The sequence below is a fragment of the Haemaphysalis longicornis genome, unplaced genomic scaffold, assembly GCF_048455015.1.
Source record: "Haemaphysalis longicornis isolate Haplotype H1 unplaced genomic scaffold, Haemaphysalis longicornis Haplotype H1 scaffold_10, whole genome shotgun sequence".
Classification (NCBI taxonomy): domain Eukaryota; kingdom Metazoa; phylum Arthropoda; class Arachnida; order Ixodida; family Ixodidae; genus Haemaphysalis; species Haemaphysalis longicornis.
In genome coordinates, this window is record NW_027526204.1 from 33,340,583 (window position 1) to 33,406,491 (window position 65,909).

The following is a 65,909-nucleotide window of genomic DNA, read 5'->3' on the forward strand; positions in this document are numbered from 1 at the left end:
AATGCGTCGCATAGGGGTGATTGCATTGCGCGAACGTTGCGTAATTGGGTAGCTTGTGGTTAGCGTTTGGATGTGGTGAGGGTTTACTGCTTGTTGGTGGTACTGCTGCTTCAATCGCTTCTACTTCGCCGACCTCCATGGTGGGGCACGAGTAACGGGGGAGCGAGCGTCGACCAAGGAGCGCAGGTGACTGAATTCCGAGCGGCCGCTCCGCCGCTTATTTGGCCCCGAGGACATACCGTGGCGCCACCTACGAATGACGTCACTTGTTGGACGCCGGGTCGGGTGGTCGTCTGCTACAACCCATTTCCTGTGCGTATGCGGCCGCGTGTGTGTGTGTGTGTCTGTGTCCTCCGCCCCCCCTCCCGCGCTTTTTGTGGATTTGATGCAAACTACCCAAAAAAGTTGTCTGCAACCCGAATAATCCAGGCGAGCAATCAGCGCCTCGCTTTTTCCCGGCGACACCGCCGCGCCCAACAGCTCGTACGCAGCCAGCTAACACCAAGGACGATACAACTGATGCCGAGAAAAGTAGACTGTAAATTCATTGTGAAATACTTGCGACGTGACATGTACGAGGCTGTGTGTGCAAGGAAACACCTTGTAAAAGCGACGGAAGCGCGTCGCTCACTTGTGATCTCACCGCGCCTACGTAGGCGCGCTGAGATCACAAGCACACTGCTCGCCTTGCCTGGTAAATGAATGACTACGTGAGAACGGTGATCGGATTGCTTCGCCGCGCATATGCGCAGTTTGGCTTAAGCAGTGCCTATTACCCCTACAATGTTTTTCAGTCATTCCCGGATTTGATTAACGATCACTGCCGTAGCCTGTACGCTGCACGGCTGATATGTTTACTTTTCGCGACAACTTGTCCGCAATAAATGGTATACGAACGCGAGTTTTCAACGCCTGCGAGCGGGTTTGGCCATGGCTATATTTAGTTTTCATTAGGACTTCGGCTTGGGAATGTATAATTGTAACGTGGGTTCTTTTATGTTTACAGTGAGCTTGCCTTCCTCAGCATCAATGAAACAAACGATTGCTCACAGAAGGCGAGGCTGTGTACGAAGCGAAACACGTCGTTAATGAATTGGGGTAATTGGGAGTTTTAAAATAGGAGAACCGAGCGTTGCCCCCCCCCCCCCCCCAAAGTACGAGTACGAGTTGCCGAACTGGTTTGAGATATTGTCTCGCAAGTTTATTTAGTAAACAAATGCACTGCAACAAATGCAACGTTTTTCCATGAAAACAAACTTTTTTTAAAGAGTTGGTGCAGCTTGCACGAGTGGAGAAAAGGCTGGAAAACGAGCAGAGCTGGGGGTCGCCCTAGCTTCTCCCCGCACTGACAGCAGATCCAAGGAGAGAGGGAGCCGAAAGAGCAAGTCTATGCACGCTGATGATTTGATTTTCATTTTTGTAGGGTTTAACGCGCCGACGCAACGCAGGCGACGAAACGCGCCATAGTGGAGGGCTCCGGATTAAATTTTACCACCTTGGGATCTTTAACGTGCGCCGACATCTCGTACACAGGGGTGTTTTTGCTTTTCGCCTCCATCAGAAAAGCGGCCGCCGCGGCCGGGAATTGAACCCGCGTTCTCGGGCTCAGCAGCGCAAACGTGCCGCGTACGGCGAGCGGTAACCTAAGACTGTCTGTTACCCTCGACATATATTAACCGCCGCCCAGACGCCATCGCCCTCCACCGAGTCAGGCCCGCTCACGTCGCCTCCCTTCGACCCACACGGGGCTTTCCCGCCTCAACAACATTGCCCCGTGATTCCCAAACTCAGCCGACCAAAAACGTCACGTGGTCAACACAACGGCATCCGGCTCTAGGGAGGAGGGGGCATCCCTGCAGTGACCGGTGCGCCACGGGTCCGCCGCTCCTCAGACAACGACGATGAAGGCGGGAGCTCCTCACCTGGCGTGCAAGCCTGCATGACACCGGACGCTCCTCACGAAGCATCTGCTCACGCGAATTTTTTGTCGCTGAAGCCACTGCTTGAAGGTCATGCCCGGCGCCTTACGCCGGGGTAGTTCTTTCCTGGATTTTTTTTCTTTTTGCTAACGCCAACGAAAAAAAAAATCAAGCCTAAACAGGTCTGTGGTCAAAATAGTGGCGATTTGATGCCCCGATGCTACACCTCTGCTCCGAGGCGCAGCTTATTTTGCAGGCGGCAGAGTAATTTTGACACTTGCGGATATACCACAGGCGTCTAAATCTCGACACATGGACACTTTCGTTTACCGCCTACATAAGAAAAAATAGCAGTGGATTAGCCCGGCTGTGCCGGGATATACGTAGCGTGAGCTAAGGTTCAGCAATCCAATCCAATCCAATCCAATCCAGTCCAGTTCAGTCCAGTCCAGTCTAATATAATCCAATCCGGTCGAGTCCGGTGCAGTCACTGCTCCTCGCGCATGCGCATCACGGCTCTCCAGGAGCCACACGAAACGGCTATCAAGGGGCTCCGGCGCAGCGTCAGACTTAGACTACAGCGCAAGGAGGCGCACAGCTGGGCACGCGCCGGCGCCAGTGCGTCTGCGGCGGATATGACGTCACTCCTCTGGAATGTGCAGACCGGCGAATGTGCGGAGCCAATTCTCTACACACCAGTACTCCAATTGGTTTGGATTTCAATCCAATACAATGCAGTTTAATCCAATCCAAATCCAAATCCAATGAAATCCAATCCAATTCAATACTTCACGTGCTTGCGCAGCACGGCCCTTCAAGATCCACGGGAAACTGCTCAACCTCGGCCAGTGTAGCTTACGCTACAAAACGATAGCCGGGAGAACCCGTACACTTCTAGTCCGTAGCAAACACCTTAACCACTGAGCAACTCCTGCGGGTCACACTTGTCACATAAGTAATCCCTAGTTATAACGAAGTCAGCGAGGCAGCGAGAAATTTTGTTATAAGCGGTATTTCGATATAAGCGACCACAAGAAAAAAGTTAAAGCATGTGAGCTTTAAGTGCGCCACAGCTGCGAGGAATCAAAACACAATGTATTCAGTGAAGCAAAACTTAATTAAGGGGCAAAAAAGGCAGTGAGCTTTGGCTGTTTCAAGTTCTTCCCGAGCGTCAGCAACCCCGCTACAATTTGGCCAAGCATTGCATGATGCTGTGGTCGCGGCACATAAACGTGGAAGCGGCAGTGGCCGCTTTTATAGGGGGGCATGCGGGCGTCATGGAATGCTACGATATTTTCGCGATGGAAATCTCCGCAAACGCCGTGGCTCGAGTCCAAAGTTGTGTTTGTTGAGTTCAAAAAAAAAACGATTAACCGCTTATTGTGGGTACACAGCGCAATAATTAAAACTGACCGGCTTTGCACTAGGCGCTTTGCATGATCAGTGGACAATTTTTTTCCGAGCTGTGTAGCCGTGAAGTTTGCAACAAGAGTGTTGTGGCGCCCCGTTGTCGACGGCACTGCTAATTTAACATTGAACATTGAAATTAACATAGACTCCCCTGTTGACAGATCTCAACAAGACGTGCGCTGTTTTAATAACTTTTCCCGCTCTAATTACGCCTCTGTGATTGAACATTTGGAAACATGCGTTTTGAGCTTCGATAACCCGGACGCATGCGTACTCTGGGAGCAGTTCAAGTCCATTTGCCACTTTTGTATAGATAAATTTGTACCCACAAAACCAAAAAAAGTACACAAGCACACGCCTTGGATGACGCGAGAGACCATTCAAATGAAGCGTAAGATCAAGTGATTAAAGAAAGCGCGTGCTGCACCTGAAGTTATCAGGAAATTGAAAAACGATCTTGCAAGCGCAGTGAAGCGGTTTAAAGATTACTACTTCAACGTATCGCTGCCAAACTTTATCAGAAGCGACCCTACAAAATTTTGGAACTACATAAGTGAAAAGAAATAGCTCATCTCCGAAATAAAAATTCGTGAGGAAATAGTTACTGATCAGAGGGCCATCGTTTCAATGACTACTTTCACAGTGCATACTCTTGTTCCCAACCCTGTACCCCAACAGCTGCAACTACTCATTCATCAGATGCCGACTTTATTTCTTACCGCGGTATTGTTTCTATGTTACTGAACTTGAAGGCTAATACATCCTCAGGTTCTGATGATATTCCAAATGTATTCCTCCGCAGATATGCCGAGTCTTTGGCTAAATTTTTTGTTAATATATTCTGTGTCTCGTTCTTAACTGGGAAAGTCCCAAGCGACTGGAAGATAGCCCGAGTCGTGTCCATTTATAAAAAAAGGCTGCCGGTTTTCAATAGATAACTAACGACCCATATCTTTATTATCTACATGTTCGAAAATAATAGAGCACATCACTGCCAACCACATAAACGATTTTCTCCAACGTAACTCCGTACTAACCGGGCATCAGCACGGATTTAGGAAAGGTTGTTTCACATCCACACAAGTGGTCTCTGTTATACACTCCTTCGCTTCGGTGCTAGATTGCAATGGCCAAATTGACGCAATATTTTTGGATTTTAGTAAAGCCTTCGACAAGGTTCCCCATCACAGTTTCATCATAAAATTAAGGAATATTGGACTTTCTAATGCTATTGCCTCTTGGATAGGGGGCTACCTATCTAATCGTAAGCAATTTGTCTCGCTCGGCGATGAAAAATCTCACTTTCTTCGAGTTCGCTCTGGCGTTCCCAAGGGAAGCGTCTTGGGTCCATTGCTTTTCTTACTCTCTGTCAATGATATCGTATATAAAGCTTGCCCTGGTGTGGAAATGCGGTTATTTGCGGACGACTGTGTCCTCTTTTGTAAATCAGCTCTCCAAGTGACCAAGAAAACCTGTCTAAAAGTCTCGGTAGAATAGGTCATTGGTGTTCCCGTTGGGGAATGGTTTTAAACACAGATAAAAGTGTCATAATGCGTATTACACCCAAGAAAGCGCCTTTAAGCTTCAATACATGTTGGGATCATCACTACTAAAAGAGGTCACTTCTGTAAAATATTTGGGTTTGACGTTAACGAATATTTAATCATGAAACGAGCACATTGACAATGTATGTTCATCTGCGTTTTGTAAGCTGTGTTTTTTAAAGGGGCACTGACACAAAATTTTGAAGGCGAGATAACTTCGGAGATAGATTGGTGGGAACACATATACATCATCTGCAAAATATCAGCGGCGAATACAGCCTAGAACATATTTAAAATCAATTTTGAAGTGTGCGAAACGCAACCGAGCAGCCAGCAGGGGACCACGCGCAATTGTAAATAAACAACATCCAAACACGTCACTAGTTTGTGTTTGCCGCTTCCGCACTACCGGCGTTTTTAGCCGGCTCGCCCGGCTCGCCGCTCCAATCGGAGGGCCGGAGGGCGGAGCTTCTGCTCTCGAGAACGAACGACCCGATCGTTGGCGGCGGAGGCGCCGTGATTACGTCAGCAATCGGGCAGCTGGCCGCGACCAAAGTTCTACAGCGATTCCAGGCCCTCTGTTTCTATTACTGTTTATTACCATTGGATGCGAAAACGCGCCGGAGGCACGAAAAGCTCACTGAGCTAGCCGCACGGTCGCTGTGCAGGCGGCGGCCACGGCCGCGAAGTGGCCCAGGCCGGCGCAAGTAGCTCGAGTGATAGCTTGTTACCGCTGCACGAAATTGTCCCCAAGTCCCGACCATGGTGGCTTACATGAGAAAGGAGTTAATTATGCGATGGCGGGTTGCATTAAATATTGTGATCTGCGCCGCTTACGAGAGCGGCTCTCGAATATCCGCCGCAGTGCTGAGCCGAACCCATCTGTAGGCGGACCTGTAGGCAGACCGGCCGGCCGGTTGGCTGCTCCAAGCGCGCGTCTTGCCACCCACCGTCTCGAGCGTCGCGCGTCGTTCTTTAGCCGCGGTAGCATTTGCACTCGCAGCGCCTGCGTCACATCCACAGTCGCTTTTTAATTAAGCGCCTCACGAGATCAGTACGTGGGGGCATTCGCAGAAACTGCCGTCGATGCGGATTCGACAGTGCTACGGCGGCTCTGCTCTGTGATATCCCTCCGACGGTCACGTGGTCAGCTTTGTTCACACAAAATCCACAAAATCCATCGTTTCGCGGCACTCGCTGAAAACGAAACTGCGACTGGCCGCATTGAAAATGCCTCTAATTAAACAACCGTCGCACGCTGAAGCAAATGAGGTTTCTACAGGTTATAAGTAGGTCACTAGCTACTTATCGCAACAAAAAAAACAAGATGCAAAATTTTTGTGTCAGTGCCCCTTTAAGACATAAACTTACAGCCGCACCCTCTAATGTTAAGCTGTTGAGTTATTATTCTTTGATTAGACCAAAACTCAAGTACGCATGTATAATTTGGGGCCCGTGCACATCTTCAAACATCAGTAAGTTGGAAAAAATCCAAAAGAAGGCCGCCAGATTCATAGATTCTAAATTTTCTCCTTACTATTCCCCCTCAGATTTACTGCGTGATAATAAAATTCCATTACTTCAGAAACGTCGGACGAAACTTCATTTATATTTCCTTTCTCTTGTCGTCAACAGAAAGCTTGGGCTAGACCCCAGTAACTATTTAATTCCCTTGTCAAGAAGGTCTACACGCCACAATCACCCGGAAACGTTTACGCCAAATTTCGCTCGCACAGACCCGTTCAAGTTCTCTTTTTTCCCCAAACGATAAATGATTGGAACGCTCATATTCAATCGCGTTGTATTAAATCCCTTTATTGATGTTCTCATGTTTATTGTGCATTGTTGTTTATGTTCCTCTTCATTTTTGCGTCTTGTAAAGCGCCTGTCCTGCTTGGACCTATGAAAGGTCTGCAGTATGTACATAAATAATAAATACATAAATAAATAAAACGCAATTCGCAACGAAGTGAGCAGATCCACGGCCAATTTTTCTGAACTATGATATCCTCTACTCTAGTTTGCTCTCTGATCCAGTTAGCTCGTTTCCTGTCCCTGAGGTTTACTCCTAACATTATTCGTTCCAAGGCCCGTTGAGCCGGCCTAAGTTTGCATTCTAGTTTAGTGAGGCCCCAAAGATACAGCGCCATATTTTATAACACGCATTATGCGCTGGTGGTAGATTCTCTTTTTAAGTGACAGAGGTAGCTTACTTTTTATTATATGGGAGTGTTTGCCGAGTTCTCCCCAGCCCATGCCTATTCAGCACCGGATTTCTCTCTCGTGGTTGAGTTCAGCACTAACGATTTCTTCGAGGTAGATATGGTCTTTTACTGCCTGTAGCGTTTCGTTTCCTAAGCTGAAGAGGACGTTTTTGGCATGCTTATTCTTTATTACTGTAGATTTATTTATATTTATTTTTAGCCACACGTCCGTGCTTACTGATTGCAGTTCTTCAAGCATTGTTTGCAGGTGTTTTTGCAGTCTCACTCAGCAATACTATGTCATCCGCACACCTCAAATAGCTCAAGTATTCCCCACTTATCCTTAATACTACGTTTTCCCAGAAAAGCTTTCTAAACACCCCCTCCAGGAAGGCTGTGAATAGTTCTGGCGAGATGGTATCTCTCTGTGTTACTCCCTTTCAGATCGGTTATTTATCCATTTTCTTGTGGAGAGTTACCCTGCCCGTGCATTCCTTATATATGTCTCCTAGAAGTCTTCTGTAAGTCCCCACTATCGCATGATCTTTTAGTGCTCCTAGCGCGGCTGCGGTGGGTATGACATCAGACGCTTTCTCATAGCCTATGAATGCTACATGTGAAATGGTCTAGTGCATTCTGCGAATTTTTGTATCCTTTGATTGACGACATGGATGCGATCCGTGGTTGAGTACCCTTTCGCAAACTCTGGCAGCTCTCTGCGTTGTTGGAATTCCAGGATGTCACCTATGCGTTTATATATAATTTTGATAAACCGCTTGTACACAACCAAGAGCCTGCTGATGGGTCTGGAATTGTTGAGGTCCTCAGTGTGTCCTTTCTTATGAATCAGAATAATGTGGCATTTTTCAAGGTTATGGGCAGTTTTTGAGTCTTCAAGCGTTCGGAAAATAGTACAGCAAGCTTTTCCAGTACAATATCTCCTCCTTCCTTCAAATAATCCACGGTTAGGCCATCGTCACCTGCAGCTCTTCCTCTTTTCAAGCCTTTAAGAGTGTTCTCTACTTGCGCTTTATTTACTAGAAGGATATAGCAAGTTTAGCTTGTACTCTCAGTAGTTTTCTCTTACCTAACGTCACTGGCATACAGCTTCGTGTATAATCGTTCCGCTACCTTTACTGTCTCGTCCAAGTTGTGTGTTACGTCACCCTGCTCGTCTCTGAGTGCGTACATCCTGTCATTTCGTATGGCTAGCTTTCTCTTAGTTGCTCTGAAGCAGCATTTCGTCGATCACAGTCTTGCTACATGCAAAAATCTGGATAAATTTAATTTTGTTAATCAGTTTCGACAGCTGGGCTAAATAAATCTATTCTGTTGTGCTTGATACTTCCATGTTATTACGCGTGTCAAGTAATTCCTTCGTTTTGTTAGTTTTCAGTTTGTTCCCTACATGTTGCTTCTCCCACAGCTACTGATGATTCACACTTTGCCCATGTTAGGTTGTCATTAGCCTGTCTACACTTACCTCGTTCTGCTCGTTAAGAAGCGCAAATTTGCTTTGAAGAGAAATTTTACACTCCTCCGACCTGGCTCTGACTGATTTCATGGGGCGTTTCTTAGTTTTCCCGAGTTTCCTTCTAGGTCTTCTCAAATTCAGCCTTTGCTTACATCTAACAATCCTATGACCGATGCTCCGAATGTTTAGTTAGCACCTCTACGTCTTGCACAATACTTGGGTTGTCTCTTAAAACGAGGTCAATTTCTTTTTTGTTGTACTTTCAAGACTTTTCCATCTCAATTCCCTGATGTTTCTTTTGTAAAAGAATGTGTTCACAGATGTCAGGTTATTTTTTTTTGCACATACCACCAGTGCACCTTCTTGACGGTTGCGATTGTCTATTTCGAAATTCCCCACTGTCTTTCCTCCCATTTGCTACTTACCGATTTTTGCATTAAGGTCTCCCATCAGAATCGTGAACTGTATTGTTGCCTTCATTGCCAATTCGGCATTCTCGTAGAAACTGTCTACGGCGTTATCATCAAATCTGGTTGTTGGCGGATAGGCCCGTGCTATCTTTAACCTGTATTGCTTCTTTAGCTTGGTAACAACAGCCACGACTCTCTCGCAAATTCTGAAAAGCTCCTGCACGATTCCTGCTATCTCTTCTTGTGTTAAAAATCACATATCATGTTCTTTCTTCTCTAACACTCCACTGCAGCGCAGAGTATGCCAGCTAGTGAGCTACATTAAACTAATGAAGTGCATAAAGCTTTCTCCTCTCCTTCTAACTTCGCTTAACTCTCTTCTCTTCCACTTAATGTCAGCGAGCTTCTATAGCAGTACACCTAAGTTTCCCTTGGTAGGCAGGGTGCGTGCGTTGAACGTTGCCAGGGTCAAGTTTCAATGGAGCGTTGGACGTTGCCACGCTCAAGTTTCAATGGCGGCCTGTCCGGACATTTTAAAATTTTGACGATGAAATTTTAAAATTTCATCGTTGAGTAACCGCCTTTTAAAACCTGTCTTTATTTTTTTAAGGGCGAGAGTTTGCCGTACAGCATAAAAGGAAGTTTAAAGGTGGCCCTCAAAATCCAAGAAGAGACCGGTACTAGGGTGCCCATATCCAACGCTTAAAATCTGACGGTCTCCCAGGCCCTGTGCCCTGTGCCTTGAAGGCGTTTGGCTTCAGGCCTTTCTGAAACCTGAGCAAGTCGACAGCAGGTGTTTAACGTCAGCTCCCGGCGCAGGAGTCACACAGAAGTGGCCGGTGTCCGCAAAACGGGGCGTGATATCGGCAGGTCAAGCATGAGTAACTGCTAAGGATTACGCCACCCCAACTCGAAGCCTCAGTAGCAAGATCTCCTCCCAGCGAGCGAGCCGACTGGGGAGGTCAGTCCTATGCGATGGAAGTAAAGCACGCGTTGCGTGGCGGAGGTTCCTTTTACACCAGCAGTTCTTCTGCGGTAGCTACTCTTCGGTGGCAGGTGCAATCTTCCGCAGTATGGGCAGAAAGCATGTCCCGGCAAATCCAAAACACACGGACAGGGCATGGGCCTTCAGAGCCTTCAGAGAACCTATTTAAGTACTGCATGCTTCCGGGAAGTAAGCGAATGCTGTAGTGCAAAACACCAATATTTCTCTCCCACTCAACCTCCCATCCCCTCATGCGGCGCAGTTAAGCGGACATTCACCGGATGATTCGTGTTTCCGATTGTTCGATTTCCTGTGTTTACCGAAGCGCGATCTTTGCGCACATAAAGCACGCGCATCAACCGCACGGGCGACTGCAGCTTGACGTTCTCTTTTGGGGACCGAAGGGGGCACTTGAAGTGTGAGTACACCTCATTGGGCCACACAAGTACTTTGTAAGTTCGGCGTTCCCTGGCTGACTTCACATTTGTTAGCAAGGCCAGGTACGCGATATGAGCGTTCTTACGATAGCTGAGGCTGTCTTTTGGCTGTAATGAACTGAACTGTATGAGCGATATTTCCGGCCGAAGCAAACTGGAAAACGGGTATAAAAGAACACAAAGTGCTGTAAAATGAACGTTTTTTTTTCACTTATACGCACAATATTAGAAATGTACCCTCTAGAACCATTTGAAACTTCAAGCCTTAATGAATTGCTAACTGGAATGGCAGTCTAATCATTCAGAAACCAATCCGCTAATAATTTCAAAACATATGCGCTAAAATAGTCTAATTCATTTGGTAAAGTAGCGATTACAACAGCAAGTTTACATTAAACTGAATCTAGCCCGTCACCCGCCGCGGTGGCTTAGTGGGTAAGGCGTTGCGCTGCTGGGCACGAGGACACGGGTTCGATTCCCGGCCGCGGCGGCCGCTTTTCTGATGCAGGCGAAAAGCAAAAACGCCCGTGTGTACGAGATTTCGGTGCATGCTAATGATACCCAGGTGGTCAAAATTAATCCCGAGCCCTCCACTACGGCTCGCCTTATCAGCTGCGTTGCGTCGGCGCGTTAAACCCTACAATCAAACAATCAATCTTGCCCGTTGATTATTCGGTAGAAACTCCGGCGCTCAAGCGGCATTTGGCTTCAAACCATATTGCTTATATATAGTTGATGCGTGCTTTTACCTTGATTTTCGCTTGCTGGTATTTTTATGTGACAGCTGCAGAATTAAAACGTAAAGTTTTCGCAGCATAAATTTTTTAACGCGCCAGGCTAGTTGGGCTTTTTTGTTGCTGTTGTTCATGCAGACTGCGTGGTCGCATATTGTATTTTACTGCGAAGCAAGCGATTCCAGCATCCGCTCTTTTAGCCGTGAAGTTCGCGACCTGAAGTTCATCGGCTTCCCGCGTGTCTCCCTCCCCGTACTCGCTTTCTTTGGGAGAGACGCTGATATGAAAAATGGAGTCATGCGGCTTTGTCGTTCAGCACATTGTGCAAAGAGCTCTTTATGTCTGTGCCGAAAAACTGCATAGTATTGAATGGCATCATAATCGTTGAATAGACTGCAATAATCGGAACAAGGAGTGTAATTCATGGGTATCAGTGGACATTCTGAACACGTGGAATGAATGCGCGTGCGGGTTGCGGAAGTTTTCGCCATGAACTTTCGCTGCTTACGTTACCGCTGATTCCGCTCATTTCGATCCACAGAATAGGAGTGCCGGAAAAAAATAAGAGCTAAGGAGTAAAATGTAGGCTCTAGGGTCGGTTTCGAACTCAACATTCACTCCGATGATCGCTACCTCCGATGAGAGCTTTCTGACGAAGTTGCCATCCCACCGCTGGCAACCAGTTGTTGCATTCGGGAAGGCGTCCCCGAACCGTTCTCAGTCGCCTCCGTCATGCGAGGTAGCGTGGCGGTCGAGCGGACAGCAAAAGTTGCTGCCTTGGAGATTACGACAAGAAGCCGAAAGCAAATTGAACGGGTTTACTGCATGGCGAGAGATGAGTCGAAGAAATACAGGAGCAATGCCCTTCCGGGCGAGGATTCCAGCGGAGTGACAGCATTGATTACCTGCTCCAACAGAACTGCACCTCTATTCTTGGGGCCCCGTATTTATGCCCAAAGCGATAATGGTCAAAATAGTCTCCTCCTGCATTTGCACACGGCGCAAACATAGTAGACACACACAACACCCTTTCCAGGGTTCGTGAGCGGTCAATAGTAGCGGCGCACGCTGAGTCAGAGAGGGGAGAGAGGAGATCTCCGATGCGGCGTCCGCCAGCTGGGTCGTGTCTCAACTTGCAGATCCGTTGGCAGTCGCTGAAAGCTCGAGTCACCGGCAGAGAAGCGCCTACGCGGAAGGCGCACGTAGTGGTAGGATCTGCCACAAAGCTCAAAAGCACTGCACGAAGCACGCAGCACAGCGGCGCGCTGAATCGGAACAGGGTTCTCCGATTAGTCCGATCAACAGCGAGTCCGATCGATCAGGGAGAAATCAAGACTCGAAACTTTAGTTGTTTAGTAAGGGTGCCAAATTTGACCTTGCCGTGAAATAAATGCTGCGAAGCTGGAATTGTCAGTCCTAGAGTTGAAGAATGGGCAGCGACTGCAGATTTGTAATAAACATTGGAATGATAAGGAATGCGGCGTAGAAGGCACTCGAAATGAGGTGCGTCCAAGATCTGGAGACGACGAAAGTCTTCATTGCGATTTTAGTAAAAAGTATGGCTTCCAGCACTTGAAGCACTGAAAAAAAAACAGAAATAGATCCCCACAGAACTAACGCTACCATGACAAACCTTTCGGGGAATCCCAACACCCAAGATACATTTAAACCTTACAACACAATGTAGAGGACAAAACCGAGCATACGCGTTATCGAGGAACGCAGGTGTTCCATCGATGTATACTCGGACATATTTGGCCTGCTCCTACCCGTAAAATTTGAGTGGATGGCGGCGCGCCTTCGATATACATGCCGAAAAGAGGAAAGTGAGCGGAATGGCGACTTTATTAGGGAGACTCCGAAGAGCCTCGCCAGGAAATAAAATGTGCATGCATCAAAGACAGTTGATCTTGGTTGGAGTGGAAAGCGCTTAATCTTGGAACGAAGCTTATCGCTCACAAGGCTTACGGATCAATTGTAAAGAGGGCGTGAGGGCCCCTACTGATGCCCTGCTAACAGTTGGTCCTGACACAATCTAAAAACTGACTCCAACCGTGACAGTTTGTAAAAACAGAGGCAGTGTTTAGTGACTGTCATGTGTTTTCTCAACCAGAAGGGATTCCGTCATACTCAGGATTTCATCCACAATTCAACTTGTTTCAAAGCGCTGCAATCCGATCCCAGTAACAAAGCGACGCCGACGTTGCCGAGCTGCCGCGCTGATATACAATGGGGTAACATATAAACTAGCCATCGGAAATGAACCTTCGCAGGATAAGCCAGTTACATCAGGTATTTCCCGAGGAAGCCCTTTATACGATAGCTTTATACGATACAATGTTTAGAGTTGCTGTTGCTAATTTTATTTGTATGTAGCCTTTATTTCAACCCTGTATCAAGCGACGTTACTTGATTGCAATTTTTTCTGTTGTTGTATTTTGATTTGTATGCAGTACGTGTATGTACCCCCTCTCATCTATAATGCCCTCGGAACGTGAGACTAATTGAATAAATAAATTGCATTACAGGCCTCCTGCGCTGCCCAGGGGGCGCTGCGCAAGCGGCCTCCGGGAGTACTTTCGGGTAGTACAAAGCTGCGCGGGTCCCACAGGATCACGTGTTGACAGAAGCAAAATAAGCTCGATGTTCGCATTTGTTTTGCGACATGGTTTTCACCCCATCCCCGACGAGTCCGTTCTTTTCCTGCGATCAACTTGGCATTGGGGGAAAAGCTTTGCAGCGCTAAATACGTTTAAAGCGCCGACGAAAGTGCCGGAACGGGGACGGCGCTCTCCCACTCGCAGGTTCACTGACCATTTGAAGTGAAGCTTATAGTTTATACTAATACACTAGGTGAGTGACAAGGACTTTTCAACAACAGCCGATCAAGAAATAAGAGGGACGCAATCGGCGATGATCGCGCTTGAAGAAGCCAGCGAGTCCGGCGGACCGCTGGCTCGCCTGCTGCGGTGCGCCGCTCTTTTGTGCACCTGCGCACTATGCGTGCACTTTCATTAAACATTGCTCGTTTGCGTCGCCGTTATGAATACATGGTGCAGCGTTAGCTTGTCGTTTTGTTGCGTGTCTCAGTGACAAAATGCAGTGAGCGTCAGAAGCGTGAAATCGGTTTTTACGATTCCGAAATTAGTGGCGGTAAAACAAGGTGGTCGAGCGAACTGAGAGGCCGCTCGCTTTCCTTCTTTGCTCTCACTTTACTTAATTACGCTCTTGCATTATATATTCCCAGTTCGCACTTAATAGGCTAGAATGAGTGTCAGCAACGTTTTGATTTGTAGGGCCGAGTTGCATGCAGCCGACACGGCGGAGGGCTGGACGGCAAAACGGGTGGGAGGAGGAGGGGAGCTTTGAACGCAAAAAAATAGCGAATTGCCAATAATATTTGACAATAATCTGGCGCGAAATGTGAAGATGGGGGACAATTCAACTGGAAGCGACCAATTGTCTGTTCTTGTCTCGCTGCCTAACTCCTTATGAGGACAAACCTGGCGTGTCGGCGTTCAGATTGTTAGCGACGACCGCTGCACTAGAAGATAACCAACAGAGTAAGTGCTGATCGTATTTAAATATTCGGGGCCGCGCGCCGTGTATGCGGCTGTTATGTTATGCAAATATAGAAGTACACATCTTTGCAGGCAGCGGGCGTGCGATTTGGTGCTTGTTTTGCGTCCTTTAATAGCGCTTAATTTGTTTATTTGACGCAACTGCCTCACGTACTCGCTAGTATACATGTACCCTGCCGTTCGTAAATCGTGCGGCGTATAACGTTACGCAAAAATCATTTAGTTTGCGAAAATCCAAAACAAAATTTCCACTCGTTTTCAAGAAGGTGCCAGGCCAGCAGTGTCAGCTGAGTCGGCTGCGCAATTCTTGCGTTCGCTTGCATGCTCCCGCTGAAGCAACGTTTTGCAGTTACCAGCAGCGTTCCCTGTTTATGCTACTCGTGAACTTTCCTTTGTCGACCGCACGCAATGGTCGTCAGAAAGTTAGGCCACCCGACCTGGCGATACTGTCCCACGCCGCGACGACCGCGACAGCTCGCTCAAAAGAAAGGCGATACATCGGCTTGTTTTATCGGATATTGTTTTGTTTAGTCTCTGCAACTACTTTAAGGGCTATTTCATACAGTATGCAGTCATTTAAACGCGCCACAAAGCGATTAAACTAAGTACAACCAACTTTCACTCTGGGTTTAAATTGAAAATACATACAGGGCGGCGAGGGTCGTGTGCTTTTGTACTACCCAGAGGCGTCGGCCACTACGGGCGCTGCATGTCGCCAAAACTCCAGCGCAGGAGGCCTATTAAGATTGCAACATTGACAAAGCTGCGAAATATATTACATATATCATTCCGTATGTTTTTTGCAGGCAGCTTTGTTGTTGATCTCGTAACTAGAGCAAATGAAACGCTAACAAGAATTAATAATTGGGCCGTTGATAATTGCCTAAGAATAAATGTCAGTAAAACTAGGGCCATTATTTCTCTTTGACCCCCGCAAAAAAAAAAAAGAATTGAGCTAATTCCTACGAAGTTAAACAACAGAGAAATCGAAGTATAAAATCTTTTAAAACAGTTGGGGTGTAATTTAAATAAGATATGATATGAGATAACCATGTTACTTATATTGCCAGCAAATTGTCTACAACAATCTGCATTACAGGCGGCCAATTTGTTTATCTTCCTATATCAATCAACATTCTTCGGTACAACTCATTATTTGTGTCGTTCATTAACTATAGAATTCTTGTTTGAAGTTACTGCCACGAATGAAAACTTGCACAACCTCACAGCTGTGGAAAACTCCGGACCAAACATATACCAGCCGGACACACCATCGACTGATGGAGGTACCATCCGAAGATGCCTGTGGGATCAAACAGCTGGTGGGCATTAGGGCTATAGTCTGGAGGTCTCGAAAAACCATAAATATACGTTATACCACGTCCCAGATTTTGTATCCCGCTGCATTCACTCACAGAAGGAGGGCTCGTTCGGAAGAATGATAACTTTAACACGAGGCCGACTGTTTCCAAGCTTCAGTCGGTCGGAGCACACTGGGTTCGGGGAACCAAGACACTGCGGTGACGGGGAGGTGATCTTCAGGAGCCACGTTTTTTTAGCTACCACAAGGCACTCCTGTTTACCATATCTCCAAGGGCAGACTCAACGGAAACTTTATTGAAACATGTAAAAAAATCTACTGATATTTTCGACGTAAAGTGAAGCCTTACGTCGATGCGCTGTGTACACCTTTTTTTTCAGTCAGAATCGACTATAGGTATAAGTGGGCGAATGCCTCGTCAACTGGCTTTATTTGGAAGAAACTATTTTCTCTGCTTCCGTTTGGAGGGGTGTTTTTGGGTGCGTGTACGCAAACGACTGAGAGTAAATATTCTATCTGTGACACCAGTACAAAATTTGCAGCAACAATGACTGAACTCTGTTAGTTCAGCTAGCAAGCAACGTCGGTGAGGATGGCATTCGTTTGACCTGGATGAACGGAACGAAAGGGTGCTGTCTTTTCCCTCTTGTTGAGCACTCAGGCCAACGTTGTCGCTGTATATATATGTATTTTGGGGTGTGTTATGGCCACTGAAAAGTACGTCGACTCGACCCTTTCTCGTCGAGTCCATGTATCCGGGGCTACGGGCGTTTTTGCTTTTCGACTCCATCAGAAAAGCGGCAGCCGCGGCCGGGAATCGAATCCGCGTCCTCGTGCTCAGCAGCGCAACGCTTAAGCCACTGAGCCACCGCGGCGGGTTCGAATTTTCTTATTGACCGCTAGTCCTGTCGCGAAGTGAGGCTGGCGAAAGCGATTAAAAACACAACGAGAGAATTATCTTTAGATTATTCTCTCAAGTTTGTTGATATCTTTTTAGTGTGTTGATGCCAAACCTCTGAAGCATATTCCAAACAAGACCTAACTATTGTGTTGAATGCGAGGAGAATGTTTTAATGCGAGGAGCTTTTGAGCCTTATTGAGCAGAATTTTCTACCGACTGATTAGAAAATCTTTTCGATCAATGTGAGACGACCTAAATAAATTTCTGGTGATATTGATGCCAAGAAATTTATAACTCTCTGCAAAAAAAGGAAGTTCTTTGGATACTGTAAAAAAGTGGTTGTTTCTTGTTAGTAACGCGCATAAATACATTTTTATCCTGGATGTGAGCGCATGTCCCAACACTCACACCAGGTATTATGAATTGCATCAATGGTTTTTCCAGTATCATCCGGCCGTTTGCGGAAGTAATTGAACGAAATATAAGGCAATCATAGGCAATCATTTCAGCACCATGTTTAGCGCAGGTAGTAATACTATTGATGCAACTATAAAAAGCAGCTGTCCAGAGATGTTTCCCTGTGGCACCCGGGAGTTGATTGGAAGAGGATTGGAGTAAGTACCGCTTACTTAAACAAACTGTGTAAGAGAAGTTAGGTAAGATGTTACTTATTAGTCAGTGGTCGAGGGAAAGCCAGTCATGTCGAGTGTGTAAATAATTTAGAGGGGGGTATTTTATTAAACTCTGCTGAAGTCAAGGAAGACAACATGGGTTGGTCGGAATTATCTGGAAGCGAGAAGAAAGAATGGATTCGAGAAACAAACTGTGTAGTAGTGGATAGATGTTTACTAAAACCATGTTGGAAGACTTAGGTACGTCGTGCTCGTCTAAAAAATGAATCATGTATTTTGACTTTATGTGCTCCAGCAGTTTACAACTTGTGCTCGTTAGCGATATTGGTCTGTAGTTGGTTAAGTTGTTTCCCTTTTTCTGCATTGTAATTACTCGAGCGATGCGCCAGACTGTTGGAACAAGGTCTTGGGACACCGATAAGCGAAAGATTAGGACAAAGAAGCGAGAAAGCGATTCAGCATAACCACCTACAAATGCATTGTTTATGTTGTCAAGACTGCAAGAAGATTTTGTTTTTATGTCCAGATGCATGGAAAAGACCCCTTCCAGTGTTAGAAATTCAGGAGCAAATTGCACACAATTACCACTGGCATTAAAAACGTGCATGAATTTGAAAAAACATAGTGACCGCAATTCTTAAAAATATTGTGGCGTTACGAAGATGTAAAGAGGAGGACAAGAGAGCATTGCCAAGCTAAATGATCGCATCGAACGGTTCTTTTTACGTTCGTAATCCTCGAAAAACGCAGAACAGCGTACAACGCAGTAGAAACATTTTTTTCAAATGCGCCTAATTCTGAAATCTGCGAATCAATACTTAATAATGCACTGGCCTCATATTGTAAAATTAAATTTCCTTTAATGGTTTACGGTCCGATGTACTGGTCATATGTTATATTTTGCTTCTCCTTCGTTTTGTTGTTTTTTGTTAAAATACTCATTTCTAGAAATGAACACCATCCTACAATATTTGCCGATTTTTTTTTTCACAGTTGCTTCGGAGTCCGTAACTAAGAAGTGAAACCTACCTGCAGTAAGAACGTCAACAGTTGCAGGTGCAGCTTACACGTCCGAAAATAGTGCAGATGTGTTTCAAATAAATAGGTGACTGATAACAGTTATCGCTGCGGCAAGCAAACAGAAGGATCCCTCCGCACAAAGAAGCGACACTCGTTTCTGCTGGCCTCTCAAGGGAATGGTGACCTTGATGGTGACCTTGAATGGTGACCTTGAGATATGAGCGTGCTAACAAACGCTTCTTTCCTTTCTATTTTTTCTTCCCTCCTTGGGAGTTTCTTTCATAGATTAGCGGAATTGTGAGATCGCTGACCCCTTTGAATAAAGTTATGCAGCTCGTCATCTGTGCTTGCAACAATGATGAAGGAAAATGCAATTACATTCACCACCTGCGAGACTAAACTGAACCGGATTGGTTTTATGAACTGGATTGGAAACGGTATTGGATGCTTGTGGCTTGCGGGAACACGGCGGTGGATATTTCAGCATAAATTTTAGGAAGTTTTCAGGGAATAAAAGAAAAAAAAAACATGGTAATGGTTGCGAGGTAAGGTTTGCGAACATACTTTTTGCTACTCCACGATTCCTAAAATTATCTTCATCTATTACAAAATCCCCTTTTCCCTTTTGGCGAAAGTTACAGCTGTAAATTCCCCGAGGAAGGCAAAATTCTCCGCACAAAACATTGCTGCCTTCAAGGGCGTTTGCAACCTAGCTCTAAGAGTTGGTTGCTAAGAATCTTGCGTGCTGTCTGACGCTGTTAAGCGGTATATAGTGCAGGGTTACTGAATTGTGTGAGAAATGGCTTAGCAGCTTCTCTGGTGATCCAGTTCTGCAGCACAGGATGACTCAGTTTTTTTATCCCAAATTCTCGCACTTTCCTGTACTATCCATTGAATTAATCAGTATTGTGAACAGGTGTGGAAGTGGTTCTGTTCTATCAACTAACAGATCGCTGCAGGCAAGGAAGTGCTCTTCTTCCCAAGCTGTCAAGAGCCTGCAGGAGCAGGCTCTTGACAGCAGGCTCCTGAGCATTTGCACTGGATGTTCCTGCCGATACCAGTCACGACTACTGTTCCAGGCATCACGAGGAAGGAGCATGTTCCGGCGGCCGCACTAAAGTTCTTCGCCCTGGACTACATTTCGCGGATACACAACGACCACACTCATGTGTACACTGATGGGTCGGTGTCACCAACATCATCCACTATCAGGGTGTGGATACCGTCATCACGCACCACCATCAGTGTCATGCTCAGTAACAAAACGTCAACTACGGCTACTGAACTTGCAGCTCTGAGGGTGGCTTTCGCTCATATAGTCAAGCAACCCGCACGAGAGCTTGCTATCTCCACAGACTCAAGGGCTGCCCTTCAATGTCTAGCGTCTTTTCCAAGAGACCACCTTGTTTCTGAGACACTCTCTAAATCTCCAAACTCCACAAGCGCACCGCCAGATAGCAGTTCAGTGGATTCCATCCCATTGTGAGACAACTGTCAATGGGAAGGCGGACATTGCTGCATCCGTTGCGCATAACCATCGTGCATCGGCAATATCCATGCCATTCTCCAGGAAAGATGCATCTGTCCTTTCATCAAGCGTGGCATGAAACATGAAGCGTGCAACCTGGCATGACGTATTGCGTCATTACGCAACGCTATCTTCCAATGATCCAAACTGCAAATTTACAATGCTACCGGGAATAAATCAAGCGGGTAGAAGCAATTCTACATCGCCTGCGGGTGAATGTCGCCCACATGCGCAACTTCCCCTTTAAGATGAAACTTGCTACGTCGCCATCGCACTGGGGCCACACTGTGATGTGCGATAAAATAAACCATCCAGCACCTTCTCTGTGAACGTGCTCGATTTAGTGCGCCAAGAGTGTCCCTCGCGGTGCCTTTGGTGCTGCCGCTTTCCGTCGACATTCAGTTAAAGGACCGTTTAGGACCGTGGGAATGTCGAAACATACTTTACGGGCTACAAAAGCTCTGACATAGTACGTGGAACACACAGGTCTAGACCAGTCTCTGTAAATAACTCAAAAAATAACTGTAAAACTCAAGGTCTTGAGCATCATCGCCATCATCTTCATCACTTCATCAACTGGCGTAGCAAGTCAGGCATTTTAGCCCGGCTAACATCGCCAGACTTCCTAAAGGTCGTTCTCTCTCTCTCTCTCTCTCTCTCTCTGCGAGGCGCGTTGGTGTATTTGAGGATCAGTTACCGATTGTGCCTCTTTCACCAGGGTGCATTGTACGCCGGGTGGATCTCTGCTAAAAGCGAAAAACTACTACAACAAACAAATCAGTTGTATTATCAGCTTTGCAGCCGAAAAGAAACATCGCAGCCCAAACTACTGTATACCACGATATCTCTATACGTGACTTGGCACACCGTCCGCTTATATCTCATATTCATAGAAAAAAGTATTCAGCCGCTGAGTGCTTGGGCGCCACAATGGCTCAGCGCCCAAAATAGTGGTAGCTCACCGAACGAGCAGAGTTGGTTTTCAGCTCCATACCCGAAGCCATGTACAAGAGGCCTTTTCTGTTAACAAAGTTACTTTTCTCTATTTGACTCAGAGCGCTGAGCTCGTTTCCGACTTCCGGGACAGGAACGCTGGCATACCGGAAGTAGAGGTTGCTGACAGAGCCATTACGAAGTTTTATTGCGCCTCGGGCTTAAAATTCTGGGATTCCCTGCGCCCACAGATCTGCCAAACGTTCTGAGCGGCAAACATCCTGCCATTCCGGATGATTTTAGAGCACTGTGCATGCCAACTGCGGTGGACGTTGAGAGTTCGTTTTGCGCACACGAATATCCACTAAACACAGGTGCAACTTCATGCCGTAAACCATTGAAATGGCGCTGGTTTGCACAACTTTTAAGGGTTTTTTCAGTGTCACCTCGCCCTTGACTTCGTGTAAATTTGTCGAGTGGCGACATTTGTGGGGCTTATTTTCCCGACTTGTAAGCGTCCTTATCGGTGTGGGAGGCCAAAGCCCAGTTTGGGGAATCGAAGTACGAGAAGGAAAGCCGGCGTTTTCTAATGGCACGTGGCAGATCTGCAGCGACCACAGTCGACCTCAGCTGCACTGCCCGCACTAGACCACATTTAATAGAAAATAGACCTACTGTGTGCAGTAGAGATTTCTCCGCCGAATGAAAGTCTACGGGAGTAGTTGTGGGATCTCGGAAAGGTGTAGATATGTCTGAGCGATGTTGTGAGATAAAGGAGCAATCCCGAAGGAGATGCTTGAGGTTGGCATATGTGAGTGCATTTCAGAACGTCCATTTATTATGGAGGTTTGGTGACAGCTATTTTCAGATAATGTGTGGTATGCTGGCGGCATTGGCAAGGAGCTTGTTGAGAAATACTTTGCCAGCTCGTGGCAAGAGACAGATGCCGGCTAAGTATCCATAATGGTTGGCATCCATAATGCCGTACCTCCTGTCGCGCTTATGTCAAAATAACTACAGAAAAAGAAGTAACGGTGACGGAGACGGCGTGGTGTGAGCCAGCGGAGGTGGAATGAAACTCCTGGACGGCAGAATGGGCCGCCTCGTTACCGGGTCCGTGCTGGAGCACTCCGGAATATTTTCCAACACTTGGGGATCTTTAACATGCGCCGCAATCTTGACACACGGGAATTTTTGTTTTTCGCTTCCAGCAAAAAAAAATGGCCGCCGCGTAAAATATTGTACCCGCGTCCTTGCGGTTACCAGCACAATGTTGTAGTCCGCGAATTACAGCGGCATGTCGTTAAAATCATTCCGAGTGGCCTCCACGACACCGCTGGCTGTTAGCACAGTAATTTTATGCAGGTCGTTTAAATACAGCATACTGGCACTGAGAGCACATGGTATGCAGCCTGTTGAGCCAAGGCGTGGCGGGAGTCGAAAAATGAAGCTCTCCAAGCAGAAGCAGAGGGTTTATTTTCGTGGCACCCAGTCGTGTCTTCGTCGTTCGATTCCTCGAGGAGCCAGCCTCGAGCCCCGAGAGCGAGCTCTGAGAGCGAGCTATCCCTCACCATCTCCGTCGCATCTAGGTTTATTCTTCGTCCTCTTCATGCATCGGAGAAGCGTGGCGATGATAATTTTCAACACACTCCGGGCCGCGAGAAAATGGCTAGGCACGAATTTCAAGAGGGTAAAGTCTTTGCATGGGTCTGGTTGTCACAAGCCCATCTTGCAGCTTGATCTTGCAAGAACGGATGGTACCATCGGTGCTTTTGTAGACCTCCTGAACTATGGCCAGTTTCCACATTTGGCGCGGTGTTTTTTCTAGGTACACTAACACCACGTCTCCTACTTTGACTTCAGTGGCCGCTTTCTTCGTTGTGAAGTGTGCAGACCGAAGCTGCAACAGGTATTCTTTCATCCACCTAGCCCAGAAGCTTTCGGTCAAACGTTCTCGATACCGATACTGCCGCACGGCATCAGTGCGCGAACAGGTGGTTGTATCGTTTCCCGAGTCACTCTTGGTAGGCACATGCGTAAGTCTGCGACCAATGAGGAAATCGGCAGGAGTGAGAGCACACGGCTCCCCTATGTCCAACTCCACGAAAGTAAGAGGCCTGGAGTTCACAACGGCTTCTACTTCGGTGAGGACGGTAGCCAGTTCTTCAAACCCAAGCTTCGCTCTCCCCAGTACCTTTCTGAGTGCTTGCTTAAACGTCCTAACCAGCCGCTCCCACCAACCACCCCACCACGGGGCATTAGGTACAATGAACTTCCACCCGATCCCAGCATTGCTTAAATGCTCAGCGACTTCTTGATCGGAGAGGAGTCGGCAGACTCGTTTTACGTCCACCGAGGCTTTCTTGAAAGTTCGGGCGTTGTCTGAATACACGACCCTGGGTAAACCCCTGCGGGCAAAGAATCTCCGAAAGCCGAGCAAGAAGTCATCTGCTGTGATCGAAGAGACTAACTCCAAGTGGAGCGCTCTTGATGCGGTGCACGTGAAGAGAGCGATGTAGCACTTGGAATCGCCGCTTGGTGATCGTACGTGGAGAGGCCAGGCGAAGTCCACTCCTACAACCTCAAACGCGTTTGTAGACGATAGGCGGTCATTCGAAAGGGGGGCAGTCGGAGCATCTCCGGGCCTGACTCGGAACCGCTTGCACAGATGGCAGCCGTTGACCACTAGCTTCACCAAGGATCTTGCTCGGTAAATCCAGTATTTCTCTCGTAGTTGTGTCATCGTGTCTCTCACGCCGCCGTGCAGAACTTCAGAACTTGAGTGTGGGCTCTAGCTGCCAGCAGAGACGAAAATGGGTGATTTGCAGGCAATATGATTGGGTTCTGGATTTTCACAGCTTTTAAATGGGCTGAGCGTCCCCCGATCCGAAGGATACCGCCCGCATCTAAGGAAGGGTTCAGCTCGCCTATGCTTGAAGCACCGGTAGCCCCTGCCCCCGAGACATAGTTGATTTCTGTCACGAAATTTCCGGATTGCATGTCCTTGTTCGAAACCTTGACGGTAGATTTCCATGGTAGCTCCACTTGGTATCGTCCATTTCGGACGGAGCCGTTGTTCTCGAAGTGGTCTAACGCTGAGCTCTTTGAGGTACCACTGCTCGTCGGATCCAAGATCCCATTGCTTTCGGCTTCCCAAAACGATCGAAGGATATCGTCGCATTGGGTTACGTCGGCCTTCAGAACGCAAACCATCGTGCACGAAGTAGTTGCTGTCGCTGTCAACTTGGTGCTGCTGCCTTGAAACGTCCATCCAAGTTTAGTGTTTATAGCAATCATAGCCTGGTTTTCTTGGGACCTCACGAATTCGTCAGACATTATATTCCACATCTGGTCCGATCCAATGAGGATGCTTATGCCACCGCGAGTGATGACGTCAGGGTGAAGCAGCTCATCAGCAATGTCCTTTCCCGATGTTTTGCAAGCCCGAACGAAGGATGAATCCATCGTCGAGCCTTCGATGTCCTGGCAAATGTGGGGTATTTCTATGGCGCTGAGGACAACTTCGGTGTCGGAAAATTGGCTTTTCAGTCGAAGCTCGACGATACGACGCCTCGCGGCCGGTTGACTTTTGGCGTTGGCGAACGTGTTCAGAGCAATATTGATGACTCCAACGCATTTCAGCTTGAGGTGTTTGCAAAGTTCTTCGGTCACGAATGTCCGCTGGCTGCCACCGTCGAATATGCCTCGGACGTAGCGGCAGGCGTTGTCACTCACTGCCCAGGCTCGAAAAGTTTGGAGGAGAACGCATCCACTTGTGTCAACTCCTGACTTCTTTCCGACTGATGCGCAGACCGTCGTGCGTGGGTTCGGACTTCCTTCAGAACGAGAATCCTATGCGTTGTTCTTTCTCGGGCTACAGACGCTTGATGCATGTCTACCGGCGCACGCATTGCAGGTAATCTTGCGGCGACAGTCACGTGCTCGGTGTCCTTTCAGCGTGCAGCGAAAGCATCGCATCTCCTTCGACAAAATTTGCTGCTTCTTTTCCGAAGGTATGTCCGCAGGACAAGACTCCGTGATGTGAACTTCTGACTTGCAGAATGCACACCCCTCACCGGACGTCGCTGAAGTGCTGGAGAGAACACACGACGTGGGCTTAGAGTCTCTAGGGCGGATGCTTTTCTCTGCCTCATATTCAAGCCTGGTGTCTCGCCCTCTCTGACCCCTGAAATCACTCTTTTCAAGGTTCTCCAGCTCGGTGCTGAGGAACTTCAGAAGACGGTCTAGGTCTGTCGGCAAATCCTCAGGTGCATCCGCTTGTGGTGTAGGTGTTTCAGCAGTGCGCGTGCGGTGGTACTGGAGCACGATGTCGTGCGGAAGGGCTCGCAACAGGATGTCTGAGAGCATCGACGAAAAGGAGGACCGTTTCACGCCGAGGGTTTCGAGGCCACGGATGTTGACCAAAACCTGGTCGTTGAGCTTGCGAAGGCCACTTGTGTCACTTGAGGACCTGATCGGGTTGATCATTCGGAGCCTGGCGAAATATTCTTGCTCGAGTCGCGTGCGATCGCCGAAACGCTTCTTCAGCATTGCAAGAGCATCCTGATAGCAAGCCTCCGTCGTAGGTAGCCCTCCGATTGCCGAAGCAGCATCTCCTTTCAGAAAGAGTCGCAGGTAGTGGAATTTCTCGCAAACTGAAAGGCCGCTATTCTTGTTTATCATTTGGTCGAATTGCTCCCAAAATTCATTCCATCGGTAGAGGTCCCCATAGAAAGGAGTGATGGTGAGTTTCGGTAAGCTTGGCTTGGTTCTCTCCGAAGTCGTAGCAGCGATTGGGGGCGTGACGTTCGCTACGGGTCCTGTCATAGGTGCAGCTGCCTGGGAAAGGCGGTTGCTCTTGCTTTTTAGCTCAGCGAGGACGCGTGTCGCGTTATCTTGATACTCGATCACGCTCGCATATTCGGCCTCAAATGCCCCCTGATCCTGAATATGAGCTTCGAGCTCTTCGTTGATCTTATTTAGCTCGTCGTTATTAGCCTTGAGTCTCTCGTAAAGCGACGCTAGTTGGTCGGCCGTAGCGCAAGGATCGGCCATGGCGGCACTTGCCTCGTTGATGATCCTTGTGTTCTGCGCCCGCCTCGATGTCCTCTTGCATTTGAGCTTCTCCATGGTGGCTCCGCTGCCTCGATGCTCTCGGCAGGTCCCGCTGTGGGTCCCGGGTCGTCGGCACCAAACATGTTGAGCCAAGGCGTGGCGGGAGTCGAAAAATGAAGCTCTCCAAGCAGAAGCAGAGGGTTTATTTTCGTGGCACCCAGTCATGTCTTCGTCGTTAGATTCCTCGAGGAGCCAGCCTCGAGCCCCGAGAGCGAGCTCTGAGCGCGAGCTATCCCTCACCATCTCCGTCGCATCTAGGTTTATTCTTCGTCCTCTTCATGCATCGGAGAAGCGTGGCGATGATAATTTTCAACACAGCCTTCAAAAACGCCGCCTTATACCCCTCCCGAGCCCCTCGTGTTCATCTAAAAAAGCCACTGCGGGCCTAACAGACTGGAAGCTTCTTGTTGTTTAGTCCAAGGGTGAACGTACTCCCATAATGTTCAAAGCAAGCATGCACACCATGCTCCACCTCTATCACTCGAGTTTTAAGCTTTCTACGATGCCACTGCATTTCGCTCGTTGCAGCCAACTTTGTCTCCCAGGCGTGCCCACGATACCTAGTGCTCTTCGTCCTTCGCACTTCGTACGCCCTCAATCTGCAAAGTTGAGAGCTTAACCCCAGTTAATTTTTCCGTTCGCTATTTCCTGCTCAAGCTCTCCCCCTATCCCTTGGAGGCGTCGTTATATTTCTGCAAGATCACCACAGCGTCTCAATACCCGACCTAAATTTCTTGGCCCTTTTATAAAATAAGAAACAACAGAGAGTCAGACGCGACAGAGGAAACGCTTCTGCCGAGTAGCAACTGAATGATTTTATTGGTTTGGGGCGCCGGCTTTGTAAAAGCGGTTAGGACCCAACACAATGAAAAAAGTAGAGAAAAGAAGGCGAAAAAAGGACAACGCAATATTTCATTTCTAACAAAAAATCTGAAAGATATACAGTCTCTTTTCATGACGAGGGATACTACGATGAATAACACAGTCAGCGCTACACTGCGGAATGCAGAAAGCCTCGTGGTTCTCGCGTTCCACATCCACATCTAAGCCACATCTATTCCAGCGTGTAGCGAGCTGTCCGTGAACCTTTTGAGCTCATTGTCATTCGTGCGCAGGCGGTCGTTCCTGCCATGCCCTGTGCGGCCAATGAGGTACTCGTGGCAAGCCATCGGGGTTTGGTTCACACTTCGGGACGTGCAGCACAGAAACTGCCGCGTTTATCCACCCCTAGGTGTGACAAATTACACCTGCTGGTGGTCTTTCCTCTCCTTTTCCTTGACAATAAATTCATTCATTCTTTCTTTTTCCGCAGTGCTGTTTTGTGCTTTCGCCTGTGAAGTTTTGAGCCGTAGCGCCCAATCCTTCGTCCCTCTCTCTCTTTATCTACGCGCTGTCGTTTTCAACCCACGTTTTAACTCCTCTGGCTATCGTTACTCTCACATTCTCCGCCACTCTATGTCGTCTGTCATTGGGAAACATTGAACCTTTCCACTTTCACCAATCCCATTTTCTCTTTCACTTCACTTTACTTACGTGTTTCAACAATGAGAAGTACGAGGAAAATCGTTTTATCACACTGCCTGCTCCACAGTGTGGTAGGCTTTCATTATCACGCTTTGCTGGCGTTCACGATCAGACTTCCAAACTGTTTCCGGAATCCTAAACGTTTTAGAATTCCCTTGGGCTGTCAATGCGTGGTCTTGTTTGCGAGGAATACGGTAACAAAAAACGGCTAGAAGTCACGTATTATCGCAACGATCACGAAACAAATCATGTGACGTTGGGCTGCTGCAATGACTACACAGCTGAGAGCTGTTTTTTATAGCAGCATGTTATAAGAATACCTATCGCCCGCAGTTATAATGCAAGCAACACGGAGCTGCCGCTGAAACAGCCCCACCACCAGCACCACAAAGCCACAGAGAACTGGACAGCCCAATGTTCGTCGGCTAGGCTGAGACTGTAGTACACGTTTTATTAATCTAACCAAATCATAAAATATGCAAAACCACAAATCAGAAATGACCAGGCTGTGTTTCTCGCACTCAGTTGAACTACATCACTCGTAAATAAGGGTTGCCACATTCCCATTCAAAGTGGGTTTGTCATTCATTTTGCAATAAACCGTATTAGTTGTTTTCTGAACACTGTGGCTATCCAATAAGTTCAGCGGAATGAGTTTCATCATTTTTTTTATTTTTCTCTGTTTCTTGTTGCAGTAGCCAGTACCTGCAGCTCATAACCCAAGCCCCAACGTCTTTCATCGCCCGTTTGACGAAGAGCAGCACGCAGGATGAAGGCGACTATCGAGGACGGGGTGCTCTACTCGCCGTACCCGAAGGTGGACATCCCGTCGTGCTCCATCTACGCAGCAATGAGCAAGTTCCTGACCAAGCAGCCTGACCAGCTGGCAGTGGTGAGAGAGGCAGACACTAAGACCCGAAGCTGTAAGATTTTGGCACGTCATCAATCTGGCAGCGTCAAGCACGGAGTTGACGAATGTGTTTGCATCCGTTACTATACGCGCCAAGAACGAGTGGTAAAATATTGCGTACCATGTCGGTCGGGAGCATCAAGTTAAACGAAGAAACGCTACCTTGTGATTATCGTTTTTAAGAGAACCGGGAATAATCGCCCTGTATAAAGTCACAGGGAGAAATTGTCTCAGCAGGGGATGCCTTTAGCCTCCGTCAGTGTGCGCGGATAGCCCTTGAAAGAAGCACCGCGACGAACACGCTTTCACAATCAAAGGGGCCTGAACATTGCACGCTCCCTTAATAATCGGTTCCCAACGATAAAAAGCCCGTTCGTCAGGGGACAAAACGGGTGTGAGACGTGTTCGCGAGACGTGCTCGCAAGATGCAAGACATGTTCGCAAAAATCCAATTTTGTAGCGGCTTGTAAATTTCATCACCATTAAAAAAACACTTTTACCTGGACAATATTAGAACCTTAGCCAAGACACTGCTGCAGATGGTGTACGAAAAGACACTAAAGCCGGTGATTTCATAGTCTCCTCACAATGTCCAACTCAAAACGCTAAAATGCAGGTTCCGAACAATTAACAACAGCTGCGTTCTTCTCGCTACTGTTTCTTTTTTTTTTGCCGCAGGTGGACCAGACAACTCAGCTCACCAGAGGCGAGTTCTTGTCCCGCATGAAGCGTTTTGCCGCGGGCTTCCAGGCTCATGGCGTGGGGCTTGGAGACTGCGTCTGCGTTCACGTCGAGAACAGCGTGGAAAACTTGGTGGCTCTGTTCAGTCTGACCTTCACGGGCGCCTCCGTGCTACTCTCCAACCCGGTGCTCAATGAACGTGAGAGATGAGCCCCTTACTTCCCCGAACCGTTTATAGGTTGTTCTTTTCAGGGGGGAAAGGGGGAGATCTACTACACTTTTGCTCACTTGGGATTTATCTGTGGTGACGTCTTATTCGCGCGCGCATTTACTTATTCCCGCGCACACGGTGCTCAGCCTGAGATGAGGAAAATATAGTTGATGGTAGCCTCAATTCTATCCTGAGGAACATAAAGTGTATGGGTGGCGTGCTTTGTCTAGGTGCATACCTTATGCCCCCTAAAAGGGCCATGAAGGCAAAATTGATCATCGTTTATTTGGAAAGAGCTAGAATGAGCCAAACTCGTATTTTATCTTCGTGGCTACTTTACACACTGATTATCATCATAATCAACATCAAGAACAGCAGCCTCGCAAACTCGCAAACTGCTCAGCCCGCCTTTGCTTACGCATCCTCTCGCGCAGGAAGACTTTGGTGTTTGTCGCAATTGTCCGCTTGCAGGTGAACTGCTGTTTCAAGTCCAGCACAGCAATGCAACACACATCTTGACGACTGCAAGGAACGCTGCCAAGGTTCTAGCTGTCCAAGAGAAGGCGAACGTTAAGGTACGCCCCAACGATTGCGTTAGTATAAACTAGCGGTGATGCCAATGTGTGGTGGCGTACGAATAGATCTAACACATTATAAAGTATTCGTTGGTTGTGTAAATAATTGCCCAATTTTTCGCGGAGTTGCACGCAATAATTAGTTCCGGTCTGCAGACAATACACCGTGTCCAACAGGAGACGTGGTGTTAGAGCAAACGACTGCAAGTTGCGGTATATTAGAACTACTCGAAAACAAATTGTACAATATTGGTCGTCTTAAATGCCAACACATACCTAGAGTTATCTCAGTCGTTGTGATGGATAGCTATCAGTTACAGTTTTCTAGCAAGTAGCATGGGCTTCATCGGGGCGCGTGAGCTTACAGAAAACGCCGCGCCCTGACAAGCAGTCTGAAATAAAGAAACATCCACTGTATTAATCATGTGAGTTGCGATGGCAGAAGGGAAAACGGTGGGGTGTGAAAAGGGGAGGAAACAGGGGCAGTTAATCGCAACAAAAAAGTACTCACGGTTACTTAAGCTTATATTGCGAAATTTGTGTGCAGCGCGAACTGCATTCTTAGTCTGGCACATATCTGCTGCGTAAGTGATCGCGTGATCAGCGAGCGCACGACGGATCTCGCAGCGCGTCACCGCCACCGACGAGCGTGTCGTTGCAAATTGCGTTTGAACCGCCCGTGCAAATGTCGCGTGGTTCCGATGAGCCACGAACGCCGGAGGAACGTCTGAGGAAAGTGTGATGGGCAGTGCGCTCCTCGGTGGCGGCGCATGGCGAAAGTGGGAGGGGAAGGCGGTGAGCGAGATGACGCCATAGCTGCGCATGCCGCCCTCCCCCTCACAATTTCGCGAGTACTCCGACGAGCGTCTGGAGCAGGCTCAGCGTACTGCCCTCGCCTAATGCCTGCAGCATACTGCTCCGCAGCTTGGCCGCTTGCGATTGTCGTCACAGCTTTAATAATACCTGTACATTTATAATTGTTTGGGACTTATGAAAGCTAATGCGCAAGGTAATATTTTGTTTCTTTAGAGCTTGTGTGCGCTATTCTCGCTCTGTTGTTCCTCAGGTGAGCACAGCATAATGTCCGGCATACTGCCCACACTTTCGCCACACTGTCCTCCTCCGTTTTTTTTTATGCCTTCGCTCGCTCGGTTACAACGCCGTCGCCGTCGCCAAACCAATGTAGCGGCCGCCAAAGTGCTGCGTGCTAAAAACATGGGCTCCAACGGCGACGTGTACTTACAGAAAAGGCGGTGCGCTGTCCCAGGAAATAGCACGAGCTAAACGAACGCGCGAAAACTGAACTGAATTGAAGAAACGTTGTGTGTACTAATTATGTTAGTTGCGAGAGTGGAGTGGAAGAGCGTGAGTCACGGTGGAGGGGGAAAGAAGCGAAGTAGCCACCACTTCAAAGGAATGCTAAATTGCGAATTACAGACGGTGGCATTTTGTTTCTTGTCTCTTAATACCGTTTGTGGGGGTCTTGGGGGAGGAGAAAAAAGTCGAAGTGAACACGAGAGGGGGGTAGGAGTGGTAGTTATGTAAAAGGCACGGCTTCGAAAGCTGCATTCTTGGGGGATATCGTTTTTACTCCCTTGAGGCTGCAGTACAAAAAACGAGCCTTGTTGAGAGCCTTCATCATAACGCGAACCTACTATGAAAACTAAGTCTGTAGGCCGAGCATTTCGTGATTGGTGTCTTGGCCGTTTCAACTGGGCGAGGGGTGCGATTCCGAAAATTCTGCTCACCCTTCGACGTGTTTGTTATTACAAACTACTGAAATTAGACTGGGAATTTTTGTAAGTAACATTTGTAAGCAAGCGAATTGGGTATATGAAAGGATTCTATAGTTATTGTTAAATTCTGCAAAACCCTTAATATAACCTAAATCCACACAAGTCTGAGTTAAGTATGGGTTAGGGAAATCTTCGTAGGGCGGTTTTCAGACAGTCGAATGCGTTACCTGCACCAGCAAAAGCCAGTTCGATATCTCAACGGGCCTGCGATATTATGACGAAAGCTTTAAGAAAAATATTTTTGCCCTTTTTTATTATCTCATGAGAGTAATTTTTAAAATTGAGGCCATATTGACTGCCTGCAGCATGATAGGGATGTACTGCCGATATTTGAAGCCTCTAAGATCAGCACTTTGGCTGCGCGTTGATATTGCCTGTTAGGCCTCCTGAATCCTTTAAATGGACTCTGCAACACTCCCAATAAACGCTTTCACTCTCTCCTTCACGTGTGGAAGCACAGCGAAAGCTGTAGTTATCAGCAGCACGGCCCGAGGCACTGCGTGGTTTTCTCGACCGTTTCTGCTTTCCTTTTGCGACTTTCTTTTTAAAGTGGCTATCGAATGCGTTCATTGCTGCAACTAAAGAAAAACTGGCCAATAGCCGTTACACCACTGCAATGAAGCAGCTCCAGCGCTCGAAGAACGCCAAGACCGGGAAAGAAAGAAAAATCTTTTGAGCAAGTTTCTAAGTGGCGTGGTGGGCACAGGGCAGTAATCTTGGAAGAGGTACACCCCCCCCCCCCCTATTCAAAGTACTGGCTGTGTTGGCTGACCACGCTTTCGAAGCACGTAATATTTAGAAAAAAAAGTTGAAAGAAGTGCTGAGGGTCTCTTTAAGGGTGGGATTACAAACAAATCCTCGTTGCCCTTTTATGGCATCTTACGGTAAAGTCCTTGAACTAGTGTTTGTGTATTTCTACAGATAACATTTAACAACAGTATCAACTCGGTACATCAGTTGGTAGATTATATAATGGGGGATCGTAAAAACTTGGAATACATTAGCCATGCAATGGCGAAACTGTGTACAAGCTCCTTGAGATTTTCACTGGCTACACATACCAGCAAAAACCACTTCGATATTTCAACGGAAGAGCGAGATGATCACGGATTAGAGAAAACGCAAGTTCTCCCCTTTTTCCCTTTAGCAGTGGAATTTTCGAACACCCGGTTTTACTGCGCACCTACGCCATGAAAAAAATGGACTCCCGAAATGTACATATAGATGTACATAAGTGGAAATAAAGAATTTATTCGTTCATTCATTCGTCTGGATCCTACAGTTACGGCTCGGAGTTATTGAGTCAGTCAGTCAGCCAGTCAGTCAGTCAGTCAGTCAGTCAGTCAGTCAGTCAGTCAGTCAGTCAGTCAGTCAGTCAGTCAGTCAGTCAGTCAGTCAGTCAGTCAGTCAGTCAGTCAGTCAGTCCGTCAGTCAGTCAGTCGGTCAGCCAGTCGGTTGGTCCAAAATTTGCGCTCATTCATTGTTGAATAGTTTGGAAATCAATAAGATGCTTTCAACGCAACCAAAAACTAGTATAGTAAAGAGCATAGCAAAAGCGCCCATAGGCTAAAAACTATGTCGCTGCGGTCAATTCCGCCCATGACTTCCTTCATTTCGGTGTTTCAAAGCAAACCAGCTTCCATCGACTCCTTTTCAGGCCTTTAAGCTGCGTCCTATATGAAAACCAATGCTGCTGCTAAGCAACGCTTTAAATTTCTGATATAAGGAGAACTTTGCCACATTCCAATGCATTAAGGTATTTGGTCCGTTTTGCTAGCATGTTTTTTTTGGCCGACTTTTATAGCCCTGCCTTACCAGAATGCCAACGAAAACGATGGCGCTAGCAAGTATCGTAACGTAAGTGTTGAAGTTGTATAAAATCTCGCTCAAGCCAACTCTTTATTGCAGAAATTATTTGTGGTGGGGAACGACGTGGCTGGCTTCACCTCGGTTTCTGGCTTCGTGGACATGAACGAGGAGGATTTCAAAGACGTGCCAATTGAAGATCCCAAGAATGTTACCGCCGCCCTGTTCTACTCCTCTGGCACCACGGGGGACGCCAAGGGAATAGAGATATCGCACCAAAGCGTCGTCGCCAACCTTCACACGCAAGCGTGAGTGCTTCGCCGCATTGCCAGATAAAGACTGTCAGAATTTAAAATTAGGGTACGGTACAAAAAACCAATTACGTAAGCCAAACAAACAGACTCCGGATATGTCAGATAAACAATACCCGCACAGCGGGAATTGGAACGGAACCCAGAAATAATAATACATCTATGGACGAGTGGCATAGACACCGCGTTTTGGACATCTGACGGGTACGGTTAGATAACTCGTCACCAGGCAGCGGTGTGTAAGCTAATATTTGAAAGATTATCAGATTCCTGGTGAATTTATTTTCGGTATGAATGACATTACCTCCGTACTTTCTTTTGCTGGCGTATTTCAGCAATGGGATAACTGAGTATAGCGTTTGTAAACTATTGTGTAATTTTTAACAAAAATAAACAAAAGTGATTTTGAAGCCGGTCGTGCAGGAAGGAATGATCGTAATACCAAAAACTGTACACTTTTGTGGGAGTTGAATGTGCCTAGTATGTCTGCTTTCACTATGTCTGCACTCATGCATTTCGATAGAGACTAGAGCAATTAAGACCACAGGTACACGAAAACCTAAAATAGATGTTATACTGTACATTCACGATATGCCGTTTTGGACGGATAAACTGAAACTGGTGCACCTGCTAGCAATGTAATTTTTCATCAGTTTTTCAGTGCAGTGATGTTACATAATCTCATAGAACAGTGGACGTGCATTCACTGAGCACTGTTGTCCAATTATCCGAACCGCAGTAAAAGAGTATGGTATTTTTAGGCTTTGACTTCATAACCCCCCACAATCGTGTGAGGGCCATATTTCATTTTAAATTACCTTGAAGTACAGAAAGAAACAAAAAACAGCATTTACCCTAGAACACAAGAGCAATACGTCTTACTTAACTAATAAACTTTAGTGCTTGCTCCAACTGGTAATTCGAATATAGCATGATAATTTTTGAGGGACTTACTTTTTATGCTCTGTTGAAAATCTTGTTTATTTTAAGACAATGTCCGGTCAATTCTTTGATTTCGTTCAACTCTCTGAACAGCGTGGCATCTGCCGAATTTATTTACCTCTTTATAAGTACCTTACAGGCCCTTGGCTAGGACATTGGGTAAGGGGGGCTATCAAAGGCATGTGCAACAAGTAAATGTGCTAAACGTGCCAAAAAGTAAGCGCGAAACATGAGCAAGAATGGTTCATAGAACCTCATAACCGCTTTTTATTTATTGATGTTTGCTGGTACTAATTGGAAGACGTGAATGAAACCCTACATAGATATTTATAGCCAATCCTCTTGTTGAAAAAATAGCTTGTTTAGGGGTAGTAAGAAAAGGTAATATATTTGCGGCTTTTGGCGTAGCACTCCGGGTGGCAAAAAAGTGGAAGTAAGTTTTGTAATCACTTGTATCGTCAATTTCTGTCAAAGCGGCAATATTTCCCATTCCGCGCATGTGTTTGAGAAATTTTGACTTTCATTGTACATACTTCTGAATTTTGTAAGTTTCTGATTACCGCCAACTCCAGCCACGAAAGGTGTCTCTCAACAATAGTTTTCGCGGAGGCAACCCCCCCCCCCCCCCTGTAACATTTTCTGGCTGTCCTTTACTAACCATTCCACCTTACGATCGATTATGTCAAGTAACGTGCGTGGCAGAGGTGATTAGGAACATAGCTGCCGTCAGGTGTGCTGTGTCATGAAACAAGCTTAGTACTGAAAGATACCCTACAACTTCTCTCAACCCTTTTAGAAATCTTGAATGCTTGAAGAACGTTGTCAGCCAACACATACAGTACTTCTAGAAGGGGGTAACAAACGACCTCAGTCAAAAAATACTGCTCTGTACCTATTAAATAACTTAGAGACTTCCTGAAGAGGTTTTTCTGGCTTTCCCAGTCTTGGCGTTGGAATTACGTTGGCGTTGGCGTTGAAATCACCGCTGGCATCGCGTCATTACTGCGGTGTAGGGCCTATTGGCCGGCTTTTCTTCGGTTCGAGCAATGGACGCATTTTATAGCCACTTTTAAAAGAATGCCACGAAGGCCAATAAGAAACAGAAGGCGTGTCTGCTGCGACGGGCAAATAACCCAGCGCCGCTCCATACTGGCGATAACTATAGCTTTCGCAGTGCTTCCAGACGCGAACGAAAGAGTGAAAGCGTTTATCGGAAGCTTTGCAGAGCCCCTTTAAAAGTTTCGAATTCCCTGCCTGTTTCTTTTGGCATAAATAAGGCTGTTCTGAAAAGCCTTTTGGTTTACCTACTACATTTTCAGTAAGTTTTCGGAACTCCGGTTGCATAGAAAGACATCGGAGTAGGAGCATCGTTTGGCTTCAGTCAGGGGTATAAAATTGCCTATCATTGGACTAATAAAGATACACATTGAATCCTGATAGCAGAATTAGGCTACGATTGACTTATGCAGCCATATGAAGAATGAAGGAATAAAGGAAAAAAAATTGCGGTTGCTTTGTGCGTTTAAACAAAACATTCCAAATAAAAAGAGAGCACCTTTTATGGTTTGTAAATGTGTGAGGGAGTAAAAAAAAAGGGCCAGCAGGATGAAAATATCTCCGTGATATCTTCGTGGTTTTTCTGTACCTGAACATTTTCCTACATTTGGAATTTAAGGTGGGGTGGCAAAAATGTTGCCATTTCACCGTAATTTGTATTCGTTAACCTAGCCTTATCAGTTTCATTGCTGGGTTTCACTAAACGGTTAAAAGTACCAGGGATCGCGCAACTTACGGTGCTTTCTTTATGTTTATTTTAAGATCTCTCATGCACAACGAGCCCAAAGACGTGATTCTCGCATGGTACCCAATCACATACGCATCTGGATTTGTTTTCATACCAGTGGCGGCATGTGTGGGATCCACATGCGTAATCGTTCATCCCGGCTTGTCTTTTGACGACTTGGTCGACACCGTAAACAAGTATCAAGTGAGTATCTCCGGTTGCACGTTTCCAGCAGCCATGTCGAGGAAAGCTACAGCTCTGGAGATATTCGATCGAACATTTTAACATTACTCGCAATAAAAACCTGCTCCTGTTCTACATTGGAGCTTAATTGTGTTTGAGGTAAGAAAAAAAAATGGCCGCGCATCTGCTCGCGTCACCGCAAAATGTCGTCGACAAACGCATGTATTCCGCTGCTCCTGCCGCGTGGCTGCCTCTCCTGTTTTATCCGTTCCCCTCTCCCGGGGTTCCCGCCCTGTCTCGGTCGACCCATCGGAGGCTCGCGGTGTTTAATATTGCCACTTTCACACTGTGGCGCCATCTGTTGGCAATGAAAGCACTCGAGCCACGAGTGCCAGGCTTGGGCACCAGCCTTGTTTGGACTTCGCGGTGAAAGCATTGTTTCCAACGCGATTTACAGCGAAGCTCTTAGCCCCGAGTTGGTCGGAAAATTTCGTGTCGTAAACGAGAAACCCGGGCCGGGCCCAGCAGTACTGGCCCAAGACGTCAAGCACATGCGTCAGCTTAATCGGGCATACAGCACAGAGCTCCGTATTCGATTGAAAAGCAACAAAACAAGCATCGAAACCGTATTATGAATGATATGGCACCTGTGAACGATGGTAACCCCCCACCCCACGATTTGTTCCAGATTAATATTATCTTTGCAGATTACGTTTGAGGGATAGGCAGGACTGGTGTCGCTAAATAGAACAGTTCTTGCCAAAAACGCCGAGCGCATGCGTCAGGTTAGGCAGCTGACTCAGCATTTGCCACCAGAGAAGCCGAGCGCAAGTGATAATCCGGCCGAGTCGACGAGAAAGATTTCATACCCTCCCAGCGTCACTATTTGTCGGGTTTACAACAGCTTCACTGGACATCCACATTCGCAGGGCGGGATGGCGACCATCTTGTATAGGAAAAGAGAACTTTCCTCTCTGAAAAGGTGCCATAAAAGGTGGTGTAGTCTCTGCCAACTTATTTATAGCCTCCTTGGCAAGTGTGTTTGGGAATCCAGTTGGGAAAAACAGGCTTACGAATAAATGGGGAATACTTGAGTTACTCAAAAGTGGCTGATTCCATCGCGTTATTAAACCGGTTAAATCAGGGATTGCGGGAACTGCTTAGAGGAGGGTACTAGGAAAGCTGAGCTGCCCGATTAAATATAATCCAATCTCTAATCGAGTCCTTGGAGAATCCTATAAATGGCGTTCGTTCCAGATTTGTCGAGGCTTCTTAAAATTTGGACGCTGCGTTTCTGGGGTTGCTCTTATATTATGGTGAGCGCGATAACCAACCTGAGCCAACGTTTTACATCTCGCCAGCCCTCTGCCAGGCCGTTCCTTCCGGATTTAGCTTCAGCTGTTGCGTGAGCTAGAAATTTCACTGAACCGGAATTTTCACGGGATAAGGTACTCAATATCATGTCAAATCGGGAAGAGCAGCGACTGCAAACATTGGTAGCCAGAGGCCTCCCTCTCTGCCTCGCAGTGCCCAGGCCGAAGTCGGGAAATATGGTTCTCGTGGAAGCAAGACCCTTGTAAACGCCTTGCGAGTGCAGAAGGTGCGCTGACATTATCTGCACCTGACTTTGCCGCATGAGTCGCGCCCTTTGGTTCCCTCCTTCGTCAGCGTTCAGCGCCAAAAGCTTATGAGGTCATCTTTGGTAATATTATGGCCATGCCTCTTGTGTCTCAGTGGCAACACAGCACTGGGTTTTCTCCAAGGAGTGGGTTGCGTTGACACCAATTCCGAAATCCCTGGAATGCCTAAAAATTACCTATATCTAGCCTGGTAGCAGTGCAGATGACGTTGAATTATAAGCATCAATATTATGCTCATTATGTGCATGAATACACCGAAGCGTCGTCGACAATCACGTTGTTGTCGCCAGCTTTCACAATACCGAGCCTCCACATTGATCATGCTGCCAAGCTCCCGCACCCCTCATCGTCGACGGTTGCAGAGCTCTATGCTATATACCTTGCAGTCAAGTTTATCACTACCATGACCTCATCGACTAAATTAGCACTATTTGCAGATTTAAAGGCGGCTCTTTATGCCCTAAATTCAATTGCGACTTACATTCAAAACAATGTGTTGTGAAGGCGCATCTGTGATCTGATGGCAACCAAAATAGGATGGACTACGAGAGTAATATTTCAGTGGATTCCCTGGCACATTAAAATACGTAAAATTTTGTGAGGAGGCCAACTAGCAGCAACTGCTCATTTAAATTCCACATGTAGAACCGTGCTTTTTACCTGAGATGATGTGAAAAACCATTAGAAACAACCGGTGATACACAGTACTCTGAAAGCCAGGTTGACAGATAAATATCGTTCATCGCTGTTATATCAAGTGGTCACGTCCCTTGCATACCCATACCCGAGATGGGACGCATACCCATGTGCGTCCCATCTCGATTGCTCGGTCAACTCATTATTACATAGCTTTTCACATTGACGTGGTACACGCCGATAAATTCCTCTACCGCGTTTGATTTGCTGATGACACATGCTGTGTTTCTGGGCACCTAACTGAAGACGTGTGTCACATCCAGCTTGAATGTCTTTTATGTGCGACTGGCTGGAAAAACATTTAGGTGACAAGCTTAGTCTGCTATCTGGGACTCCGCTATGCTTGCAAAACTGTTGGGTCCGTGGGACAATGTACATAGCCAAAACGAAATCTCCCTTGCCTCAAGAGAGTTTTTCCAAGCGACGAAGATGCGCGCACTCTACTAAATGCGTGCACGTTCCGTTTGATGAGTGTGGAAACACGCAATGATGTTGCGAGTTGTACGGTATATAGGTTAGGTACTGGTTCCCATCATGATCATTGTGTATTCTTTGTATATATATATATATATATATATATATATATATATATATATATCTCGGTTGCAGTCGTCATTGCCAGTGCTATTCGGCTTTTTTTTTCGAAATATATAATAGGGCCGAATGACGTGTGCTTGTCACGTTTCTTTGATTCATTGATAAATAAGCGAAAATATAGGTCGAGAAAAAATCCGCCGTTTTCCGGGAGCGGGACTCGAACCCACATCTCCGCATAACCGGTGCGGTGCGTTAACCAATTACGCTATCCCCACAGCGGCTTCTCTCTCGACTTTAAAGCGGGGGTTTATATTTACAAGAGCTCTGAGGCCGGTCAACTAGCGCCGCCCCTCGACTACCGCGGGAGACGTAGAACGTCTTCTTTCCCAGCGGCCGCCACGTAGAACGTGGCGGCCGCTGGGAAAGAAGACGCTGGGAAGATATATATATATCTATAGTCGTGAAGGGGAGTCCTTAGTTGCTGCAGGAATACGCACAAAGTAAAAGTATCCGAAGAGCGTACTTCTACTTTGTATATATATAAATATATATATATATATATATATATATATATATATATATATATATATATATATATATATAGATTGTTTTTATTATATTCCGCTGTTGTAAGGCAACATGTAGCTTGCATATGTTGTATATTATTGGCATATTACTGCTGTCTAAAAACATATGTACTATACATATCAAGTAGTTCACTGAGCGTGCTTGGTTTCAGCAGGTGCCCATTCAATGCACTTATTCAAACCTCGAGGTTCAATACGGTTACCATTACCCGCCGTGGTGGCTCAGTGACTAAGGCGTTGCGCTGTTGAGCCGAAGGACGGGGCTTCAATTTCCGGCCGTGGCGGCCGCTTTTCTGATGGAGGTGAAAAGCGAAGGCACCCTGTGTTCGAGATTTCGGCGCACGTTAAAGACCCCGAGATGGTTAAAATCAATCCGGAGCCCTTTACTACGGCGTGTCTAATCGACTGTGTAGCGTCGGTGCGTTATACCTCACAATCAATCAATCAATACGGCAACCATTGCATATTTTAATTACTGCAAAGTTTGGGGTAGCCAGCTCCTTTTAAAGTTGGAGTTACTCTCTAATAAATCCTTATTTCGCTTTCTCTAGTATTATCGGCCCGCCTAGACAGGTCATCCACATTTAGCGAGCATCGCTTACCGAATTCAGCTGAGAATGGGAAATTCCCCGAAGCTCAGTTTAAAGGACGGCGTTTGTTTTTTCATAAACCCCATCTTACGTAAAGCCCAGAACAATGAGAGAGATATATGATCGTGCGTACCTCTTTTCCTCCCCAGGTAACAACGTTGGGCAGTGTCCCGACACGTCTGTGCTACTACATTGCGGACATGATGCGGACGGGGACGAGGCTGCCGTCCGTGAAGAAGATCAACGTGGCCGGCACCGTCCTGACGCCAGCCTTTGCCGAAACCATCAGGGCTGCGTTCGAGGGACTGTGCTCAATGCGCAACCACTACTCCATGTCCGAATCCTGCGGCGTCCTCTGCTCGCCGCCGTACGGAGAACTGACGCCCAGAGGCGTCGGTTTTCCCGCCCCCATGGTGGAGCTCAAGGTGACTGCCTTCTCGATAGCACAGCAAGGGAGTACACCAACCTGGCGAATATGTGCGCTGGGTGCACGTTCAGTGAGGACGACGCACGCGCCAGACTTTTCCTCTCGAACTCGTATACGGGAACAGGCTCGTCGCCAATACGTTGAGTATACAAACCAAGAACTTCGTGTACGCGGCAGCGTACATCACTCGCATCTTGCACACACCAAATGCTAACAGCAGTTGATCATGATTGTGCTTAGTGGCTAGTAGCCCAAATAGCCCCAAACATAAAGAATCTTGTGTTTCATGGGAGTGGGAAGCACCGTGTTTCGGTTAAGGGGTAATCATATAAGTCTAGTGTGTAGGTTGTGTGTACTGTGTACGGCGTAGTGTTTACTGTGTAGCTGCTTTCTTCAGGCTCAGTTAGGCTTAGCACGCCATCGCTGTCCAATCCTTCCCCGCAACTCGAATTTGCTCGCCGAAGACGCTGGCATTCCAGAGCGAGGGCGCGTTCTAGTCCAGCGGTGTTCATGGCGGGAAAGGCGGTGCGGAGCCCGCCCCTGCGATGCATTTCCGCCATCAGTGGCTAATCATTGTTGTTGTTGTTGTTCCTTATATTAATGGCGCATACCCAATCAGGAGATTGGCAAAACTCGGAACAGTTTTATTTTCTTTTTCTCGCGGTGGAGAAACTTACTGCAGAGAGAATGTGGCATGACACCAGCAAAGGCTGTCGTCCGGCCCCAACGGTAGAACAGCTCCGTTGTGAAAACAGCCACTGCAACTTGGTTACCTCAGTAGATAATCCCCTCGTTCTAGATGCGCATTCTCCACTCGGAGGTGTGATAGATAAAAGCAGCGCGCAGCACCGCGAGGGCGGCGGCTGTGCAGTCGTTAAATTAACACACAGTTCGCGGCATAGATGTTTCTCGGCTTCTACCTTCCAATTTGGTTCCCCAGCTCTTCAAGTATGTCGCAAGGAACTCAAGGAAACAACGACCCGGAGTCAGGAATTTTCAGAAAGAAAAACACATAATTTATAATTATTTCGATAAGTATGCACTTCACTGCTAGGCGGACATGGTTGCTAGACTGACAAATGAGTAAAGCTAGCCTCCTTACCATGTTCTAAGTTGCCACAGAAGAAGGCAATGCGAGACGAGGACGGAGACACCATAAAGCACACGGCTGTGGGCCCAACCTCCGACGAACACAAAGATGTATGCGGCACGTAGCCGAAGTTTAGATTCATCATGGCCATCATCATCATTATCATCAGCCTGCTCAGTTCCACTCCAGGACGAAGGCCTGCATTGACCTCCGACCACTCCTGTCCCGCGCGGCTTGAGTTCACAGTTTGCCCCGGAATTTCTCTATATGTCATCCCTCCATCGGATAATAGCCTTTTTCTTCCAGACCCGTCTCTTGGTATCCACTCTGTTAACCTAATTTTCCCCTGGTGGTCGGTTCATCTCAATACATGGCCAGCCAAAGTCCATTTCTTTTTCTGTATTTGAACTATGATATCTTCTACTCTAGTTTGCTCTCTTATCCCGGTAGCTCCTCTCCTGTCCCTGAGTGTTATTCCTAACGCTATTTATTCCATGACCCGTTGAGCCGACGTGTGTTTCCTGTCTATTTGTTGAGTAAGGTGCCAAGTTTCAGCTCCATATGTCATCACCTGCAGTATGCAGTTGTAGATTTTTCTTTTCAGTGAGGAAGGTAGTTTACTTTTCATTATATGGGAGTGTCTGCCGAGTGCTCCCCAGCCCATACCTATTCTGGGCCGGATTTCTCTCTCATGGTTTGGGTGAGCACTAACCATCTGTAAGAGGTAGTTATAATATTTTACTTCTAGCGTTTCCTTTCCTAAGCTGACAAGGACGCTTTTGGCATGCTTATTCCTCGTTATTTTAGATTTATTCATATTTATTTTTAGTCCCACGGCCATACTTTCTGATTGTAGTTCCTCAAGAATTGGTCGCATGTGTTCTGCAGTCTCAGTCGGCAAGACTATGCTGCGCGCAATCCTGAAATGGCTCAAATACCCCTTTTGTCCTCAATCCCATGTTTTCCGAGGCAAGCTTTGAAAACATCCCCTCTAGATTGACTTGGGGAGATGGTATCTGCTTGTCTTACTCCCTTTCGGATCGGAAATTTATCGCTTTGCTGGTGGAGGGTTTTCTTGCCCGTGCATTCCGTATATATGTCTTCTTGAAGTCTTATGTAAGTCTCCTCTATTCCCTGGTGTTTTATTGCTTCTAGCAGGGCTGCGGTGAGTGCGGAATCAAACGCTTTCTCATAATCCATCAGTGCCATGTAAAGGGGTTTAGTGTACTCTCCTATCACTCTATTGACGACATGGATGTGATCCCTGGTTGAGTACCCTGGAGTACACCTCACATCAAGGTCGACATTGTGCAAATAAGATCATATCACACTTACTCATGGTTCGCATCATTTATCTTGCCACCACGTAGCAACATTATTGCTTTATGCTTGAAATACCGACCACGAAAAGAGTGTAGAACAGAAGCTTTCATGCCGGCACTGCAGATAAGTAGATCCATATTTTAACTTGGCGCGCTTAACACACCGAGGCTACGTCTGGGTTATTTGGCGTGCTGTAGGATGAATGCTTTTGACTAATTTTGGCTGCCTTGGGATTTGTATTGTGCGCCGAAATCCCTGCACACCATACTTTGGCTTTAATGACCATTTCCATCCCGCAGTTCCTCGACTTGGACACTGGCGAGAAGCTGGGACCAATGCAATACGGCGAGCTGTACTTCCGCACACCGAGTGTCATGAAGGGCTACTACAGGAACCCCGAACTCAACGCGAAGTTCATGGACGCAGAGGGCTGGTGTCGATCGGGTGAGCCGGTGCTCGTGCCGAACCAGTGTGCTCGTGCCGACTTGTGGCAAACAACAGACACGCGAGGATGAAAGTTGGCGAGGCGGTAAGAACAATGGCGATTATTCATGCAATTCCGATATCCTAGCATAGCATCTTGTGGGCAAGTAAACAAAAAAAATTACGCCCACCTCCCCTCGCGGGAACCCTGGTGAGATGCGACGCTGAGGGGGGTTCAAGCGCAAGCAGAGAGCAACCGTCGACCGAAAGGCCGCCGCAGAGCGGCACACCAGTTATATGCGCAGCGTGCCCGAAGGAGAGGAGGCCGCGGAAGAGAGAGTACTGCACATGCGCCGGCGCCAGTGCGTCTGCCGCGGCTATGACGCAACACAATCCAACACAATGCACTTTAATCCAATCCAATCCAATCTAATCCAAATCCAATCCAATCCAAGCCAAGCCAAGCCAATCTATTCGAATCCAATCCAATGCCTTTCGCGAGAGAGTGTTCGCTATCGGAGAGGAGAGGGGGTGAGCGGCGGAGAGCGCAGCTCACGCGGCGAGGAGAATGGGGGAGGGGCGGACGCCGACAACGCCGACGCCGGATGCAGGGACAAGGCGAGTGAATGAGATGCAGTCGCATTTAATGAAGGGCGAACTTGTTCCCGGCAGCAAGCCAGTCAAAGTCAGGTTCGACCCAGGCCGTCAGTAGTTACGAAAGCTGTTTTCTCACGGTCGCTCTCATCAACTTCGATTTGCCAATAGGCAGGTTTTAGGTCCAGCGACGAGAGGAATTTAACGTACGTCGCGTAAATGGTCCAAAGTATCGTCTTTTCGCGGAAGCGGGTGAACGTCGAGTTTAGTGACAGTATTCAATTTTCGGTAGTCGACGCAGGAGCGCAGCGTGTTGTCCTTTTTCCTCAGAAGCACCGCAGGTGAGGCCCATGCACTTTTAGGCGGTTGAATAACGTCGTCGTGGATCATCGTGGACATGGGTCTTGATGGCCTCCCTCTCTTTGGGGACACCTTGTAGGGCTGCTGGTGCACAGGTCTGACGGATTCATCGGTCATGATGCGATGCTTCGTGATGGGAGTCTGGCGCACATTGGAGGACGTGGCGAAGCAGTCGGAGAAGTACTGTACCAGATGTTCTAGAGCTTCCACTAGAGCTGTCGAAAGTCCTTGGTTAATTTGCACAGGTATCCCTGGGTCGGCTGTGAGTGTACCAATCGATGCTGTGTTCGACGCGCCCACGTGCCTGACATCGGCGACTTCCTTTATGAACGCTATAGTGGTACCTTTCGTAAGATCTCGACGCTCATTGGAAAAATTGTTCACCAGGACTAGCGTGCGTTCATTCTGCAGGCTTCCGAATCCTCTTGCAACAAATATGCCTTTTTCCAGAAGCAACCGAACGTTGGCTTCGGTGATGCCTTCACAGTCCTCGAATGCGTCGCTTTAACGTTAACAAACAAGCTAGCACGGGCGGGTAGAGTGACATCGTCGTCAACAATGCGTATTTCCTCGTCGCGCTTGTCTTCAATGTGGCTCGGTATGGCTCTTTTTGTCGGGAAGATAATTCTGGATTTTGGCAGACCAATAACAGCCCCGTTTGTTTGCAGAAAATCCCTGCCAAGCATTCAATCTCGTTAGCACTCCGGGAGCACAATGAAGCTGGTAACGTATGTGAAGCCGCGTATTTTTATCCGCGCAGTGCACCTGAGGTGGTTCCCAGCTGTACGAACTTGGATGCCAGTCCAGGGGGTCCAGACCACTTTGTTTAGCGCAGACACCAGAATTTCGCTTATGACCTAATAGTCCGCACCAGTATCAGCCAAAGCTGTCGTCGCACGGCCGTCGATATCCACGAGTACATCGCAGGTAATAGGTTTAGGATTACATTTAGGTTTCGACTGTTCGTCGTCTTCTTGTCGTCGTTCTTGCAATGGAGGATCTTGGCGGTCATTGACGCCAGCGGCCGCACCTCTGGAGGTCGCTGGTTCCAGTTTCCCCGGCGTTCAGGGCTTCCGGAGAGTCGGTCGGCAGTGTGGGCTAGAGGACCTACTTCGGGCAGGGGACCACGACCGGGACTGAACGCATTCTGTGGAAACGTGTTCCGGCGTTCGGCGACGTAGTCCGCGATATCCGGCGGTCACTGTCCGTTTCGCAGAGGTGGCGCATCGGGTGCGAATTCCCGCAGACCAGCTCGGCGACGATGGCAGGTACAGTAGACGTGCGCCTTTCTCTCCGCAGTGGAAGCAGAGGGGCCTGTGGTCAGGGGTGCGCCACAGGTCACTCTTCCGACGGCCTGTTTGCCTCAAATAGGGAGCGCTGCGCCGTATCACCCCCAGGGTAGATTGCGGTGCGATGGTGGCAACTGTTGGAGGGGTGTAGTAAGGGGCTGCGGCGTACGAGGCTCGTGGTTCACCCTGCCGCGACACGTCAATTCGTTCCAGTGCCCGCACAGCTTGCCTTACCTCCTCCCTCATGATTTCCGCAATGGACGCCGAAGCTGGTGACACAGGTTCCTGCTGCAGTTTCTCGAGCTCCTCGCGGACAATTTGCCTTACAAGCACACGAATTAAGAATTAAGAACACTCCTAGAAATATTTCTTTTGAAGCAGTACGAGCGCTCACTCAAAAAATATGCAAGGAAGCGCACACTAACGAGTAAGACTTGAAGGTAGCGAAACTGTACGCAACGCAACCTTCATGACCATCACGACGGTTTAGGTCCGCGATTGCAGCCGATTTACTAGAGTCAAACCACAACCTATCCCGCACTCGACACGAGTGTCCAAATTCGACTGCGAGAAACTCACGGTTGAACTGAGCGTCAGCTCCCGTTAGGACGGATGTTCCTGCTGCTGACGAGCGGTATTGGGTCGACGTTGCCGGTACCGCTTACGCACCCTGGCACGTTTGCGTTGAACGGATTCATTGTTCTGGGACCACCACCGTCTTTGCGCAGAATTTCCTGTGGCCACGTGGTTCGTTGTGGCTCTCTGTACTTGCTTCCGCTCTCGAGACCTATCGCGTTGAGCCTGAAGGTGAGCGCCCGCCTCATCGAGTGTGCAGACGACCCGCGGCCGACCCATCCCTGCGACTTAACCAGCACACCTCTAAGATGGACTACTATACTTACTCACAGCGCATGCTATGGACGAACGCACAGCCCTATATCGTGGGCAGAGCCAAAACTAGCGAGTGACGTGAGCAGTGCGATCGCGACAGCTAAAGTGTTGCCATGGTTACGGCGAACGCTCGAGTTTTCTTTCCTGGCCAATCTTGGCCAATCTTGGCCAATCTTGGCCAATCTCCCTAAGTGGGTATGCTTAGCTTGACAAATTTCCGCTGGGGCCGCTGGGAGGTCGCACCCATATACGAGCTCTCGGCATTTTTTAACACGATTGTGTTTTATGCCTGGGTACACCAAGATCTGACCGGCGTCATATCCGTCACGGAAATAACGTCGCCAGAAAACGTTCCATTGACGCGGCTGCATGCGCCGGGATTCTCGCCGCAACGGGAGGTACACAGCGTTCTGCCCACTGCGATACCAATTCAACCGCAAGTAGGTCTACTAACGCGCCCTATATCTTTCCTACTACTTTTTTCATTCAGATGCCGTGTAGGCGATGGCGCCGTCTAAGAGAAATGAAGAAGTAGTTCATCATGGCACTAATAGCGCCGACAGTTGCCGCCTCGATGCCAGTGTCTTCGTGTACGCGGGACCCGGGTGAATCGAGGCACCCTCCCCCACCTACTGCTTTTGGTTTCGGTTGCGGTTACGTTTCGTTCACATGTTTTTCAAGGGGCTGTGGTTTCAGTCGGAGTTACGCAATGCCCGGCGCGTACAATCCAGTGTCGAACGTTGATGCGTGTAACTGTGCTGTAGCGTCGCATAAATAGCGACGTACAAGTTCATATCCATGCACAATACATGCTCCTGTGAAGGCACATTTCACTTTCGTGTGTTACCCATTGCTATGAAGAAGGCATCAACCACATTTTTCTCGTTTTTGTATCTCGTTCGTTCGCCGCGAGGCACGCGCTTACGTGAGCTCGGCATTTCCTGGGTATTTTAACTGCGGACAGAAAAAATAACCATTTGCTATGCGGCTTCGCTCTTGAAAGTGCGGGATATAGAAACTCGGATGCGGTGTTCAAATGGCAACCTTCATCTGAACCGGTGAAGAATCTCAAGGCACTAGACCTCCCCCATCGTTGCAGTGCCTTGCCTTGGAGCTGCTCATACATGTAATACTGCACGGGTTACAAAAGATATCTGGCTTAGATGACCGGCTGACAAGCTTGCACCGTTAAACAGACTACAATGTTCTTGAATGAAGGAGGCTTAGTATGCTATTCGATTGGTTCTGGGACAATAAAAAGGATGCCGTGCACCCGAAGCAAGTTCGGTCACATCGTCACGTTGCAAAGCGCGCGCAATACCGGAATGTGTGGATTTGCATGTACACTCTAGAATATGCATATATCGCCGTATGTTTGCTGTTGTGTTAGCACTGACTACATTTAACACTGCCTGTTCACTGATTTCGGCCGCAGGCGACATCATGTACTATGACGAAGATGGTCTTGTTTACTTTGTGGACCGCCTAAAAGACATGATCAAGTGCCTGGACCAACAGGTGTCGTCGTGCGAGCTCGAGTCCCTGCTGCAGCACCACGACAGCGTTGCGGACGTAGCTGTCGTCGGTGTGCCCGACACCAAATACGGGGACGCTCCGGCTGCCTTCGTGGTCGCGAAGAGAACTTGCACGCCTTCGGCTAAACTCACTGCTGAGATCAAGCATCTCATAGCGGGTAAGTCACGTATAACGGCAATGGACTGCTATACGAAAAGCACTTTTTGGTGATCCGCGGTGGGTTTCTGAGGTGACTCTTTTACTTTCATTTCGAGTGCCGTGGGATGGTATACCATTCCAACCCTTATTGGTGACTTTAGAAAGACCACTGGGTGTGTGTCGGCAATACTTTTCCAAACTACACTATGATAATCCTGTTGCTCAGATTTGTCACAATGCAGCACAAACCGAACAATGACCCACTGACCACTCCGTGCAGCCCACAATACAATTTCGGTGACTAATGGTTCCCTGCGTAAGATTTCCCTCGAAATGTTTTTCTATTGGCATCACGAAATGGAAACATGACATTCTGCATTACGCACTGCGTTAAGGCAGATGACATTTTGCAATGATATTATATACAAGTTGTTGTTATATTCCGAATTTGGTTTGTTGCCGGCATGCAATGGTCACTTGAAGGAACTGCGGGGAAGATGGACGGAGAAATAGACTTACAGCGTAGTAGCACTGGACGCACGGCTCATACATGTCTAGACGGCGTAGCTCTAAGGAAACCTTAGTCATATTTCCAGTAGAACGTGAGTGTATATTCCAGAGTACCAGTGTTTTTTCACTTCAAAATGATCATTGGAATGGTTGTTACACAGAAAAACATCTTAAAAGGCCCCAAAAACGATGAAATAAAGCGAAAAAATTACGCCCACCTCCCCTTGCGGGAACCCTGGTTTGATGCGACGCTGAGGGGGGTTCGAGCGCAAGCGGAGAGCAACCGTCGACCGAAATGCCGCCGGAGAGCGGCACACCGGTTATATGCGGAGCGCGCCCGAAGGAGAGGAGACCGCGGAGAGAGTGCCGCGGCTATGACGCAACACAATCCACTTTAATCCAATCCAATCCAAATCCAATCCAACCCAATCCAAATCAAGCCAAGCCAAGCCAAGCCAAGTCAAGTCAAGTCAAGCCAAGCCAAGCCAAGCCAAGCCAAGCCAAGCCGAGCCAATCCAATCCAATCGAATCCAATCCAATGCCCCTCGCGAGAGAGCGTTCCCTATCGGAGAGGAGAGGGGGAGAGTGGCTGCGGACAACAACTGACGCACGCGGACAACGGACGCACGCGGACAACAACGGACGCCCGCAGGAAGGACAGGGCCGCCGACAAGAGATGCTCTGAGCGTCGCATCTAAAAACAGCAAAACAAGACACAAAGAAAATTACACCAGCTCACGCAGTCAGCTCGAATGGCGCAGCTGCACTCGGCTGGTTTTATACAAACAGATGTGATCTTCTCCGCCTTGTTGCATTTTAAACAAAGAATCAAAACAGTGGGGAAGAAAACGCCGTTGACAGGGCAGAAATTTAAATGAAAGGTTTGCGGAGGGGCGGGGACTGTATGCCAGAACCACCCGCGTGAATAGAGCTCCGATTATGGGTTTTTTTTGCTACGCTAACTCATACGTTATAGTTCTCGACCTACTGAATCTACACAAAATAAAAATAAGGGCGGGAAGACATGCGCATGAGGAAAATTTGTAGACTACATTTATTAAGCTACGGGGCTCGTACCTGCTAGCAATATAGGTGTCGTCCGCGGGTAAGTACACCGTTTTATATCTGTAGCTTCATCGGCATCTGCACACCTCGAAGGCACTGTGTAGGCTTATCACGTCAGGAAAAGAAAGCCGGCGCTTGGAACACCTGCTTGAAAAACGTTCTGTCCTTCTAACGCACCACTTTACATCTAAAGCACTGAGAAGGTCACGAGAAGTCGGCACGCAGTTCAAATAAGCGAGGAGGGAACTCAAAGTCACTTAAATGCACTATGCTTTTTCTGCTTCCCAGTAGCAACTTTTCGTCTTTTCTTTACCAATACATTTGTTGAGTCATTTACAGAAAATTGTCAAGGCCAGCTACTGGGTTTCTTCGAATGGTATTTTAACGTGAGCAATGGTCCTCAGAAGTACGTACCAGCACTCTTTCGGGCTTTATAGTACTATATAGGACACAGATATTGGCTCTCCCGGCCGCTGTGGCTCCCGTGCGGTTGGGAAGTTCCACATTTCTCCATCCTATCGTCCGTCAGCGTCTGCTACAGCAGGTACAGGACAACCTCAATGGGTTCTACAGATTGTTCTCCTGCGGAAGGCCGAGAAATACCGGCCAGGCCATTTAGTAAAATCTGTAAATTCAATTTACCAAAATTATGCTGTGCAGAATTATAACGACAGTGACAGTAATATACCCGTAATACAAACGCCATAAATTGATGGCAAATGTTCAATGGATAGCGTAATAACAAGAATGGTGAAGAAAATGTAGAGTGAACAAAGCGATGGACAATAGAAGCAATAAAAAAATAAATATATGTATGAAAATGCTGACATTGCGTACCTACTTCTGTAGAGCGCTGGAAAGAAACAATCAGCTGCAGCAAATAAAAACGCCGTCGCACATGAACCAACACGAGTATCCTTCCGAAACAGCATTACATACTAGTCAACGAGTGAGCACTACTCTTAATAACCTGTAACGATGAGACACCTGTTACTCCAAAAGATTTCGGCTGATATTTAGCGTGAATGCGTGATTTCTTGTATGTTCAGCCTCCCTGGATTGCGAGGTGTAAGATAATATTATCCCAATTTCTTGCGGTTTTTCGGTGCATGAGTAAAAAACTACAGGAAAAAAGTCTGCGCCTCTTTTTTTTCTTTGTATGTCACCGCAGATACCTCTTATGAAAGAGGAAATGCTGACAATTCAGCTGAAAAATGGGAAAATCGGGAGAGATTTTGGGAAACACTACATTCAAATTCTCCAGGGGCTAGAGAAAACTTGGCTGGATGAAACAGAGGGCGGTAAAAAACCGTGCGATGAAATCGCGCTCAATACAACAGCAATGGATAAAACGGCCATTGAGAAAGCGGCTTCTTTGAAACTTCATTCGATGAAAAGCCCAGTCACACACACAAATTTGATTTCTAGAATGAGACTAATGATCCCTCTTGGGGTACGTATCATCGCGATATGTTAATACAGTAGAAGCTCGTTAAACTATACCCGTGCAAACCGTAGTTTCTTTTTGTGCGAAATTAAGCCGGATCCCCAACTCGGCGTCCCTTTAACCTAATGCATCCGGATGAACCGTAATGCAATTTAGCCCGTACTTTCATCACGTCTCCGTCAGGTACAATTTAACGAGGTTTCACTGTGATATGATTTCTCTATATGATATTCACTGTAAATTGATACAGCCTTAGAGTTAGTTCTTTTTCTGGTCGCCTAATTGAAAAAACACGGCGTACACGAACGACAGTAAAGTAAAATTGCTCCGGTTAACCAGCACTAAGCCCTTCGATTTTCCAGCAGCGACGACAGCAATGTTCGCTTGGTAACGAATACAGGTCGGTTTTCTGCATTTTCTTCTGAGGTGCTCTCTGTAAAATCAATTGGCACTCCTGGGAAGAAGGCACTCATTCGAACTAAAACGATCGTTACAACCAATTTTAACAACAAGCAAACATCATAAGTTATTGCTATGCAAGCGGCCGTGTATACCGTGCGACAAAGAAGGGTTTTTCAAATGCGTCGGTTTGGTTTAATTTTCCTCTTCTTTTTTGTTGCAGAAAAAACTGAAACCTTCAAGCATCTTTACGGTGGGGCGGTATTCCTCGATCGCCTGCCTAGAAACTCGAACGGGAAGGTCATCAAGCACCAGCTAACCCGCTTATACAAGGAGTCAAAGGTCTACTAAGAATAATTGCTTCGCGATGACACTGCGTTACTGGTATAGGATGTGGAAATAAAATCTCTGCACATGGCGGTGAAAGCGCTACCGTTCTTTCTGAATGCCAGTTTTATCCTTCCTCCTCACATAACCTATGCATAGTGCGACTTACAGCTACGATATGCGCGTTTACTGCAGCACTAAGCGAGATCGGGAAGGACGAACTCTAGGGTTCATGAATTGAGTTAGCCCGCTGAGACTGTCAGCTGTCTGCGCTGCAACGGAGAGCATCTCCTTTTGTACGAGAGGGTCTGAAAAACACGCCGACGGTGCTCCCATCAGTGATCGGTAGATGCGCACACCTACGCATCTTCGTCTGCCAGCACGGTATCTCGCGTGCTGGAGTCACCCAGGCGTAGATAAGACCAGGAACCACAGTGCGGTAATAAATTGCCTTTTATGACCTCTCGGAATTAGTCAACGGCCAAGAAATTTTGAATTGCGAGATAGACGTCGCACGCATGACAGAGCCATAAGGCTGCATCCAAGTTTATACTAAGTCACCGCATCGTGTTCGCAGCACTGACAAGATTTTGCAGCCTCACCGCATCATTGGGATAACTATCGAAATGTTGCACTACCATTGAGTCGTTACTGCCAGTACTTAGCACGAGAGCGATGTTCCAAGATCGCAATATGACCGCAGGACCAGCACAGTCGCGCTGTTTTTCTCCGCATTATTTGTCGTAATAATCGTTAGCTAATTTTAATCCAACTACTTTCACAACCCCTCAAACATATTCGGCCCATGCATAGTTCGCGATCTATAAAGGTGTTGTGTAGTGGTGGAAGCCGCAGAATAACAACGAAGGAACCGCTGTCGCAGAGGAGTGGCTTTTTACCAGGGGCATGCACATATATACACAAGTAACACTGGCGGCACTGTCAGGGTATCAAGACGTCATAAACCGAAACTAAAACTGAAACACTACATATTCCCCTCCTCAAAAGGTAAAGGTTAGTAATAGTGGTTTAGTATTATTATGTAAATACAGAACATATATAAATATTTACAACTACACATAGCATGTGCACTTCAGTCTAATGCGTGGTTACAACCATGCAGCATACATATATACGCATGACGTACAACAACCAACAAAAACAAGGAACGAAAAAAACGCCTGTAGAAACACTCAAGCGCCTGCACATGGTACATTGAGCATTCAACTTTTGTCACTGCACCCGTCTCCACACAAGCATACACCAGCTACACGTGGTTCCCGTATCGATCCGGAGGCCTTCTGTTCCTCGGTGGTTGGACCCGACGTTGAGGTACAGGGTGCTTCGACGCAGCTGCCGCTGAAGCTTGTAGCATCGGCGTAGCTGGTGATGCTTCAGACTGCGCTGTTGAGGAGCGATCCTCGGTGCCCTCAGGGGCCGTAGACGGGGTTGCGGATTCGGAGGCAGCGTTGTGCTGCGGGTTCCATGCGGCTGAATGCACAGGCACCGTTGAGAACTTCGACGCATTCCGAGCTCGTCCATTGTCAAGCCGAAACGTTCATTGACCTTATTGGCGGACGACCTTCCGTGGTTTGCTAAACGCGAGGTCGCCCTTAGAAGATATCCCACGTTTCTTGATTCTAAAAAACTAACAAACGACCGCTGTTGTCTTCTTGTCGGCCGTGCGGCGGTCTTTGTACCTTTTGCTACAGTGTTGCTTGCTCTCTATGCGCTGGTTCAGACGATGATGTTCGGAAACAGGATCAATAAAGACGGCTGGTGACGGGTGACCCACAACGTGAAGGCGTGTTCTAGGTATACGCAAGTGTAGAACGGATGGTGCAACAACCCGTTGTGGCATGCGGCGTGCAGCGATGTCCGACCAAATAGTTCATTACAGCTCGACGAAGTGAATGCTGCCCAATAATGGCGACATGTACGATATCCTTGAGGACAAACTTCAACCACTCGGCAAGTCCATTTGCTTGAGAGTCGTAAATGCAAGAGTGCACATGACAGTTGGCGCGACCTTTGAGGAACTGGGTGAACTCCGCAGAGGAGAACTGGGGTCTATTGTCGCACACTATCACATCCGGGTAACCCTCACGGGACAACACAGAAAACATTCAGTTTATGGCGGTACGTGATGACGCTTCACTGCAGAATTGAACTTCTGGTCATTTCGAAAAGTAGCCGATGAACGTAATTGCGCGTCTGCACTCATGTGGTGCTCTTCTCAGGGGGCCGACGATGTCAACTGCAATGTTCTCCCACGGGCGTTCTGACAAGGGTGCTGGCTGCAAGGGAGTAGCAACATTCTTGGCACGTTTGTCCGCCATCTGACGTATGCTGAAGTTCTGGATGTCAAGTTCAACCTGCTTGTTCGTGCCGGCCACCTGAAACATTCTCGTAGTCGAGCTCTTGTCCGAACTATACCAGGGTGACCTTCGTGGGTAGCAGTTATTACTTGCGGTGTGGGATAAAAAGCAACAACGATTCGTTAACAGCACAGGAGCAAGTTGTCAACGACGAACAATTCTTTATGCACCAAGAATAAAGGCTGAAGTTCACCTGAGAGCATCTTATGTGCAGGCCAAGATGTGGCGACATAAATCTTTACTTGCTGCTATATTAAGTCTTCACGGAGGGCCTGTTGAAACTGCTGCTTGGTGAGACAAGGTATTTATTGATTACAATACTCTCAGGGCCTCGAGGGTGCTGAGAGGAGTGGGTCATGCAAGTTTTTTTAAAAAAGAGTTTGATATGGTCATCTTTAACGATGAAGGCTCAGTGATGCTGGCGACCGAAACGGGGAGGTGGTTCCATTCCGTCGCATTTTTCGATACAAATGCATTGAACCACAAGTTTGTACGGCAGGATGGCACTTCAACATTGAATTTGTGGTCAACGCATGAGGAAACATATAAAGGAACTGCAAAAAGGTCGCACTTTGCAGTTCAAGCTTGCGACCAGCTTACGACGTGAAGGGCGAGGCGGCCAGTGCCTTGCGGAGACAGCAGCGAGGCCAAGGATTCGTGGTCCATGCACAGCGTGAAATGCCGTCCCCACAAGTACATATACCGATTCTCACATGCCCAAACGCTCGCAAACGCTTTACGCTTTCCACCCCGTACTTCTTCTCGGCAGGAGAAAGCATTCGCGAAGCAAAGGCAACAGTTCGCAACTTGTAGACATCGACTTGCTGGAGAACAGCACCCAGTCCGCAGTCGGACGCATCAGTTGACTCTACGGCCAGAAGGGACGCATCAAACATCAGCAGAACTTTGCTGGACGAGAGCATAAACTTGTTTTTTGGGAAACTCGCGTATACAGCATCAATCCAAATGAATGGCTGGTTTTTTCGGAGAAGAGCTAGCATTGGTTCTTACACATCAGCAAGACTGGGAACGAACTTGGCGTAATACTCGACCAGACCGACAAAGGAGCGGAGAGTAGTAGCATCAGTTGGCGAAGGAGTATTCACAATGGGGGCAATTTTCTCTTGCAATTCAGAAATGTCTTGCGCTGTGATCCTGTGTCCCAAGAAGGAAAGTTTTTTTGCGCCAAATACCCATTTGTTTTACTTGAGCCGGGCTTCCTTAATGCGCCGCAGTACAGCGGTCAAGTTGGTCGGGTGTTCCTTTTCATCCTTCCTAAAAACAATGATGTCATCGATATAGAACAAAACACTAGGGCACCCTTGAAGGATTTTCGACATCATTTGTTGAAATGTAGATGGAGCGGACGCCAACCCGGAACACACGCGTTTGAAGAGGCCATCGAGAGTAATGAAATCCATCAAATCACGGTTTTCGGGATCGAGCATACCTGGTGGTAGACTGATGCGAGACCGAGCTTCCAAAAATGCGTTGCCCCAACAAAAGTGCGGAAGAGTTCTTCAGTGTGTGGAAGTGGAAAGCTATCCGTCATGACGGCTTTGTTAGGCTCCCGTAAGTCGACACAAACACGAACGGCTCCATCCTTCTTTTGAACGACAACAATCGAGGAGACCCATTCTGAAGCATTACTGCTCTCTTTCACATCCAACTGCTGGAGCCGGCGAAGTTCGTCAAATACCTTAGCACGGAATAAAAGGGGAAGACGGCGAAGCTTGTTTTGCTACACTAGACGGAACAGAGAGCCATACGATGCACAATGCACAAGGCACGATTCGCAAAACCCGTGGCTACAGGCCGAGGCTGGAGTACAAAAGAAATTCAAACTCATTCGGAAAATCTGCTGGACGGCATCCAGATAACACTGGTTCCTTGTCTAGGCCCTGCACGTTTGTAGCAATGGTAGTTTACGCGGTAGTGTCAAGGCAGTGGAGGGATAGCCATTAATCTGGAAATAAATGGCCTCAACGGCGCCAACACCTAGAAGAGATGGGCCTTGCGAGATAACGTAGAACACCTTGTGTTGTTCTGCAGGGCACCTCGTGGGCTGTCGCGTACTGGACGCTGCTCAACAGATCCTATACAGAAGGGAACAAATAGTTCAACTCAGCAGAAGAAGCGGAACTATACGCCATTGGCAAAGCTGTTATCCACCTCTCCCAACCAGCCAGTCCCCTCAATATCTATACCGACAACAAGAGGGCATGTCAACTCTGAGACTCCGGTCATACATCCCGCTCGGCGGCACACCTGTTCAAGCAAATTCAAGGAACTGTGAAGCTGTACTGGATTTATGGCCACGCTGGGGTACTGGGAAACGAAAAGGCTAATCATCTTGCCCGAGACGCGTACATCCGGTCTCCCAGCAATGGCTGCCAAAGTCCGACCTCTCAGGAACCAACTCACCCGCAACTTCACCTTAAAGAATACAAAACAGCGAAACGACTACTCCAAGCTCCCCACCCTAACCTAACAAGACAGCAGCAAACCCTATTCTGACAAGCACAAGCCGGAACACTCGAAACACCTGCGAGGCTACATCTCATCAGATATGGCAAAACAACACCATTACCATCATGTTCACAGTGCAAACTTTCAAATACCCAAGACCACATTCTTTGGCAATGCTCTCAATACATCCAAATGAGAAAACAATACACTAGAGAGTGGCTGACCTCACCTAGAAGAGAAGAGGAGCAACGCAGCCCGATTGACTTCATTCAAGAAGCCGTCAGCAGAAGCCTGGACCGAGGCCTCTGATTCTCGCAGCGCTCCCTACAACTCTTCTCACTTTCTACTTGTGCATAAAATATTATCTCTCTCTCTAGCTCAAGCATCGATCACACCCATGTCGGCAATCAATTCATAGAAAAATCTGAAGAGCACACGAAACTTAAATAACATTTAGACTATAAAAATGCGTTTGATTCAGTACACACCGCAGCATTGCAGGAAGCATAAAAAACAGGGAATAGAGGAAACATATACAACACTTTTAAACGTCTTATATAACAGATTTACGGACAGGATAATGCTTCACAAGCAAAGCGACGAATTCGGATCCCTCTACGAAAGGGAGTACGACAGGGAATATCATCTCACCAAAACTGTTCACAGCACGTCCACAGCGGGCGCTCAGGAAGTTTGACTGGAAAAAAACAGTACTACAGAAAAACGGAGCATACTTGAGCCATTTGATGTGTGCCGAAGACATAGTCTCGTTAAGTGAGACTGGAGAACACCTGCAAAAAACGCATGCGGAACTCCAATCCGAAAGCCTGGCCGTGGGGCTCAAAATAAACGTGAATAAATCTAAACTAACCATGAATAAACATGCCAAAAGCACCCTCTCCAGCAAGTGTAACGAAACGCGCTAGGACAGCTTGTAGAATGTAAGTATATAACTCCCTCCAACAGGTTGTCAGTGCTGATCTCAACCACAGGAGAGAAATCCTGCGCAGAATTGGAATGGGCTGGGGGCAATGAATGTTAAAATGTAAGCTACCTCTATCACTCAGAAGATGATATACAACCGATACATTCTGCCGGTGATGACATACGGAGCGACTACGTGACGCCCTAGTAAACAACTTTAGAGCAAACCTATGTGGGTCAATGGACCATGAAAAATACTGGGCTTTGACCAAAAAACCAATTCGGCAAATTTGTACACGTAAAAGGTGCTCAAAGCGTTTCAAGGCAGACATTATCATATCGGCCCAGTTACGCTTGTATTTCATCAATATTTCTAAACTTCATTTAAATAACCAGTTGTATGAGTACAGTTACAAGGAAAAGACGGCATGGTAATTAAAATTCACATAATACATTCAGGGATTTGATAAATACGTTTTAGATGCGAAGCATCTCATGGTCGGGGCTATGTCTCTCCCTTGTTGTTTCGCCGTCCACACCCCCACTGTGCATTCTCGGCTTGCTGAACGCCCGGCGGTGTCTTACCCTTTAATGGCCCCTGGAGCGACTGTGTTGACTGTGTCTTCCTGGGTCGCGACGAGGCGAGCACGCTTACCTCTCCTCCTCACAGCCGGGTGTGCACACCCGGCTGTGTGCGCACCAGGCTGTGTGCAAACCAGGTGTGCACAAGCGCTGCGCGCTACTCCACTGTGCATGCGCATCTCTACTCCATTCTCCTGCTGTGCACACGCGCTGCGCGCTACTCAACTGCGCATGCGCGTCTCTCCCCTATTCTCCTCCTACCAGCCGGATAAAGCAGGTGTGCACACGCGCTGCCAGCCGTTCAGTCTGCTTCCAACCCCCGTCTTCGCCGGTTCTGCTACGCTGCTGCTAGGATGAGTGCCGATGTCAACGCCAGAGCCAACATCCCCGTCAACGTGAGTGCGGACGCAAGTACAACCAACAGCATCAGCCCCAACGACTGCAACATCCACTGACGTTACACTTCACGGACCACAAAGCAGTCATACTCAAGGCGAAACGACAACCACAACTAGACGTTACCGACATTGCCTAATTAAAGACCTTCACACCACCATACCCACGCGTCTCCTTACTCTAACACCACACACCCACTCTACTCACACTACTTACTTCAACTCTACTTACACACCAACCATTAAGGTCATTAAGGTTAACCGAGTGGGTGGTTGGTTGCAGGCAAGCGTTGCAGGGGGCGGCAGAAAGTTAGATGGGCAGATGAGACCAAGAAGTTTGCGGGGATAAATTGGTCGCAGGTAGCGCACAGGGCCGGGGCAATCGGAGAATAATGGGAGAGGCCTTTTTTCCCTGCAGTGGGCGTACACAGGCTGGTGATGATGATGATGACACACCAACCAACCCCCACTGCTGCTTCGCATCTTCCTCAGGGTTCCCCCCCGGGAACATGGCATAATTTTTTCATTGTCGGACGAGTTATTCTTGCAACGTTTACAATCCCACTACCATGAATTCTTTCTGAACAGAACTTCAAGGTACCAAAATGTGGTTCCATGTCGCCACAAGTTTTTCATTTTCATTCATGCAACCTTAAGTTCCCGGAGACATTACATAAGGGGGGGCGTTCATCGAAGTTAAAAGTTTCGTAGCAATATAAGGAAATGAGGTACACTCTGACTGCAAGAAATAAAGAAAGAAAAACAAATGAAAAGAAAACACATAACAAAACATAAAAATACATGACAGGCGATAAATTCTGCGAGTACACTAGAAACACAACTGTAAACGCAAGAGTTAAATGGGCTCTTAGGACGTATTGTTTGGATTTTGGAAACAGGTTAGTTTATCGCGAAATATTTTGCGGCCACTGCAGAAAAAATAATATCGGGCAGTGCATTCCGAAGTGTTATGGCATGGGGGGAAAATGAGCAGATCATCGCCGTCGTCCGGCATTTTATGGTCATCAAGGGATGCGTATGGGACAGGCGAGATGATGTTCTTAATGGACGTTTTAGGAGAGGGTGCCCCGATGTCACGCGTCACCTCGGTAGAAGAATGGGCTCCGGACACAAAGGGATCAAGCTGAGACGATACTTTAAAGGGGCACTGACACAAAATTTTGAAGGCGAGATAACGTCGGAGATAGATTGGTGGGAACACATATACATCATCTGCAAAATATCAGCGGCGAATACAGCCTAGAACATATTTAAAATCAATTTTGAAGTGTGCGAAACGCAACCGAGGAGCCAGCAGAGGACCGCGCGCAATTGTAAATAAACAACATCCAAACAGGTCACGAGGTTGTGTTTGCCTCTTCCGCACTACCGGCGTTTTACGCGGGCTCGCCCGGCTCGCCGCTCCAATCGGAGGGCCGGAGGGCGGAGCTTCTGCTCTCGAGAACGAACGACCCGATCGTTGGCGGCGGAGGCGCCGTGATTTCGTCAGCTAATCGGGCAGCTGGCCGCGACCAAAGTTCTACAGTGATTCCAGGCACTCTGTTTCTATTACTGTTTATTACCATTGGATGCGAAAACGCGCCGGAGGCACGAAAAGCCCACTGAGCTAGCCGCACGGTCGCTGTGCAGGCGGCGGCCACGGCCGCGAAGTAGCCCAGGCCGGCGCAGGTAGCTCGAGTGGTAACTTGTTACCGCTGCACGAAATTGTCCCCAAGTCCCGACCATAGTGGCTTAAATGAGAAAGGAGTTAATGATGCGATGGCGGGTTGCATTAAAAATTGTCATCTGCACCGCTTACGAGAGCGGCACTCGAATATCCGCCGCAGTGCTGAGCCGAACACATCTGTAGGCGGACCTGTAGGCAGACCGGCCGGCTGCTCCCAGCGCGCGTCTTGCCACCCACCGCCTCGAGCGTCGCGCGTTTAGCCGCGGTAGCATTTGCACTCGCAGCGCCTGCGTCACATCCACGGTCGCTTTTCAATTAAGCGCCTCACGAGATCAGTACGTGGGGGCATTCGCAGAAACTGCCGTCGATGCGGATTCGACAGTGCTACGGCGGCTCTGCTCTGTGATATCCCTCCGATGGTCACGTGGTCAGCTTTGTTCACACAAAATCCACAAAATCCATCGTTTCGCGGCACTCGCTGAAACCGAAACTGCGACTGGCCGCATTTGAAATCCCTCTAATTAAACAACCGTCGCACGCTGAAGCAAATGAGGTTTCTACAGGTTATAAGTAGGTCACTAGCTACTTATCGCAACGAAAAAAACAACATTCTAAATTTTTGTGTCAGTGCCCCATTAAGATTTGCAAAAGTATTGCGAACGTAAAACAAAATGACAATAAAAGTGATGGAAGTACCCCTCATACAGAAAAAACCCTAAATAGCTTTGAGTTCATAACTACAACCGAGTCCTCGCGCTCTATCTACATGTTCTTCAAGGCCATTTCCCTACCGCACTTTTTGTTGTTGCGTCCTGGAACCTTGAAGCAGTCGGGTGTCCGTTGTCGCTGGGGCGGTTCCCTGAGCGCAGCGCCGTGAAGATGGTGACGGGGCCAGTGGGACGAAGCCGCTGGTGCGTGTGTGCCCGTGCACGCCGGTGCTGAAGCCAGCGGAGCGGAGCCGCCGTTGCCCAGGAGCACCCGCGTCAAATGCTTGAGGAGGCCAACGGGGCAGTGCCGCTGGTGCCTTGCGGGTTCCCAGACCTCGGGTCCCGCCTCCTTCGGTCGCCTCGAACCACGATCTCCTCATCCACCCGCTCGTCGTCTTCCTTCTCGTTTCTCTCCGTCCCCCTTTTCTCCACCAGCTTCCAGAAATTTCTCGCTTCTTATCCCTTCTTCGTCGTCGTCTCCACCGTCTTCGCACCTTGACTCCTGACATTTGCCCCCGTCTTCAAGAGTTTTTCCTGAAAAACTGCTTCCACGTTTGTGGTCGATGATACACGCACTCACCCGCCGCGGTGGCTCAGTGGCTAAGGCGTTGCGCTGCTGAGCACGAGGTCGCGGGTTCGATTCCCGGCCGCGGCGGCCGCTTTTCTGATGGAGGCGAAAAGCAAAAACGCCCGTGTGTTCGAGATTTCGGCGCACGTTAAAGATCCCCAGGTGGTCAAAATTAATCCGGAGCCCTCCACTACGGCGCGCCTCATCGCCTGCGTTGCGTCGGCGCGTTAAACCCCATAATCAATCAATACACGCACTCACATCACGAATCACAGTGAGTCACTTTCTCACAGCACAGTTCAGTTCAGTTCTAAGGGCCACAGCTATGACACAAAGGTATAATCACTGAAAAGTTCACGAAAGTGTCACTTTCCGTGCGCGTTAGTGTAAATTCACAAAAACAGTTTCTCTCAGGCATTATGCCAGCAATGCCTAACATACAGACTACTGATTGGTTAATCACGGCACCCCACTCATAAAATCTGCTGTAGCATTACATTGTCGTCTATCTAGTGCACTGCTCCCTTGCTAATTTAACATATCTTTCTCATTTTGGACATTCAGCAAAATACACTACTACATCACTAATCTACCAATTCACAGCACTGTAAACGCAAACTAGCCGGAAATGGAATTTTAATCAAGTAATGTGCCCTGGAAAGTACCTATAGCAAAAAATGTACTCCCTAGGCATGATCTAAAAATGTGGACGAACCTCCATGGTAGTACCGTTGCCCATCCGTGTAGCAAAAGGGAGGATTTAGAACGACTTAACACCATTTGTGAGATGGCGTTCGGTTCCTTGTAAACTACCACGTCCACAATAAACTCCCCATCGGAGGTAATCATCTCAAGCGGGCGGTCGCCATGTTAGTCTTGTGTTGCTTCCGTGTATCAGCACTTCAACCGTGGCCTAATGCCAATTAGAACGAGTAAGCACGACGCGAAGGTTGCATACAGCTACAAAACCGATACCGTACGTATACCCGTATAGATGCTTCAACCAGCGCGATCACAGGCAGACAGCGCGGCGGTGTTGTTTTAATCTGTTTATTTTGGCGATAGGTGTTGTCAAACTCTGCTGCTAACGAAGAGACAGTTCTCGCCGTTGCAAACAATTGCAATGTTCATCTGTTTCGCTTGCTTGCGCATATATAGACGATTTAAATTCTCGTGCCAGCGCGCCAACGCACCCGACTGCAGCGACTCAACTTGCCCTGGCGGCACGACTTGCTGCCCGGATGTAAACAACCTCCGCGCAATCAATGCAGCGCGGCCGGTGACTTGGTGCTGCCGGAGCTTCAAGCGCCTCGCCTTGGGCCATTATTTTTTTTTATTTGCGAAGGACTAGTAGTGCCATTTGGTGGAAAGATTTTTATGTGCCCCTGTCACACGACGAACAGCCGCTAACAGCATTTGGATACGGCGACAGTTGCGGACAGCTCGCTGGTAAGTGGTCTGTCATCAGTCAATGCGTTTGTCAAACGTTTGGATAGGCTTAACTGCGAAATACCCGTGCCGCACACAGCACGTACACGCACGGACAAGGAAAAAAGCGCTCACTCGTTTTATTTTACTTGTTTGTGGGTTTTGGGGTATGCATTCGCATTCTTTTGTAAGCCGGTTTGTAACAGGGCATTCGAGATAAAATCGCTTGTCGCGCGCGGCGTCGTTTCAAAGCAACGTGACGGTTACTTCATGCTGGCGAAAATCAGCGCAGTCAGACGGAAGCGAGAAGGAACGTAGAGAGGTCGGGAAAGAGGGCGCTCATATTTAAAAGAAAGCGTAATGCAAGACGAGAAAAGGAACGCAACCCGCCTACATTTCTCCGAACTTCAGGACAGAGCCGCACACGGGTACGTTGCCACAAACTCGAGCGTACGACGTCTAAAAGTACCGTATATTTTTTTCATTTTTTATTGTTCAGGGCCTAATTCTTGTTAAGTCGTCCGATTCATTCAGTTCAGTTCTATTTGCCCCTAGAAAACGCTGGAATTTGTCGAACGAAGCGGCGGTAACGCGACCACTTGCCGGCAAGAAAATACCAAAATAAAAACTCCGCTGCTCAGCTTTCACCGAAGCTCAGTTCTGTCGAGGGGGCGAGCGTAGCTTTGCCAGTGCTAAGGCGTGTCGATGATTCTAGAAGGAAGAAAGGCAAGTGGTGCGCTCGTCGGCGGCGGGCGCGTTGCGGGTTGTGCCCTTTATTTCCGCGAAGTGCGCAGTTATAAAAAAAAGAGACTAGCGCCGAAGCAAGTTAGCTACGTTTGGGCGTCGTTCTCAGGTAGCCGAATCGCCTCCGACAGCGGTGCATCGTCTGGCCTGGTAGATGAATATTGTGGGACTCTGTCTCTCATATGTATCGAACTGTTCGTGTTCTTTTTAGTTAACTGCTCTACTTTGTAATATCTATTTGTCAACGCTCCTGATTGTATGTTTTGTATTTGAACTGTTGCTGGCATTTTTATTCATTCTAAGTTACCGCTTACGTTCCTGTCCTCGTGCTTGTACCGTGTTTTGCCTGTCCAAATATAAGTCTTTGTGTTGTTTTCGTTCAAGGCTCTGACTCATTCTTACCGCTCTGGTCGGTAAGAATGAGTATTGAAATGAGTAAGAATTTTACGTGTGGGGCATTTTTTTTTCTTTTTTGCTTTTTTAGACAGATGTTCCTTTGACTACCTGCCTGCATTCCATGAACGCGGAAGTTGGCCTCCACATCGATGGCCAGCGTGTCTTGAGTGCATCATCTTTACTGGGAGGACTGTGTAGTCTGTTTGTATCGTTCTGGGTTTTGAACATTCAATATCCCAAGAAGGCACACAGAGCTCTAACGTTTGTGGAACATGCCATTTTGGACCTTGCCAGCACCAAACCACGTGTGAAGGATTTAGAAATAATTAACTTTTATCCCATGAATATCGCTCACTAATATTTTATTTGTTTTCAATCCTGTAATCATTGGATAGTAGTCAAAAAGAATTCCGTATTATGTTTCTGACTTTTTCTTTTTTCTTTTTTTTTACTGAAAAGAGGCTATTTGATGGGCCGTTCTACATGCTGATAATACAGCTATCTTTTAGTGAAGCAATAATTTTAACAAAATAATTTAAGTTGAAACAATGATCTAAATAATGTTGGCAACAGGTGCGAAATGAATCAACTAAAAATATCCGAAAAACATGAATTTCATGGCTTTTTGTGCTCACTCTAAAGAAGCTGTCGCGATAGCACCCATTCTGTTCTATATCATTGCAATTAACCCGTCAGACTCGGTCACTTTTCTTGGCGCATTTGTGTCTTTATCAAAACGCACTGGTATTTTGTGCAGCATATTTTTTGTTCTTTATATTACTCATTTATCCATAGCCATCTCACTGCTGTCTGTCTCCTGCATCATTTATCTCTTGTGCCTTTACCACCTACAAAGTGCTCGTTACATTTCAATATCAAATCTCTGCACAGC

At 47.6% G+C, this 65,909-nt stretch overlaps 1 protein-coding gene across 1 annotated transcript; it reads left to right on the forward strand.

Annotated features, from left to right (window-relative positions):
- The first annotated feature begins 28,367 nt into the window (after positions 1-28,367).
- Positions 28,368-52,834, forward strand: LOC144158362 (luciferin 4-monooxygenase-like). Its single transcript, XM_077689213.1, has 9 exons — positions 28,368-28,564; positions 29,261-29,462; positions 29,946-30,049; positions 33,754-33,959; positions 36,723-36,891; positions 41,070-41,345; positions 44,060-44,204; positions 48,753-49,010; positions 52,636-52,834. Exons 1-9 carry the CDS (start codon positions 28,442-28,444, stop codon positions 52,761-52,763), a joined length of 1,611 nt encoding a protein of 536 aa, XP_077545339.1. The 5' UTR covers positions 28,368-28,441; the 3' UTR covers positions 52,764-52,834.
- The last annotated feature ends 13,075 nt before the right edge of the window (positions 52,835-65,909 follow it).

Bases quoted from the DNA above. Each gene is read 5' to 3' on its own strand.
- LOC144158362 (XM_077689213.1), top strand. From the start codon at position 28,442: ATGAAGGCGACTATCGAGGACGGGGTGCTCTACTCGCCGTACCCGAAG. The intron at 28,565-29,260 runs GTGAGAGAGGCA...TTTTTGCCGCAG, and splicing joins AGCCTGACCAGCTGGCAGTG to GTGGACCAGACAACTCAGCT. The intron at 41,346-44,059 runs GTGACTGCCTTC...TCCATCCCGCAG, and splicing joins CCCCCATGGTGGAGCTCAAG to TTCCTCGACTTGGACACTGG.